Raw genomic sequence first — 72,089 nt, 5'->3', positions numbered from 1 at the left:
CTACTGCACTCCAGCTTGGGCAACAGAGCAGACTCCGTCTCAAAAAAAAAAAAAAAAAAAATCAACCAAATAAATAAGTAAATAAATAAATTAATTAAACGATCTAGAAGAAAGAGATAAATTGCTAGAAACTTATGGCCTATCTAGTCTCATCATGAAGAAATTTTGAAGAAACCTATAACTAGTAAAGAGATAGAATCTCTAGTCATAAATCTCCCAATAAAAAGAAACCCAGAACCAGATGGCTTTACTTCTGAATTCTACCAAACACTTGAGAAAGAATTAAAGCCAAACATTCTCAAACTTTTCCAAAGAAGAAAAGAGGAGACACTATTTCTGAACTTATTTTATAAGGTCAGCATTACCCTGATAACAAAGCCAGTTAAAGACACTACAAGAAAATAAAACTGCAGGCCAATACTTATAAATACACATGCAAAATACTTCAACAAAGTGCTAGCAAAGCAAACACATATTAAAAGGATTATATACTATGAACAAGTGAAATGTATCTCTGATTTGAAAGGATGAATGAACATATACAAATCAACTACTGCGATATACCACATCAAAATGATAAAAGAAAGAATTTACATGATTTTCTCAATAGATGCAGAAAAAGCATTCAAAACCTTTTCATGATAAAAACTCTCAACAAACTAGGAAACATAATACCCCAACATAGTACCCCAACATAGTACCCCAACATAGTATCCCAACATAGTACCCTAACATAGTACCCCAACATAGTACTGCCCATTTATGAAAAGCCCACAGATAACATCATACTCCGTGGTGAAAAACTGTATACATTTCCTCTAAGATTACAAACAATCCAAGGGTGTTAATTCACAACATTTTTGTTTAACACAGTAATTGAAGTCATAGCCAAGGCGATTATGAAAGAAAAATAATTAAAAGTGATCCAAATCAGAAAAAAAAGATGTAAAAAAAGCTCCTGTTTGCTTTCAAGGTAGGAGTTTTACCAGAGTAAAGAGACAATTCCTAAAAATAAAATACGCAATTCATCAAGAAGATATAGCAGTCATATATATGACTATACTTAATAAAATGTTTTAAAATATATAATGCCAAACAACTAGTAAATCCAAAGGGAGAAACATATATAAACACTCATGTTTGGAAATTTTGAAAGTTTTCCTTCTATAAATGGTAAAACAACTAGACAAAATTCATTATAAATATATACGACTTTACATTTATAAAACAGCAACTATAGATTTATAATATTTATAAATGCATATGGACCATTCACTTGGATAGATAATATCTTATGAAGTACATTTCTGACTACAATACAATTAATTAGAAATTGATAACATTGTATAGAAAATCACAACGTATTTGGAAATTGAACCAGAGACTTCAAAATTATTTCTAAGTAAAAGATGAAATCACAAAGTGAATTTGAAAATATATCAAATTTACGGTATTGAAAATTAAATATATAAAATCATATAGAATGTAACTAAATAATTACACAAAAATGAATTTATGGGTGTAAATACAAGTATGAAAACATAAGAATATTTTTAAATAGATTAGTAATATTCATCAGGGTATTTGGCTGAAAATAAAGAGCAAAACAAACTCTAAGCAAGTGAAAGAAAGGTTAGAATGCAAATAACAGCAGAAGTTAAGAAAAAAAAAATAGAACAAAAGTACCAAGAGAAAATCTCATTTGGTGTAAATTTTACTTCAATAATAAAAAAAAAAAATGTCCTGAAACAAACAAACAAAACCAACAAACAAACAATTTAAAAACACAAGCAGATCTAGGAAAAAGATTGCTGGCCATGTCTATACTAGTATTCTCCCAGTGTTGGCTACATTACAATGTTATGAAATATGTACTTCTTTCATCAGATTTGAAAATAATCTGGCCGGGCGCGGTAGCTCATGCCTGTAATCCCAGCAATTTCGGGAGGCTGAGATGGGCGGATCACGAGGTCAGGCGATTGAGACCATCCTGGCTAACACGGTGAAACCCCATCTCTAGTAAAAATACAAAAAATTAGCCGGGCGTGGTGGCGGGCGCCTGTAATCCCAGCTACTCAGGAGGCTGAGGCAGGAGAATGGCGTGAACCCGGGAGGCGGAGCTTGCAGTGAGCCGAGATTGTGCCACTGCACTCCAGCCTGGGTGACAGAGTGAGATTCCGTCTTAAAAAAAAAAAAAAAACTAATAATAATAATTTGCCAAAAAACCTGAGATAGTTATTTGCCTATGAATTTACATCTACTATTAATTAAATATTATAAGGATGACTTGTGATTTTACCTAATTATAACATGACATCACAAGCAGACTGTGAGTATGAAACAAACTCAACATTTTTAGTGACAGTCAGTTATGAAATATTTAATCCAAGACTTTACAATTTTATCTTATTATATATTGAGGAGCCTTAAGTTATTTTTACTAAATGCCTTATAACAGAAAGATCTACAACGTTCAGAACAATTGTTCTTCCTGCTTTAGTCAAACTTAAATAACATGCTGAAATAAGTTTGAAATATTAAAACACTTTTTTTGTCAGCAAAAAATATTCACAGACAAATAGAAAACACTCCTGAAAGTTTGAAGAATATTAGAAAAAAATAAGATATGAGCAATTAGAATGCAGTTGTTTAAAATTTTTAACTCGTCTTTTCTTGTAGAATTTGTTAGTGTTTGGGGTTTTGTTGTTTTTGGGGGTTTTGTTTGGTTGTGTTTTGTTTTTTTTGCTTTGAACTATAGCAAGAATGACTCCTTGAGAACCACTGTAAGAAATGTGAATCGGAAAAAAAAGTATTAACACAAAATAACTTCTTGCATAAAAATGTGACATACAGAAAAATTGTGAAAATAGAATCTCCTAATGGAAAGGTTACTTTGGGTAGAATAGGCATTCTAGTTCTGGGTAAACTTACACAGATAGTATCACTCCTAAAATTCAATTGTGAAGTATTATTTGTAAACTTGGTATTGTGGCAAATAAATCAAAGCTGAAATCTATTGTGAACAAATCTCTGCAAGATATAATCAAAGTGATTATATTATTGCATTAGGCTGTTCATGTGTTACTATAAAGGAATATCTAGGTTGGGTAATTTATAAAGGAAAGAGAGTTTGATCGGCTTACCATTCTGCATACTGTACAGGATGCATGGCATCGGCATCTGCTTCTGGTGAGGGCCTCCGGTAGCTTCTAATCATGGCACAGGGCAAAGTCAGAGCAGGCATATCACATGGCAAGAGTGGGAGCAAGAGAGACAGGGGAAGGTCTCAGACTTTCACAAAACCAGATCTCATGTGAACTAACTGAGTAAGAACTTAAACCATTTATGGGGGATCCACTCCCATGATCCAACCGCCTCCCAGCAGGCCCTGCCTCTGACACTGGGAATCACATTTTGACATGAGAATTGGAGGGGACACAACATAAAACCATGTCGATTATGAAAACAAGACTATAAAATTATTTGGAATATTTTAATATTTTGCATTAAGTGGAAAATGACTGAAAAAATTGTTTTAATTGTGTTTACTTTTTATTTTTTATTTATTTTATTTTATTATTATTATACTTTAAGTTTTAGGGTACATGTGCACAATGTGCAGGTTTGTTACATATGCATACATGTGCCATGTTGGTGTGCTACACCCATTAACTCATCATTTAGCATTAGGTATATCTCCTAATGCTATCCCTCCCCCCTCCCCCAATCCCACAACAGGCCCTGCAGTGTGATGTTCCCCTTCCTGTGTCCCTGTGTTCTCATTTTTCAATTCCCACCTAGTGAGAACATGTGGTGTTTGGTTTTTTTGTCCTTGGGATAGTTTGCTGAGAATGATGGTTTCCAGTTTCATCCATGTCCCTACAAAGGACATGAACTCATCATTTTTTATGGCTGCATAGTATTCCATGGTGTATATGTGCCACATTTTCTTAATCCAGTCTATCGTTGTTGGACATTTGGGTTGGTTCCAAGTCTTTGCTATTGTGAATAGTCTTGCAATAAACATACATGTTCAGGTGTCTTTATAGCAGCATGATTTATAATCCTTTGGGTGTATACCCAGTAATGAGATGGCTGGGTCAAATGGTATTTCTAGTTCTAGATCCCTGAGGAATCACCACACTGACTTCCACAATGGTTGAACTAGTTTACCATCCCACCAACAGTGTAAAAGTGTTCCTATTTCTCCACATCCTCTCCAGCACCTGTTATTTCCTGACTTTTTAATGATGGGCATTCTAACTGGTGTGAGATGGTATCTCACTGTGGTTTTGATTTGCATTTCTCTGATGGCCAGTGATGATGAGCATTTTTTCATGTGTTTTTTGGCTGCATAAATGTCTTCTTTTGAGAAGTGTCTGTTCACATCCTTTGCCCACTTTTTGATGGGGTTGTTTGTTTTTTTCCTGCAAATTTGTTAGAGTTCATTGTAGATTCTGGATATTAGCCCTTTGTCAGATGAGTAGGTTGCAAAAATTTTCTCCCATTTTGTAGGTTGCCTATTCACTCTGATGGTAGTTTCTTTTGCTGTGAAAATATTTTATGAATAGCCAGAGATGCACTGAGGATTATATTGCAAAGTGTGTCTCTATATACTTGAACACATCAAAACTATGAAGACACCCTTTTCTAAACTTCTGAATATCTGCTAAATGGATATTTTCATAGGTTTGCAAACCATGAGTTGAAATTATACTTAGTTTAAGATAATGTTATAGATATAATTTTAATCATTATTGAATGCAATAAATTAATTTAATATTTTTAATATCCTCATTTTTCTTAAATGTCTGCTTATATATACATCTAATGTGCATATATATTGATACAACATTACATATAGGAAAGATATTTTATAATTATCAAGGAATGAGAACTGATACTTCATTATCATGATCATTATTATTATTAGCTTTATTATTATTGTTGTTGCTATTGATTAATTGAAAAATTCTCCCTATCTTTGTGATGTTAACAAATTTAACTCTTCTTTCTTTCAGTTACACTTATCAAAGGATTCAGTAACATAATGAACAAAACACTTATGAATGCAATGAATGCATACAGTTCCATAATTTTATGAAATTATTAATTTCTCATCTTCTATTTGTGATTCTATCCAGTCTAAGGTGATGTGATAAATCTCTGACTTGCATAAATAAGTTTATTTCAAAATCCCTACTTTCTTCTCTGCAAACATAGTGGAAATTAACTAATACCTTTTACACTTGCTTGATGTATCCTTTTTTTTCATTTAGAACAAATTAATTGGTTTAAAATACATTAGGAGTTCTTAGCATGCTGGGACTTGAATACCGTTGAGATAGTTCTAAATATTGTGTTGTACATACTTGAACTTTGGAAATATGCAATCAAATTGGAAAATGTTTGGTCAAATAATAGAACTCCATTTATCATGAGAAGATTTGCTCTCTTTTGTGTTTTGCTTTTGCTTTTAGAGATAGGGTAATAATGAATAATTTAATAGCTCTTAAAATGGTATTGAATCCTTGACTTGGCTTAAATAATTCTCATTTCTTAGAGTTGTTTTTGCAGCTCTACTCTTGGCTACATTTCTATCTAAACCTAAGCTCCAGATATTAAAAAAGTTTTTTGATAAGCCCCATGGTATAAACTAAGTATAATTTCCCCTTTGTTCTTACATGTGTACTATCTCTGACTCCTGAAAGCAATCCTTAAACTAACTGGGCAGTAAAATCTTCCGTGTTCAACCTCTCTGAGGTGGCAACTACTACTGTTGCCAATTCATGGACCATATTATGACAAGACTGATGGATCAAAATGTTTAAACAAAAATAATATGGTAATAATGCCTTATTAGTTTAGTGCATTCTCTAGACTATTTCAGGCTTTTTGTAGAAAGTTTGTTCTTGTGAGCTGGTGCCAGGGCAGCCTCTTTGCTAGCTACACAGGCAACTCAGACAGCCACCAGTTTCCTTTCACTAAACCGTATGTCCATCTCTACCCAGAGAGTTTTCCCTCCTGAGAGAAATAAAATTAACTAAGGATACACATGCCCTCAGCCTGATGACAGTAAGAATCAAACTGTCTTCCTCCAGAGAGCACTGATTCTGTGGGAAAGCTTTCTGACTCTATGTATGCTGTCATCTAATTCAATTCAATCCACAGCTTTTCACCTTTTTGCTTTAATGAAGTGTTACCCTTCACCTTCCTCCATTTCCCACACCATAAAAGCTACAGCCCAGATAATTCAAGACCTCTTGACACAAGTGCCTAACTCCAAGAGCTCCTTGATTCAGGCAGAGGACTTCTGCCCTTGGGATATTCCCTTTTATATGCTCCAATTGGCTTGAGTGTAACCCTCAGACTGCATTAAAAATTAAGAATAATAGAAAAAGTTTATATTCCAATAGAGCTAAAATTAAAATATTGATTGCTGTGTAATGTATGTGTGAACACAGATCCATCCTTTTTACTTCATTACAAATAGAAAAGATTTCATTAACTCTATTCCTCAAATACTCTTCATGCTGTATTTCTTTTAAATGCAAGAATTAAGTGCTCTGTACTTCTCATCAACATACTTGTAGGACACTCCTGAGAATAAATAGGAGCGCTTTAGTTTGTTTATTAATTCTCTTTTTCTTAAGGGAGCTGAACCACATGATATCCATATTGCATAGGCAGTACTTTATTTGTGAACCTTTATGAGATTTTCACTTAATAAACCTTGACATATTTTGCAGTTGGTGATATTAATAGCCACACGGGAGCTACTTCAGTGGGTCATGTTTGATAGAACAGTGACTCCCACTACAGGTTTGGTGACACCCTTGGGTGTCTCTAATTATTACACAGGCTCTTGTAAAATTCTACACTGACTCTCAGAAGAAAATTAATTTTAATTAGCCTCAATTTTGAAAAATACATCTCATACAATATTTTTCATGGCCAAAGTGCCACCTAATCAAACATAGAATGCTACAATGCTAAAACTTTATCTCTGAGATGCAATTCGACTTTGTTAATGTGGTTTGGGCACCTAACTCTGTGCAAGGTCCTGAACCAGGCCCAGTAAGTATTCAAGGATGCGTTAGAAATAGTCACTGCTACTGACAACTTAAGCTCTTACGGGACACATAAGCGTATAAATAACTAAATAAGCCATAAGAAAACTAATTTGCAAAATACGAGTTTTGCCATGGCAGTGCTGAGGAAGGAACAATTAATTCTGATCAACGGAATCAAATAAGGCCTTAAGAGGGAAGTCAAATAGCATCAAGATTTGAAAAGTAAATGAGATGTCAGTGCGGGTAGGGACTGTGGGAAGGGTGTCTGTTACCACCACATGAGTAAATACAGTGGTCTACCCAGAGAGGTAAACAAAGCTGAGGTGAAAATTTGTGTGAATATAATTATTTTGAACTATTTTTTAAAATGTTTGTGTCCTTTACAGCTAATATGAACCATGCTTAAGATAACTTGCAGTCAAATACATTTCTTCCTTCCATCAAATAGTTTTAGCCAATATTCATCTTGATGAGCGATGTTCTGGCATGTATACATGACTTCTTTGGAGCATGCTAATTAGTTGAGAGTTCTATTATGTTAATGTCAATACATTTACTAGTATTAGTTAATTCTTTTTTTATTTCAATAGTTTTTGGGAAACACATGGGTTTTGGTTATGTGGATAAGTTCTTTAGTGATGATTTCTGAGATTTTGGTGCATCCGTCACCTAAGCAGTGCACACTGTACCCAGTGTGTCGTCTTTTATCCCTCACCCCACTCCCACCCTTCTCCCTGAGTCCCCAAAGTCTATTATATCGTCTCATGCCTTTGTGTCCTCATAGTTTAGCTCTCACTTATAAGTAAGAACATGCAATATTTGGTTTTCCATTCCTGAGTTACTTCACTTAGAATAATGCTATCCAACTCCATCCAGGTTGCTGCAAATGTCATTATTTGATTCCTCTTTATGGCTGAGTAGTATTCTATGGTGTATATATACAACATTTTCTTTATTCACTAGTTAGTTGATGGGCATTTAGGTTGGTTCTATATTTTTGCAATTGCAAATTTTGCTGTTATAAACATGGGTGTGCAAGTGTCTTTTTCATATAATGACTTCTTTTCTTTTGGGTTGATACCCAGTAGTGGGATTGCTGGATCAAATGGTACTTCTACTTTTAGTTATTTAAGGAATCTTCATACTGTTTTCCATAGTGTAGTTAATTCCTAGAATTGTGTCCTGAGTATCTGCCATATATAACGCATCATACCAGCAGCTATTTATTTTAAATGAAAATATATATTCATCTGACATCTCTATCGGTCATCTTTTCTCTTTTTCTTCTATACTCTCACACACACCTCTAAATACAGACTGCTTTGTCTGCCAAATACTATGCTTGCCTATGCATTCCCTTTTTCATACAAAGTATCTTATTTGGCTGAGAAACAGGCCAAGATACTTTGCAGAAGGAATGAATATTAGTAATTTATATAGAGAATTTATTGATTCATATCATGCATTGTTTTATATTAACTATTATAAAAAATAGACATATTTCTGCCCACAGGGGTTTGTATTCTTGCAGGACTGTTTATGTATACAATGTTGTAGATGCCTTGAAACCATGGATATGTACTCCAATCCATTCTATTGTTTGCCCAAGGTCATTAAGTCAGAGACAATATGCATGACAATGACCTTTAAACAGCCGAAGGACTGTTATATACAATCAGTTATATGTTGATTAGATGGAGATAAGTTTTAGCTCAACTGATAAATTACCAATAGTTGGAGTTTTAAATGGATAGAAAGTGGTATCTTATGAAATAATATCTGCTAGCATAATTCACAAAGAGCATAAATAGTCACCATCAGAGGTGTTGGAGCAACAATTTCTCCAGTTTTCTCATTGGGGAATTAGCCTTAATTACCTGAATACAAAATTCAACTATAATAGCTCATAGCTGTATGCTATATATAGTTATATAAGCAGTCTCGCGCTTGCTTTCATTACTTGCCTGTATCATCGAAATTGCCATCCCATTTGGCTGGTTTATACATGGTTTAGACTATTCCTCTCAGTCAGCTTGTGGTGTGGCTAACGCACAACCCAGTTTCTAACTTAATCCCAGAATGGGATCTGTCCCTGAAACTCCCTCCTTCATTGACTTCCCTGTGGCTTCATCCTTGGTCTCATCAAGCCAGTCTTCATGCTCTAAACCACCACTGGTTAGTATGCTATGTCCTGAGGGCCAAGTGCAGCCTGCTCCCTGTTTATGTAAATAATGCTGTGTTGGAGCACAGCCATTTCCATTCATTTATGTATTGTCTATGCCACAGCTGACTAGTTACCACCATATGCCCCAGAACATAAATGTTTACTGTGTAGCAATTTACAGAAAATGTTTGCTATCTCCTGCTTTAAACCACATTTCAGTGCTCCCTCCAGAAGTTCTTTTGGAATTCTCACTTCAGAATGACATCCATTGCTAATGCTTCAATATACTCAAGAGACATTTGTAGCTGCTGTTGTTGTTATATATGAAATGTAGATAAATATGACTTCTTTCCGTAACTCATCACTATATGTGTTAACAAAACACCAGTGGTTCGGTCTAGATCCTGCTGCTCACCACACAGAAAGCCAATCAAGGAAAAAGGCTTTAATAGGGTGCTGCAGTGAGGAGACGAGAGTTCAGTTTCAAATCCATCTCCCTGACTAAAACTAGGGGTTTATATAGCAGGGAGCAGTGTAACGGTGTGTAAGAAAACAGGAACTAGGATGGGCAATGAAGCAATCATGATGAGTGAGGTGTCTGGCATCTCATTGTTGGGATGTGGTGATCTGGTGAGCTTCAGTTATTTGATACTTTTTTGAGAGGCCTCAAAGTCCTTTCCTGAGGAAGGAACTCACATAAAACACATTGAAGTTTCATGCTTGAAGACTAGAAGGGACAATTTCTATGTTTATCAAAACACTATTTACGGGACTATTGGGTCACTTTTGTATGTATTCTTCCTGTATTTGCTTCCAATCCACATCACAGAACAAACAATAACATGACAAAGCAAATGAACATGAATATGTCTGGATTCCATTTTTACATGGAGATGTGCTTCTCTTAGCCCAAGAAGTAGTGCCCAGTGCATTTCTAAGAGAATTATACTCACAGTGGTCAGCCAAGTGCTGTAGTGTTATTTGAATAGTATAATAAAAGAAGTAAAATTTCCCATATTATACTCTTAAGTATAAAGTGGTATGTTTCTGTAATAAATCTAATTTTAGAACCTAAGAAAATACTCAGAAATATATATTTTAATGAGTATGTAACTTAGATCTGATGTCTTTTAAAATACAAGTGCTTCAATGTCCTAATGTAAGTAATTTATCTCATAAGTACATTGTGAGTACTTACTGAGACAAAAATATAAATTATATTTCAAAATATGGCAAAATATCTGTGTCAGGCATTGTTCTTGAAGTTTACACATTTTGTATGTAGAACATTCTGTTCTGTCATAACCACCCAACTCTGCCAGAGAGCAGACAATAATGAATTAGCATGATCGTGTTCCAATAAAACATTGTTTACCAAGACAGTCATAAGATTTGGTCTTAAGTATGTAAGAATTTACATATTCTGTCTCATTACATCCTCATGATGATCTTATGAAATAGGCTCTTTAGATGAGAAAACGGAAACACACATTTGTGAGGGTAAAAAAACTTACCTAATGTCACGCAGCTTATAAATAGTGTAGTTAGTATGCAAAATGAGTCATAAGTGGATTTCCCAAGAATCCAGGTCTGTATAAAGCCTGTAGTTCTGTAGAATCAGATTTCCTGAAATGCTACAAACTGGGTAGTAGCAATTTTCTCCTTGAAAGATCTTCCTTATAAGTCTATCTAGGGAAGAATTTCCTCCTGTTCCAGTATTTATTTTTGTACTTCTATGTGGCTGGTGGAACTGTGATATTCCATTCTGAGCACCTGCTGCTAATCTAATTTTTTTAATTCCCAAGATTATCCAATGTAATATTTTGTTTTTCTGTGATACGTCATTTTGTCTCACATACAGAAAACTCTGCGGTAGTCTTGGAATATGACATTTTCTAATCTTAAAAATTTTCTTACAAAATCTAATTAGATACTGAAAGCAAGAGTGGATTACTTCTAAGTCTCATGGGTTGTAAATTGGAGATCACACATTTTGACTAAAACAATTAAATCAGGTTAACATGCTTATATATGTCTTCACAGCATTTCATGTTAGAATTGAATGTTGTCTCAATGTTACCCTTTGTTTGTGAAAAAAATATATATATATTCACTTTGTACATACTTTTCATGGGTCTATCTTGTCTGCACGTCTCTATATATTGTATGAATTCTAGGCTTTCTTTTTATTCATCTTGTTATTTAGCCTTTAGGTATGATGCAAACCTTGCTTTAACAACTGTTGCCTATGTAGACACCCTAAAACTCCCCTTTCATGCTTCTGGATTGTGTTGTCAAACACCTGTTACTTTTGTTTTTATCTAGTACTCTCTGTTCAAATTGTATTTTGTGGTTAAATAGTCTTTTAATGGATACGTCCTGGGACCTCAAACACCGTGTATATTGGTGGTCGTAATAAAAAATATGATGTTGTGCTTCAAATTATTGATTTCAGTATAGCTGCTATGATAATATCCACTCACAAGATGAAAAATGTTTTAGGTAAACACACAAAAACATTTCTTCAGAGATCTACACAATCTTAAAGTGTTATAGTTTGAAGCAAAATGTTGGACTTTCTTTTCTTTCTATTTCCTACTATCTCCCTTAGTGATTTTGTGTCTTCTACATATAGATCAAATATAATTTATATCCCAATGCCCTTCAAATTTATATTTGTTGTCCAGCACACACTTCTTGATGTTCCTCAAAGGCACTTAAAAACCAACAGGTTCAAGCATAATTCAGTATCTTATCCCACTTCCCATTCAACTTATGTCAATCTTCACAAGTGGTATTTCTCTCTCTCTCTCTCTCTCTTTTTTTATCTAGGCAAAAGGAATTATCACCCCTCAGCCATAGATGTCAGAGTCATGTCCGCGATTGCTGACTAACTCTCAGCCTCAAACTCAATCAATCACTTAAAAAATTATTGATTTATACCTGCTGAATATCAGTTGAATAAAATACTTCTCTCGGTTCTCTGTCATTACTCATTACTCTAGTTCAACCTATCTTCATATCTGGTTTAGGTTATGGCAAAGCTATAACTATATATTCAGTCTCCCACAATTCCCCTCTTGCCTTCTTTAAAACAGTTTCCATATTCTTGTCCATTAAAAACATTAAACTTGATAATAACCCTTTCCAGTTTATATTATTGAAGTCTTTCTGTTATTCTTATAATAAAGATTAGTTTCTTAGCACAGCCTTTAAGACATGGCAAAAATATTTTTAATAACTTCCATTTCTTGATGAAAATGTTTTTATAATAGAAAATTACAATAGAAATATGCCCACAAAATTATTCTGAAAGATTTCAAATGCTTCTATTTTATCAAAGTAGCTTTGGCATCTATATTTTTTTTTAAAAGAAAGAATTTAAAAAGGTAGCATTGGATGGGCAGGAGTTATTAAGTTTATAAAAACTGCATTTTAAGTATAATGATAACTCACATATGTAGTTTAATCACATGTATCTATTGTGAAGGGTAGACTTTTCTAAGTGGAATCCCTCGATAAGAATATTAATATCTGTTTACACTTTGAGATATTACCATACTACTCTCTGGTATTGTTTTAACAATTATATCATACACTAGAAATCTATGAAAGTAGTATTTTCCCTGAATCTTTGCAAACATTGACAGTCAGTATTTTATTTTAAGGAAAATGTTAGGCATTAAATAAATTCACATTGCTGTTTAATTTACAAATGAATATACAATATTTTAATGGCCATTACAATTTCTATTCTTTGTTATATGCAGGTAAGTTTTTCTGTTTTCCTATTTTTATTTTGATGTTAATCTGTTTCTAAATTATTTGTAAGAGCACTTTATAGAATAGGATTATCAACACATTATTTTAAAATTCAGTGTTTCAGTATACTGATTTGTTGTAAGTATTTCCCTCTAGTTAAGCATGTGCTACTGGATTTGCTTATGGTATTTTTGATAAAAATTAATGATAATATTTTTATCATTTTATTTTATACTTAATTACTCTAGAGTTTCCTGTGATGGAAATAAATTAATGTATCTAATATTTGCTGAAAAATGTGATGAACTATCATAGCATATTGAGAAGTGTTTGCAATTTTTTCATACACATACACAGTGATGACTAGAAAGAACCTGTTTTAATCACATGGACTATATAATTTACATTGGAGATTTTAATGTCACTCCAAGGAGGTGACATTCAATCTCAGACCTAATGGAAAAATGAGAATTCAAAAAGGCTTAATGGAAGGGTAGGGAGAAAAACATTTAAGACAGAAGATATTGAATCTGTGACAATTATATAGGAGGAAATTTTGGCAATATAGTAAAAACTGAAATAAAATTAATGTGTCTTCAGTGGAGAAAGCAATGTGTGGGGGATGAGGGTATCATACAAAATGTCATCAAAGATTATGGACAAGATTATGGGAGCCATCATAAGCCATGAGGAGGAATTTATATCTTATTAAGTCCAAGAGAAACCGTTACAAAGTTGTAAGCAGCAAAGTACATTTTGTGATTTGTATTTGGAAAAGATCACTCAGTTGCTATATGATAACGATACAGGAGAAAGGCAGGCAGGGAGATTAGGTAGAAGCTTACAGCAGAACAAGAGAGATATTTACCATGTGTCTTGCAAGTAAATAGAGAGATAGAAATGCAGGAGAAAGGATCATTAAGTCCTCATGATGAATTTGCTTGAAGTATTAAGGAAGTGGTAAAGGTATTGACAGTTTTTAAAACCTAGACTAACAAACCAGTGAAAAAATTTTCACCGAAATTAATGAGACCAATAAAAAAATTTAGAATTCAACTTTGAATTTGGAACATGAGATATATAAGAATACATATTAAGTAGAGATTTGCATATAGGAGTCATAAGCTTAGAATAAAATGAGATATAACACAGATATGCAAAGACACTTATGAAATAATTTTTAAATTTTTTTTATTTTTATTGGTTTACAGCTGGTACATAAGAAAGCTCTGTGTGTGTGTGTGTGTGTGTGTGTGTGTAATAATGTTGAACCTGACATTGTAATGAACTTTCATACTAGTTAACATAGGTTGTTACATAAACATCATCACAAATTATTTTTATTAGTTTCTTCATCTATTACATTTATTTATTTAAGTCTCTTTTATTAGAATAAAATCTTTTCAGAAAAAAAGTTACAAAATACTGGTGATAGAGAATATCCATTTTTGCTCCCGAATTCTACAGGAATATCTTTTATTTTTGATATCTAATACAGATTGGCCTCACTGACATAATCAAAATTACCTGTTATTTTCACTTTTTTAAAGCTCTAGAAATAATACAGAATACTGCTAGTGAGATTTCTGATGCTGCTATTGTGGAATGTTAACTATAATGCCAGCATCCTTCTGAAAAGTTGAGAAATATATTTTTATACTAACCTAGTCTTTTTCTTCCCCCTTCAGCATCCCAATCCTCTTCCACCCTTTACCAGAGATTGTCAGCTTAATCTAACAGAGTGTGATGGCTCTGGGTGAGCAATTAAAGGTAAAATCAAGAAATGCTGCCTTGAGATCATTCTGCTTTCCCTCTGCCCAACGTAAACTTGCTTGATACTTCGGACTCTCTCTGGAGTTTTATGTTGACCTTGGATCACCACATGCAATTAGGTCAGTGTATTAAAAATAAGATCTGCCTTTTCAGATTTAAAAACAGGCCAGGACTTTGGTGCCTATGCTTTTATTTCTTGTTGCAGAGGATAATAATATTGAAGAATTTGATATCCTTTCCAATGAAACCCAGCTCTCTTCTACCCATATTCATTGTTCTGCAAAAGGAGAAGCCTCTGTTTCATGAGTGAAAGTGTAGGGGAGTCACTCATAGCCTCTAGCACCAGACCAAATGGTCAAAATGAGGTTTGACCTTGGACAAGTTACTTCGTCTCTGTGTGCCTCAGTTTATTTTTGCTAAATGGGATGACAGGACACATGTCATAGGGTTGTTATAAAGATGAAATGAGCCAACCCACTTAAGCATTTTTACAGCGTCTAGCATTGTTTAACCAAAACTGTTATTATTCTTGTCGTAGTTGTTATCCCTGCCTTGACACTTAAAGAGTTGTGTGACTTTGGATCCCCTGAGTTTTGATTGCTTTATTTCTATAATAAGAATGAAACCCTACTTTTCAATAATTACTTGGAAAAATAAAATCTATATTGAATGTGAACTTCTCTGGCTGAACTAAAGAACAAATAATAATGTGTGAATAAACAGGACAAAACCACTTTAATTTGGCCTCTTCAAAAGTGAGTGGAGAGACTTGGATACTCCGAGTAAAAGAGCAATCCCCATTAGGTTTATTCTACCACTAGAAAGAATAGATACTTCTCTCATTGTGTAAAAAATGTGTTTCATTTGTGTTTATAACAATCTCAACATTGGTTCAGCAGATCAAAGATTGAACAGGTTTTGTTTGAACATTTTTCTATGTGACTAAGCTGGGAGATAGAAATGTGTCCGTTTCATCTGGCATTTAAAAATGGGAACAATGGGAAGTTGAAATAAAATGACTGTTAACTTGAAAACTAAAACTGTCACTATTGTTTTAAAATTATTTCAAAGATTTCTATGAAAAATGTCCAGTTATTATTTTCTAAATTTTTTTGTTTATAATAAAAAGACAAATGCATTTTTATAATTACTTGGAGAAAATGATGAACTCTGTCAATTATTGCCTCTGTGATTCTCTATCAAGACAAAATTTAACATTTACTGCGAGCTTTTTGGTAAAGTGATATCTTTCAATTCAGAATCTTTCATACTAGTTAAATTCCAAGATTCACACACATATATATGTGTATGTATATATGTACATTTATACAAACATATTTATTTCTACCAGATCTTTTTTCTTTTAATTTTTTTGCTGACAAAAGAAATGAACACTTATAGTAATGCATTTACCTTTACCTTTTAAAACTAAAAGTTAAAAAATAACAATAATTAAGCAATCTAGTTATTTATTAAAAGTACGTTGTCTCACTCTCTGTTCCACGCATATTGGCTTTTTCTTAATCAGTCTCAGCAATCTCCTTTGTGTCTTTGAGATGGTATTTTTTTCAAATATTTTTTGTCATCAGTCCACACTATTTTTGCCGTATTTGTCTCTTCCCTGTACAACTCTTATTCATCCTTCATTAGCAAAGATTTCATGGCCCTCTTTTGGGAGAAGTTCCTCTGCAGCCTAACACGTAGGACAGTTTTCTTCTCAGACCTTGCCACATGAATAGTTAAACTGCTATTATTTGGGCTGTTTCATTGTTGTTTAAAGCAGATAATACATATTTTTAACTGACTATATTATTCATTAAGAAAGTCCTTAACTTTCTTGGCTGAAACCAAGTACTCACTTCTGCTCACATTGCTTGTGTAGGATCTATGTACACAGACCCACTCAAATGCAAGGGAGCTATGCTAGGTGGTATAACCACTCTTTGGGCAACTACATCCCACCCACTATTCTTTTATTTTTATTTTATTTTATTTTTTTAAGATGGAGTTTTACTCTTATTGCCAGGCCAGAGTGCAATGGCGCAATCTCAGCTCATGGCAACCTCCACCTCCCAGGTTAAAGCGATTCTCCTGCCTCAGCCTCCCGAGTAGCTGGGATTACAGGCATGTGCCACCATGCCTGGCTAATTTTGTGTTTTTAGTACAGACTGGGTTTCTCCGTGTTGGTCAGGCTGGTCTTGAACTCCCGACCTCAGGTGATCCACCCGCCTCGGCCTCCCAAACTGTTGGGATTACAGCTGTGAGCCACTGCGCCTGGCTCTGCTCACTATTCTGTAATGGAAATAGCAGTGAATTTTTGAAAGACAAGAATATTAGACAACATTTTACTAATGACCAAGATTAATAAAACCTACAATAATTTGTATGTGATAGATCGACTGCAAATAGTAATAATAATATAATAACGTCAACACCTAAAATTAATGTCTTTAATTTATATTAGGCCTTTGCTATTCAAAGAGATTTACATTCATCACCACATTTTGTCTCCTTTAAACTAAAGAAGATGAATTCCAGAAAGATTAATAACTAAGCCTAGAACATTCAGCTTCTAAGGAACCAGTCAGATACTTGAGCAATGAGATTCCAGATTCAATTGTTATTACTTTAATAGTGACTTCTTCTACAGTAATTCAATTAATATTTTTCTAAAATTATTACATCATACTTTTATACCTTCATCATTGCAAGGCAAGTGCTCTTCTCTTCAACAGCATGGATAACACCAGAGGGATAGGGATCTGAGCATATTTCCCCATTGAGGCAACAGCTGAGGGAATGAGTCTTGTCTTCAAAGTTTGAAGCAAATTCAGCTCAGTAATTTTTATTTAAAAAATGCATAAATTATTAGTAGTCACATTTGTGCACCGGGAAACTAAGATTCAGAAAATTTAAGAACTTATTACAAGATCACACAGTTAGATGAGCAAGTAGGAATTCAAACTCAGGATTTTCTTATTATAAATTCGACAAACTTCCCATTATACCAGAAAGTGAGAAATTTATTATCCTTGGGTACAAAAAAAAAAAGAGAGATTCTTTTAAAAATGTCTACCACTTTAATTTTCATTTAAGAGAGGCGTTTGACCATGAAAATCCTTTAGATTACCTGTTCAGCTCAGACTGAATGACCCGGAAAAGCAAAAACAGCTAAACTCAGCAAAAATTCACGTCTTCTTCATGACTCCATTCTTCATAAGTATTGGAAAAGTGGAATGCCTGTGGTTTCATGAAACATTTTAGAGGAATAAGACATCAAAGCGTTTTTCACTTTCATTTAAAGATTGCAATGGCTAATTATTCATGTTCAGGAGACAGTATGCAGAAACCTGCTGGTACAATAAACTTGGTGAATATAAAATTAAATTAGTTTAGGGTTCATGTGAAAATATTTATACTGCATAACAAGTAAGCAAGGGAGATAATGCTGCCAGAAGTTAGAAGAGTAATATTAACTCTTCTTTTAAGAACTATCAGGAAAAAGAAATTATGTAGGCATTGAGTATGTAGATTCCCTAGATAAGTAAATCTGCACAGGTTTCTAATGTTAATTTGTACTAACTACTTAATTAGCACCTGTAGGCTGGTTCTGTGAGAGAGAGGGACATTTCTAGTGAGTGTTGTTGCACATCCTCAATGATTAAAGAGATTTTTGACCCTGAATGCTCACATCTGGCAAACATACATCAAAGGTTAGAAACTCATAATCTACTTTATTTCATAGTAGAGAACTGAAATTTATCAGTATGAATTGAGAATGACAGAAATTCAGCTGGACAAAACAATTTCCATGACTAAGTAGGACCCAAGGAAGAAAAGGCCCTTCTCCAATATTTTTTTATTGTTGAATTACAATTTTATCTTAAACCATGCTAATATTTGCCTAGAAATCAAAAGAAGAGAATTCCAATTTACCCAACTTCAGTTCCTTCTTTTGAAATGAAAACAATCGTCATGGATTAGGTAGGTAGCTAGAAATTGTGGCAAAGGCAACATGGAAGGCATAAACTCTAACTGATTTAAAAGACTGAGAGAGTCCTGTACCAGCCACTGCAGCTACTGGCACCTGCCCAAAATATGCAGCAAATTATATTTTTCACTGTCTAAAGTGTAGTTTTATTTCCATCCCTACTGACCTATTTTAATGACCTCGAAATCATACATTACCGGGACTGAGAGAGATGACTGCGATGGTACCTTATTTTATGTGTTTTAAATGAGTAGGATTAGATTTTAAAGTATTCATTTCACAATAGTAGTATGGTTTATGGAAGCTCACAATAGTAGTATGGTTTATCTGGTGCAAGCAACAGAAAACAATATAATTTAATAGAAAAAATTCATTGAAATTATATGAAGAAGTCGAAAGTCAAAGGGAATTTGTAACTACTGTGATAGATTGTAAGAAGGCCAACTTTGAGATGACTCAGTTCCAAATGTGTTTATCCCCTGCTTAGAGACAAAGTCTAGGTAGAAAATGAGATGGGACTTGTATGTGTGTCACAAGGCAACTCTTAGAGTAGGAAAACAAAGAGCATCTTACTAATTTTCAAGTATGACATTAACGATTCTTATATTTCCTGAAATAATACTGTATGTGTTAATAAAAATGAAGAAATTATGATTTCTAGGTAATACTGCATGTGTCTGTTACACTCAGGATGACACAGTGATTTGTGTATTCGTTTTCTATTGCTCTGTAACACGTGGACACAAACCTAGCAGCTGGAAACAGCATCTGTTTATTATCTCAAAATTCTGAGGTCAGATATCTGTGCTCAGTTGGGTTTTCCACTTAGGGTCTCTTAAGGCCAATAGCATTTTGGATACTCTTCCCTCTCTCTTTTACCTTTTCAAATTTTATTAATATCTCAGGATCCTTTTAAGTACTGTCATGAAGTTTTCGGGGCTTCTTGAGTTCTCTCTGGTCTCCTCTAAGCAAATGCAGTACTCATAGTTTGTATTATGTAAAATTAGATATTGATGGTAGTATCATTTTTGTGTTCTAAATTTTTGGCACTTTTTTTTTTTTTAACAAAGACTGCAAGCTATTACAGAGTGTCTATTTCACATACATGTTATATCACCCAGGGTATCAATCAAAGTTTTAAATATATGGCAGATAGTGGTTATTGATACTTTTTTCCTATTTATGGGAATTCTCCAATAAGATATAATGTCAAAATAAAATTATTTCAAACCTGAATACTTTCTTTTAAACCTGAAATACCACCCTTATTTTATATTCAAGGAAACACTTCCTTTTGGAAACTCTTTTTCATTTAAGTGACTGCAAAACCATTTACTGTCCTCTCTCATTTATGTCCACCTCTGTTATTTGTCCGTACAAATATTTCCATTTGGTAACAAAGCAAAATCTGTAATTGGAAGATAAACAATTGTAGGCACATAAAATAGAATTGATTATCCAAGACAAAACAGAACTGTAGAAAATTCAGTGTCATATAGAAAAATGTCATGTGGACTCCCCATAACCAGCTTTCTGTGCCCTGGGTAGATATGTTTTGGAACCAGGTGGTTGGCTTAATAAGAGCCCTGGCACTAAACAAAAGGTTTTCAACCTTCAGGGCTCATCGTTTGAACATATTCTTCAGGTGCCAGATTGGGCTGCCCTAGAGTTGATGGGGATTTGATGAAACTATATAAATGTGCAGCTTAGAGGGATAGAGGGTCAGGATCCCGGAAGCAGGCAGAGACACTAAGAGAGGCAACTGATGAGAAATAGCCTCAGAATGTACTGCAGTCTGACAAAATGCTGTGGAACTAGAGCCAGCCTATTAAGAAGCAAGAATTGGCCCCTCAAGCTGAGACATCTGGCCATTTCACCTTGGCCACTGACGGTGAAATAAAGGCGGTTCATCCTGGATTCAGGGAAAATTGGGATGGCTTTTCAATTGTCTCTGACATTTCCATTTTAAGACGATTTCAATGTGTTCTTATATTTCATATCAATCTTAGAAATCAATCATGCTTTCTTTTTATTATAGGCATGTTTTTATTGAGGTTATATGTTATAGGGGCATTTCTTCTCAGATATAAAGGTCATCTATATAGAGAAAATAACATTAAGTGTCCTTCACATGAGATTTGGAATTGTGGCTAAAATGGTCATTTCTAAAAGTGTTTTCTAGTAAAATAATTGGAACTTCCCCCACCTAAGAACCATTTTCATTCAGATAGAAAGTGCAAAGAATAAGTCTTGGGAGAGTCTTATTCTTGTACTTATCATGAGGATTTCAAGCCTGGTTAGTTTGTGTTCCCTGAGGGACAACTTAGGCTTGTAACATCTTGTATTTTAAAGTGCTGAGAAGCATGCTTCCATGTTACTCCCTCAATGAGGACCTCAACCTTGGACGGTGAGCAAAATATAGCTTGTGTTTAGGGATTTCATATAATTGTGAATTTAATTATCATATTTATGAAGGGAAAAAAGTATGAATAATTTTGAATGTTTGGGTTTAACATATATTATTTTCAGTATATTAATTGGATTCAGCCTTGCCCCAGTCAATTAAAAAAAGCAAAAACAAACAACAACAGCTTTTTCTCCCTAATTTGGGTTGAATTATGATTTTATAATCCATATGAATTTGTTAATTTAATAATGATAAAGCACACTTTAAGCAAATATAAAAAAAGAAAAAGCCAGTGGAATATAATTTTTAGCTTCTGGTATGACAGCTGTGAAGGTGGATCAACTAGTCTGAGGAAAGCCACACTCTCATGGAAAGGAGAATTAGGAGCAGGCATTCTAAATGGTTTGAGTCCAGGTGATCAGTAAGGACAGTTTCACTGGTGTAATTTTCATCCTTTCTAGAAGATAATATGAGGCCCCAACCTCATTTTCTCTTTTTGTTTCCAGGCATAGGAGTCAGTGACTAGTCAGAGATATGAACTGTTATTTGTGTCTTGAGACACATTATTTCTGGGAGGTAAATGTTAACCTGTAAGTAGAGGCAGGAGAATATGGGAAGGGATAATTGATAATCTTTACTTCATACAATACACTAATCAATAGGTCCACTTCCTTAGGAAAGAGTGTAAGCTTTTTGTATGTGCTTGTGGAGTGAGGCATATGTTTGATCAATGATTCTAGTCTTTCCTAATCCCTATGGAATCATTTTGATCAACCATTCTAGTCTCTCTTAATCCCTATAGCTAAGAAGTCATTTTGCAGTCACATCCTTGCTTCCTCTAGCCCAATAGATGGCCTGGGTTTTCCTCAGCCAAGCAGATGATATATTAATAAATCATCGTTCACCAGCAGGTGCATCCAGATTTTGCCTCATTGCCCTCACATTTCTGTCTGGTTGCCCATGAAGGCTCTGACCTGGGTTCCAGTTAGACTGTCTCTCCTCAACCCTGCTGTGCAGAGCCAGTCCTTTTGAGGCTCCTGCCCTGTTCATGCAGAGTTCTCCAATTTCTCTGTTGGAGCTGAAATCGTTCTGTGCTCTACTTCATTTGACTAGAACACTGACTCCTTCAGGGAAAAATAGTGGTTTTATTTTTATTTGAATGCTTCCAGGAATTGTGCCAACAGTTTTGTTTCTGTGTTTATTAGCTCATCCAATCTTGAAAACAATCCTAAGATGCTGTTATTACTGCTAATTTATAAACAAATAAACAGAGGTTTATAAGAATTAATAATTTACCCCGAATCATCTATTACTACAATTTTTAGTTGAGAGAAAGCCTGATAATCATCTAAGTTCCTAAAGGGTTCCCATCTCCCAGTTTGCTTGCATTTTAGATCCTACTAGGTCTTCCAGTTGGCAAGTTTTTATGAATTCTGATAATAAGGTGTTTTGTAGGTTGGTGATTCTATCCCTTCACAATCTCAGTTCTAGCACTTGAACTTATCTATCTCTGGATGTGAGAATTTTCTCACATGTTGTTCATCTTATTTTATTATCATTATTTTGTAATTTCAGGTTATTTTAATAATGTATCTTCTTTTGACTTTGCTGGGTTCCAACTAAAAGTAGCTTACACAAATTTAAAACAATAACAACAATCATAAATATAAAAGGGAAATTATTTATTAGACAAATCCAAGATGTAGTTCGGGCAAAGGTGAAATACGTTGTTCATTCAATCATAGAGCCTTTTCTTTTTTCCATTTCTAGGCTTTAATAACCTCTATTTAGCTTTATGCTCAGGCATCCTCTATCCATACAGGGCATAATGTTATCTTGAAGACTCAGTCACATAATTTACTACTTGAATCAAGCCATTTTGAAATAAAGTCTTAATTTATAATTCGTGTAGAAAAATCTCAAGTAATTCTTGAATTGGATGAACTTGAATAATGAGGCCTTTACTGAAGCAGTCAGGTTGGTTTAATAATGGATGATCTGATGACAATGTCTGGATAAAGTAACTGGGGAAGGGTCAATCCACTGAGACCATCTGAAATTGGTTTTTATGGAGAAAACCGTAGAATATATTTGTTCTGTTACCAGAAGAAAGAAGAAATTGATTTTGGACAGGCAAACATAATCACTGTACACAACATGCTTTTATATTTAAATGGAGAACAAGAATATGAATGATATAAAAATTAGGAAAGATTTTGTTTTCAACAAGAAAAATTGGAAGCAATTTACCTTATTAAATTATTAAGTATCTTTTTGGCCTTTTTTTCCAGTAATCTTTTTTTTTTTTAGACAGAGTCTCACTGTCACCGAGGCTGTAATGCAATAGTATGATCTCGGCTAACTGCAACCTCTGCCTCCAATGTTCAAATGATTCTCCTGCCTCAGCCTCCTGAGTAGCTGGGATTACAGGCACCGCCACCACACCTGGCTACTTTTTGTATTTTCAGTAGAGACAGGGTTTTGCCATGTTGGCCAGGCTGGTTTTGAACTCCCAATCTCAGGTGATCTGCCCGCTTTGGCTTACCCAAGTGCTGGGCTTACATGTGTGAGCCTGTGCCTGGCCTCCAGTAACATTTTTTTAAATAAAAACAGTAAAATATGATATAAAAGTATATTTCTTTCTTAATTATGAGTAATTTACATGAAATTTTTACAATCATATGAAATTGCATTAACTTGTATTATAATATTTTTATGAACAATTCATGGGACCAACACAGAAAATGCAGTTTATATTTACTCACTCCCCAATGGTAGAAGCATCAGTTTCTTCCTATTGCAATTCTGTGTCCTAAAAATAAAAAATAATAACAATAATTTTTAAAAATACAGGAAAAATATTGACTGTGCTACTTCAGGAGAACCTGGAACAAACAGAAAAACATTAAAACTAAATCAGAGAAACATGAATTTAAGGTGTTTAAACTTTAAATCAAGTTAAAACACTAAAGTTTGAGCTATCCCATTGTTCTCTATGTGGATGAATCCAGTTTCATTTTGGAAAGAAAGGTAGTATATAATCTTTATATCCAGTTTGAATAATTACTTCACAATTTTCATAATATATAATTACCACCTAATAGATTCGAGAAAGCGGTGGATATTTGTCCTCTCTTTTGGTGTGTTCACAACATCTAGTGCGGTCTTACAGCACTCCATTAGAAAATTAACTCTTTTGAGAAGTGTCTGTTCATATCCTTTGCCCACTTTTTGATGGGGTTGTTTGTTTTTTTCTTGTAAATTTGTTTGAGTTCTTTGTAGATTCTGGATATTAGCCCTTTGTCAGATGAGTAGATTGCAATAATTTTCTCCCATTCTGTAGGTTGCCTGTTCACTCTGATGGTAGTTTCTTTTGCTGTGCAGAAGCTCTTTAGTTTAATTAGATCCCATTTGTCAACTTTGGCTTTTGTTGCCATTGCTTTTGGTGTTTTAGGCACGAAGTCCTTGCCCATGCCTATGTCCTGAATGGTATTGCCTAGGTTCTCTTCTAGGGTTTTTATGGTTTTAGGTCTAAATTTAACAGACACTTCTCAAAAGAAGACATTTATGCAGCCAAAAAACACATGAAAAAATGCTCATCATCACTGGCCATCAGAGAAATGCAAATCAAAACCACAACGAGATATCATCTCACACCAGTTAGAATGGCAATCATTAAAAAGTCAGGAAACAACAGGAGCTGGAGAGGATGTGGAGAAATAGGAACACTTTTACACTGTTAGTGGGACTGTAAACTAGTTCAACCATTGTGGAAGTCAGTGTGGCGATTCCTCAGGGATCTAGAACTAGAAATACCATTTGACCCAGCCATCTCATTCCTGGATATATACCCAAAGGACTATAAATCATGCTGCTATAAAGACACATGCACACGTATGTTTATTGTGGCACTACTCACAATAGCAAGGACTTGGAACCAAGCCAAATGTCCAACAACGATAGACTGGATTAAGAAAATGTGGCACATATACACCATGGAATTCTATGCAGCCATAAAAAATGATGAGTTCATGTCCTTTGTAGGGACATGGATGAAGCTGGAAACCATCATTCTCAGCAAACTATCGCAAGAACAAAAAACCAAACACCGCATGTTCTCACTCATAGTTGGGAATTGAACAATGAGAACACATGGACACAGAAAGGGGAACATCACACACTGGGGCCTGTTGTGGGGGTGGGGGGACGGATAGCATTAGGAGATATACCTAATGTAAATGACGAGTTAATGGGTGCAGCACACCAACATGGCACATGTATACATATGTAACTAACCTGCACGTTGTGCACATGTACCCTAGAACTTAAAGTATAATAAAAATATATGTATACATAAAAAAAGAAAAATAAAATGAAACTCAAAAAAAAAGAAAATTAATAAGGATCTGTTGATTATCTAGTAGATTTTAAGCAGTGCTTAGCCTTATGTAAGAACTTTTAATAAAATTTTATTGAAAATATTTTTATTTCTAAATCTACAAATTTAAGAAATAATGAAAATATTCATAACCGGGTTATTATATATAATTTTTGCATCAATTTGTCATTAGTATAAGTTTTAACAAGTTAATTTACTGCCTGTATAAGACACTTGGACAAAGATGATCTTGATTTGTGGGATTTCCTACATGACTATGAGAACGAGAGCGAAGGGGAATTGGAGGGCTGCTCTTTCATGAGCTTTGAAGTTGATTTTGCTTGTATATTCTGAGAGTAGGAGTAGCTTTGCTCTTAAAACTCATACCTAAATCCTGCAGAGAAACCACTAATAATCAGGATGCAACTCATTTCAAGATCCTTATACTTTGATTTTATTCCATATATTAACTTTTATTTTTCTATATTTAACAAAATGCCATTGCAGGGGTTTATAATTCATTTTTTCAATAAATGCTCACAATTATACAAATGTTTCCAACTCCTAACCAACAACCTAGAAATTGCTAGACTCTTTTCCATCCCATGCTTAGAAGAGAGAGATTTGTCACACATTTGGGCTTAAATGGTGCATTCCTAATATCACAGAATGAGTCGAGTCATTACTGTCCACAACAATTTCAGTGTCCATTCATCCCTTCCTGGTATTCATTATGTGATCTATTTTTTTTTCACAATTCATTCATAACAGTATAAATAACCAGCTTAATTTTAGGAAGCTACATTTTACATCTTAGTGTTTATTTTCAACGTGTTATGTGCAAGATTGATTTTAGCATACGCAGCAGTGCGTTCTTGAAGTTAATCTCACAACTTCCTGATCAGTTGTCCTTATCTAACATTTTAGGATCTTCTTACAAAATGATGCATTATTTCCTGAAAACAACAAAAAAGTATATATTATTTAATATTTAAACAGCTAGTTCTTGTTTTTTGATTATTTATCGAATGCATTTGATTCGAAGGTCAATATAACAGACATTGAATAGACGTGCTTATGAGAAGAATGAAAATCAACCCAAATAAAAAGGGGCATATAGGCCAAGGTATTCCAACCCTGTATGCAGGAAAATAAGTATTTCATTTGCTTATCAAATTTTACATTTCTCTTTCTAGGCTTAATATTTCGAAAGCCTCACGCTGTGCTTCAGTATTAAAAAGTTGAGCTAATAATGTTGTCATTAGGGAGGACAGTGAATACGAATTTGGTAAGTTATTCGTAAATGTTCAACATTATTATGCAAATTGTATATTGCAATATAGTAGTGTATAATACAAGATAACATAAAATTGCTTGAAATATTACAAACTGTCTTCTGTTGACATTGTCGAGAATTTCTAAATATCTATATTCTTTACGCTTTCAAATAAATTTAATTTTTGCAACTTTTAAAAAATTGCAAAGTAATATAAACATTTTTCATAGGATTGAAAAGTCAAGTAAGTTAGTAAAATAAATACTAGTTTTAGTTCGAACTCTATATAGATACCTCAGAGATGAGTAAAGGGATACTCAAATGAGTTTTGGAGGGAGAATGGTGTTTTATAGAGTCACCTCACAAAATCACAGCATATGGCTTCCCTGCCTTTCCCTCCCTTCTCCTTCCCCACTCCTCCTCCTCTTCTCTCCTTTCCCTTCTCTTCCCCTCCCCACCTCGTCTCTCTCTTCTCTTTTTCTAGCTCATCTTGCTTGATCCTGAAAAGTACCTCCCATTCTCAATAACAGTATCACCAACACAGTACCATCCATATGTTAAATATTCAAAAGAGGAGTCCTCTAAACCTGTTAGTCCATGTAAAATTAGTCCCTCGGTTCTAGGATTTCTAGCCCAGTTATGCAAGTTAAGTGTTTATCTAGTAAACAGAGTTGGTGTCAGATGTCCAGGTATTAATACAAAGTGTCTTTGTTTTTCTTAGTATTATTTCTCCTCTCTCGGGATCACCAGAAAAGACTGAGGCAGGACCAGCTGTCCTATGAAAGTTTTAATAGATCCCTATTATTAAGATGTGATTCACAAGAGCACTGCAAATCGAGGTATTCTTGAATAATTTGGACAAGTCAAGTTATACTTCCTGTTTCCAATTAACTCATCAATAAATGGCAGTTTAAACTCACAGGTGTCTAAACTAATTGATAGCCCTAAATTCTTCAAACCTATTATCTTTCTTTTCTGTTACTGTATTTTAAAGTTTTTATCATTTATGTGTATGTCCAAATGTATATTAGAATTAAATTTCATATGTTATTTTGGCACTAAAATGCCAAACTATATCAGTTTATACAAGCAAAATAACAGACACCACAAATTTGCTGAGAATTGTCTGTATACAAAATGCTATCCACATTTTGTTGGCAATTTGAGCCCTCCATTGTGGAATATAAGTAGTGGAAAGAGTAGTTGATAGCCCATTGTGGTTGGCAGAAAAAATATGTATTCATGTTTCCTCTCTTTAAGCCGCTATTTTAAATGAAAAAAAGTAAAATAAAAATGAAAAAACAAATCAAACAAAAGCCATTTGTTCTTATTTTATTCCCAAATAATGTCACACATTTCAGTGACATTTAAAATCTGATGAAGTTTGTTTCCATTCAAGTGTAGCATGGAAATAATTTCAAACCAACTTTGGGACAGCAGTAGCAAATTGCTTCTTTGAAGTCATTGAGCATGATGAATCACATCTTACGCCATCTGTTGACAACACGGAATTCTGCAGGCTGAAAAGCTTTTGAGTAAACCCTAAGAAGTGTATTAGGCTGGAAGCTAATTTAGTTAGGAGAAAAACAACAACAACAACGAAGCAACAACAAAAAGCCATGGGGTGTCCTCATAAAAAAGCAAACAAAAGAAAGATCAAGAAGTGCAAACCCGAAGCTTAGATTCTTCTTTATTTGCACACATCTGCTTACTGAACACATTCCAATTTAATTATATAGCCAAATTACCATCCCCTTACAGAACTATTGTCAGGGTTTTCAGATTCTTCCAAGTGTCAATTTCAGTGTAACTCCTTGTATATTTTAAAACAATGCCTAAAAATTTTCCATTCTGAGCAATTATGTTGCATCTGAGAATATGTGAAATTTTTTCTCATCTAATCAAATTTTTCACGAGTTCCCTAAAAATGCACGCTTTGTTGCATATACATCTGCCCAGGTCATTTCCCTCCGAGTCTTACATAAATATGTTAAAAAATAAGTCCTTGATTTTCTCAGAAATGTTAAAAATATGGAATATGTATTTCCTTTATTTTAAACTTAAGTAAACTAAACTTTCTGCTTATATAATAAGTGACAATTTTCATTTTAACAAAGAAACTAACCCATTCCACTGATGACAGCTGCCATCAACCTCTGGAAATATTTTTTAAAATACATTTTTTAACAATAGTCTCAATTTTATAGACGTTGTGTTCTAAACATAAATTTATCCTAAAAATCTGTGCCAGAAGGGAAGGAAATTATTTAATGACAGGATATCTCATCCTGTGTTTTTCAACCAAAGGTACTTGTTGTTTAGTGTGACATGGACCTATTTATAAAAAACTACTGAGGTATTAAATACATGCCTATAAATAGGACTCACTTTAGAAAAACTAAAAGATGTTTTCTATTAAATATGGTTTATATTATTTATCAATTGGTGAAACATAAGATAAAAAAACTGAAAAATAGACCAGAGTCTATATATATATATATATAGTCTACCAGCAAGACAAATTTAGTAAACTACCCACGAATTTATTTATTCACCAAACATTTATTAAATGTGTACTTTTTGTTAAGCAAAGTGAAAGACTACTTTTATATCCATAATTATATTAAATTTACGCAGCAATCCATTGAGAAAAATGTTTCTTTCCCGTGTTGTGATAACTCACTCAATATTGTATGTTTAAAATCTGAATTATTTAGTTGTATTATATGAGTATTATTCTGACTTTCCTTTCACAATTCAGAGTCTCTCAAGTACCAAATCAACAGACAAAAAAAATCAAGTTTCAGTAGTAAATGATTACAAAGATGTTATATTCTACTGAAATGATAAGAATTTGAATTTGCATTTGCAAGTATTGATCCAGATTTTGTGTTGATGTAGTTTATATAATTTTTGGTCCTTGTAACCTTCAACAGCTGCAGAGTAAACCCATGACTGTGCATCAGAGCTGAACAAGGCTTTGGTTATACTGAACTGACTACATGGTACTCTGAGATGCTGGGAAAAACAGTCAGTGAATCCAGGCGGAAGCCCATCCATTTGGCAAATAATTGGTTTCACCAGTGGCGACAGCTGCTCTCCTGCCTTCTGGCTGAAATGTACTGGAAAAAAATCCCTACGGATGAAGAGGAGGACAGAAATGTTGGTAATACAGGGGAAATCCAAGAAAATAGGAATCTAAAGCCAATAGAAAAGCAATTTGTAACAACCCGCTTAGGAAATTGAAACCTAGATCTTTTTAGGGAAATGCCTGTTGCCTTGCCTTTCTTCAAATGTGTTTTCTACTCTTCCCAAGACAGTCTTTAAAAGTATGTAACCATGAACTATCTTTCAATAGTGCAGTGTAAGAAGGCAAGTTTTCCTGCATTGATTCAATCATGGATAATTGTTCAGAATGTAGAAAGTTCTTTGCAAGAATAAAAGCATCTTCATTGATCAGCCTCGCAGTTTGCTTTATCAGCGTTTCTATAAAACTGTCATCTATTAAATTTCTCAGAAGCATTTCTTGCAGAACCAATTAGTAATTTGAATGAATGAGTGAATGAATGCTTTAATGCTATAATATTCATTTTGCTGTCTTGTGTCTATGACAAGGTTATTCTGCAAGCAATAACATTTACTTACCTAGAACTAAGATTTACACCAGAAATTTGTTTTGAAAGTATCTGATTATAAACATTGTTTTCAGATTTTTAAAGAGAGGGTAGAGTCTCTTCACCAGGGAGGCCACTGTGATTACCTAGAATCAGTGTTCTCTGAATAGGTAAACTAAGACAAAAAGAAACAATCAACAAAAACAGAAGAAACAGGGAATCCCAGTGAAGGAATGAACACAGGAGACATCCCTTAGGGATTTCTAAAACTATTCAGGTGATATTTAAATGGAGCTAGATGTACCTCCATTTTAGCAAGTAGGAGCTCTAGAGAAAGACAATTTATTACTAATACAATCTTAATATTTAATCTATCTCTCTAGGGGACAAAGTTGCCTGAAAAAATGTGGTTAATAGGCCCTAATTTCAATTGATACCTCAAAGATTTCCATTCTAATGTGTATGCTTAAGTTCCTTTTCTTCTTTTGGTAGCTATGATTATGCCAGAAACCATAACATTATATATAGAACTGTGAATCTTTACTGATAAAGACAGAGTGTGTTTGATATACTTTGATCTTCTTCATAATCTGTAATATAACAAGCTTAAGAACTTAATTATAAAACAAAAAAGTCATGAACTGACAGTGAAAAAAAAGGTAAAACCAATTCCAAGGGAATTTGCCCAAATTTTGAACATCTCAAAATCATAATTCAGTACCATCAACCCTAACTCTTAGGTATTGCCCCCAGTCTTTGAAAACCTGACTATACTGCATATTTCAGGAGTAATGAGAGGCAAACTAAAGGAATTACAAATTAACACAGGCACAAGTTAACAGAGCTTTCCATAAACCACGAGAAATATATAATGAAAACATTTTAGTTCATCCTATAATTCTGCTTATAGAAACAAATCTAAATAATCTAATTGAATGCAATGTACTTTAATAATATTTGTTTACATTTTATTGATACTTTAAGCAAAATGCCTTTTCAACCAAATTGTTCAACATCCTTTTTTCTCATCTCCTACTACATTAATTTTATTCTCTTAGGAGCTATAGAGATTTTGGATCCACCTTCATAATAATGTTAACAAAAATCATATTGGAATAAAACACCCTTGGACTCTGACTAAAATCTAGAGTTGTTCTCATTATATTTTTCCTAAATTATTGTTTTCCTGTCTGCATTAATGCAAACTCCCTCTTAATAATTTGAAATGGCTTTAGTAATAAGAATTGCACACACTGGTGTGGAAATAGTGTACACTGAAACTTCCTCTAAGTAAACTTCTTCAAAGTCTTTTAATTTCTGTTCCAATGCAAGACCAAGATCAGTAACGCCATTCATCTTCCCAAAGAGATTTGTGCCTGTAAGGAGTATCTTGGAAACTTCACCTTCGTATGATAAGTACGAAAGATGAATTTCATGAACTTTCTCAAGTCTTAAAAGAATAAATGTAATAACATAATAGAAAATGAATTTTTTTTATTATATAATCTGGAGAACACAACGCAAGCTAGCCCAAAAAGAAGCAGAAATAAACAGCAGTGAAATTAGAGACACACAGCAAAAACCCTGTGATATGGTTTGGTTGTGTCCCCACCCAAATCTCCTCTTGAATTGTAACTCCCATAATACGCATGTGTTGTGCGAGGGACTAGGTGGGAGGTAACTGAATCATGGGGGCAGGGTTTTCCCTTGCTGTTCTTGTGATAGTGAATAAGCCTCACAAGATCTGATGGTTTTATAAAGGGGAGTTCTCCTCAACATGCCCTCTGGCCTGTGCCATGTAAGAAGTGGCTTTGCTCCTCCTCGTTTTCTGCCATGATTGTGAGGCTTCCTCAGTCATGTGGAAATGTGAGTCAATTAAACCTCTTTCCTTTATAAATTACCCAGTCTCAGATATGTCTTTATTAGCAGCATGAGAACAGACTAATACATCCTGATGAAACTGTACCTGAAGCCCGATATACCTCTCAATATTTCAGTTTCAAGAGACAATAAAGCCCGTTTTTCTGAGTTGGGTGTTCTGTTACTTGCTGTGGCAAGCATTATAAGCCATGCATTCAAACTAACTCTTTAATATTTTCTATTTATTTATAAATTTGGTTACCTTTGAGTAACTGGTTGATTAAATGGCATTTAATTGATATCACCACAAATTCTGTGCGTATGTGCAGTGACCATTTACCAATCAGAAATTGTACTAATTACACAATAGTGCAATAAGCAGTCATTTGACATTTTTGCTTGAAAAAATTCTTTAATGTATTTATTTGATTTGATAAGACAGAAATATACAACTAAAACATTTTGGTAGGGGTTAATTTAATTTGTTGGGGGTTAATTTACCTGACCACAAATGAACAGAAGAGGTTAAAGGCATAGAAGGTGATTGCTATAGAAATGCTAATTAAAATAATGATAGTTTGGGGAGCATATTAAATTGCTCGTGCCTGTAGTTCCAGCACTTTGGGAGGCCGAAGCAGGCATATCACCTGAGGTCAGGAGTTCGAGACCAGAATGGCCAACATGGCAAAACCCTGTCTCTACTAAAAACACAAAAATTAGTTGGGTATGTTGGACACCTGTAATCCCAGCTACTCAGGAGGCTGGGGCAGGAGAATTGCTTGAACTTGGGAGGCAGATGTTGCAATGAGACAATATTACACCACTGCTCTCCAGCCTGGGAGACGGAGCGAGACTCCATCTCAATAAATACATAAATAAATAACTGAATAAACATGTATATGTGACTATAATATAGGAATTGAGTATCACCTTACACCTAGGAGATGAGACCCAAAGTGGAGAGGACTTGTAAGCCTGTCATGGAGTTGAAATTTATCCTGAAGGTGATGCTGGCCTGTTTTAGGAAGTAAATCAGAGGACCAAAATAATCAGATGCACATTTACTTTTTCAACTCATTCTAGCCACAGTCAAGAGAATGAAATTTAAGGCTATTGGTTCATCAATGGACAAAGCTGTCAGAAGAAAAGAAAAAAAAAATCATTCCCTTTAAAAGCATTATTTCAAAATCCATCCAAACTTTAACAACAATCATTTATTCACAGCATAATATACATCAGTCACAGTGAAATATTAAGATAAACAATAAGACATCCTATGTCAAAATGTGCATTTGATTGAAAATTATCATTTGTTTCAATTGTTCTTATAAGTCTCAAGGCAAGGCATGATGAAAGTGTAGTTATATTTTGGGAACCAGCTTCCATTTCTTGCAACTATTCCTGGACAAATTTGTGCTGATATATTTTAATATTACAAGCCATGTCCTAAGTTATATGACACATAAACAATAAAGTTTTGAAGTAGCTGAAAATAAATTTTTATTGTAATCATCTAAACCATTCAACAAAGGTGACTTGGCATGTCATAGATGTTTGACTTTGTTCCATTACTCATAAATAGTAAGATAGTATTGTTAGCAGATGCACTTAGGTGCGTTCTAAAATGTATCTTCTTGGTTACAGAAGAAAGAAGTTGTGTAGACAGCAAAACGAAACATTTTTTAAAAAAGGAATAATCAAATACAGACAAAATCCATATTGATCTCCTTACCTGATAGTCAGCATTACCATGTGGAAGTCTGATTGTTACCACCCCTGACCTTGACAGGTTTCCATTCCATTGAAGAGTAATCTTGGGCTTTCCTAGGTGGTGCAGTCATCCTCAACATACTTTTCAGTTGTAAAAACCAAACACCGCATGTTCTCACTCAATGAGAACTCATGGACACAGGAAGGGGAACATCACGCTCCGGGGACTGTTGTGGGGTGGGGGGAGGGGGGAGGGACAGCATTAGGAGATACACCTAATGCTAAATGACGAGTTAATGGGTGCAGGAAATCAACATGGCACATGGATACATATGTAACAAACCTGCACATTGTGCACATGTACCCTAAAACCCTAAAGTATAAAAAAAAAAAAAAAAAAAAAAACCCAGTCTCCGAATTTTCAGGAAGACTGATTTAAGTAATAATAAAACTCTGGTCTCCCATTCAAAAAAAAAAAAAAGAAAGAAGCACCAGAGATGCAAGTGATGAGTGCAAATGACTAGTTTTGGTGGATATAGCACTAGTTATTATAAGTCTTCTTTACCTTTGAAGGCAAACTGTTCAGTGAATGGGTGATACATATGTTTAGGACATTAGGCATTTCTGTCCTGTTGCTTTTGCTCTTCAAAACATTTAATCATTTCTATAGGAGGATTTACTCTGTAGGTATTGTCTGAATGAGATATTTCAAAGAAAGTCCTGCAATCATTATGACTTTTTACACATGGCATTACATAACAACTTGACTTTCATAGAAGCATGTAGTTTTCACATTAAACAAATGAAAAGTGACAATTAGCTGTATCTACCCTTGATCAGTTTTCTAAAAGGCTAATTTCAAAATTCATAAATTTGTTGGCTATGTTTTGAAATTGAGCATTTAGACCTTAAAAATGGACTTCCCTTGTTCTCCTTTTCTGTTTTCCAAGGGCTAAAATTGTTAAGCAGTAGATCTCTTTTTGTGACCTGGAGTGGCCATCATCCCATCTAGGATACCAGTCCCAGTGTAGTAGATATACATAACATTGAAATCAACTTGCTGAGGTATGCTAAGACTGAGATGGATGTAAATCTGATCATTAAAAAGATGTGCAAACACTTTAAACTTCACAAGTAAGTTGTGCAATATTAACCACAGTAGTTAACTTGGAAACTTAAAAGCTCATTATGATGGTTCTAAGTCAGTACATCTTTTGCTGATATTTAAATATACACTTTGGGATATATGAAGTATTCCAGGAGTTCAAACTCAGGTCACAAGACTATTAATTTCCCTGTGTTTTTATAGAGGTCATATGGTCAGGAAATGGCCAGGACGTTTCAGAACAGAAAATATGTGAATATATCTCCTAGATTCAAAGCCACACCATAATACTACAGTTCTAGAAGACTGTAATGGAGTATTTCTGAAGCTGAAGTGCCTAACCCCATAGGTGAACACTTGAATTTTATCTGATAGCATTTGACTTAAGCACTTTCAGGTATAAAACAAATTGGATAATAGTTAGAGCTAACTAATAAACTTCAACTTGTTTGAAGTTTGCTGAGCCTAGATTATTTTTTGAGAAGCTCAGCATTTAAAGAGAGCCAGGTTCTGAATGTAGAAATGAAAAATAAAACACAACTTATATAAGACTTTGGGAGTGTCTATTTAGATGTAGACAGTAACTGTATCAGTATTTGTCTTCCTCTATGTATCAGCTTACAGAAATCTTGATGTCCAATTCTTCTGTCCTTTCGAGACTTCTTCTCTCCTCTCATGACCTGGTTTTATCGCCTGACTCCTTTTGTCCTTACTGAAACTCATCTCCCAAGTACACTTCACTCACAAATATTTATTAGTTATCTCAGCACTGTTCTAATTCTTGAGGATATAGCCATAAATAAATAGGACTGTGACATCATGTTGTTTTACATTATATGGAGAAACAGAAAACAAATAAATAGCCAAGTAAGCACATAAATGAAATAAATTTGATTAGTGATATTCAGCTACTGACAATTATTAAAACAATAAAACAGAGCAATTGGCCAAAGAATAACTGCAATATGGGAGAGAATGAATGATTTTATAATGTAGGGGTAACATGATATATTTTTTCTTCTGTTCTTTTTCATATTATCTTTTGTGTTTGGTTGCTTTTCGTTGTGCTTGGAAGAGGGCTTCTCACATCTTATGCACTAAAGAAAGCTTTATCAATGTATATGTGTAATCAGTATACTAAATTTAAGTTAGATTTTCTATGCTATTTTCCTAACCTAAGCAGTACCATGGCATAGAATGCAGCTGTACTTACATATATATTACAGTTTATTTTTTTTTAATTTTCATGTCTGCTCAAGTTAGGAAAATAACTTTACCATATATATATACATATATATATATAGTTATTTTACCATATATATATAGTTATTTTACCATATATACATAGTTATTTTACCATATATATAGTTATTTTACCATATATATAGTTACCATATATATATAGTTATTTACTATATAGTTACATATACTATCACTATAGTTATATATACCATATATATAAATTCAGCTCTACTATATATATATATACACACACACATACATATATATGTTTATGTTCACTTGTTGAAATAAAATACTACTAAACATTTCGTTTTTTATTTTTTTTCTACATAGTTCAAATGAAGGAATAAATGGTGGAAAAAGCAATTTTACAAAAAGGAGATATTACGAACTGTACTAAGACAGAGAAAATGTTTCTCGAATAAGCTTAGCAGTTGGGAACAGTATTGCATTGATGCTTTTACCATCTAAAGCTGAACATCAATATCTGCTGGAGGGTGTAGATGTTCTATTCAAGAAGAAATTAGCACAGACATCTGAAAACTTGTGACCATAGCAGAGAAATGTAGAAACATAAAAGAACATTTAGGTTTCTACAAAAACAATTTCTGAATTTTAAACAGCCATAACATTTCGAATCTTCCCAAACCTAAGTGTTATTTTATTTGTTTGTTCATTATATTTATTACATAGTACCATACGTGTTTGGGGTTCAGAATAGTCAGCTACCTATATGAAACAATAGCAAAGCCTCCACTTTGAAATATTGTCCCAAGTACCTAAGCCTCTCCGAACCATTATTTCTCCCCTTTCCTCCAAAGAATAGTCACAATGCCCCCGCCCCGTGTCATAGGTCTGGTCTATAATAAAGTCCATTTGTTGAAAAGGTCATATTCTGGTGGTCAATGGCCTGTTTTAAATCTTGGTTCTAACAGTTTTTCTTGGGTGGCTTTCAGTAAGGTACTTACTATAAGTATTCTCATCCATATGACCTAAAGAATAACAGTCCCTAATATCAGTGTGTTGTGAAAATTAAATTAGTCAATGCATATAATGGGCTTGGAAGAGTGCTTGACCCAGAAAACTTTTCCTTATGAATATAAGATACTGTTATCATCATTGTCATTATCATTATTACTTATTTGGCTTTTATAATCCTGATTGCATTTTATTTTTTAATTTGGTCAGAGCTCAAGTGGAGAAAAGTGTGTCGTTTTCAAGCACTGATATTTAGAGAACGGCCCAGGAAAATTGGAAAATAAGACAGGAAGTAAAAATTAGAGCTTAAACCACAATTAGGAGATTTTAATAAGGCCAGGGAACATTGGTATTTTGACATTTGCAGTGTAGAGCAGTACTACAGCACAGAATGCAGCTGTACATAATTTGGTGGAAAATGTCCTACAGCCTTCTTTTCTAGCCTTGATATTGACTGAAAGGGGACTTGATGTATGCATTGTTATAGATTCTTTCAGAGCCCATTAGTGAGTGAACCGGCTACCAGAAGTGCCAAGGATGTAGGCACAGAATTACCCTGATTTCCATTCCTGGGGGAACTCATTCTTCTTTTTTTTCTGGACAAATGAAAAAAAGGAGTGGGTTAGGAGAAGAAGAGCCAAAAGATTCCAAAAAGAAAATGTTTCTTTTCAATCCTGATGCTTCCTCAGAGGAAGAGGATTTTCCTGCCTCCCAGCTGGCCAGAGTGCTTCTTGAGCACTCTTGCTTGCTCTGTGGGGTAGAGAGAGGAGGAAGAGCAGGTGCAGTCACTTCTTTGCAGGCCTTGGCTCAGGTTTTGATAAACCTGAAGCCTGTTCAATTCTACAGGTCCTCTTACCAAATTCAAGTGTACAAATACAAAAGGCTGTACAGAAATGAATATATTCACCTTGAGAAAACAGATTACAACAAACTTCACATCTTAAAAGGCTGATAGTTACCTTAAATATAAAAATATTTAAAAAGGCATAATATTTTTGTCAAATAATGGCCCCATACCTCTATAATAACCCGACTCCATTTTCTTGGCTTCACACTCTTTGATCATCCCCTTTTATAACCAACAGTGTGTGATATCATTCTAATAGATATAATAGAAAGAAAATTTTGTCATTCTTCTAGCATATTTATTTATGAAACAGATAAAATTTACTTTATGTTGATAGCTGAGAATTATGTGTTTCAACTTTACAACTTATAGTATGATGCCATATAAACTTTTAAAATCATTGTTAAATAGGAGAAAGTCTCTGTTTATGTTTCCTTCATAACAGCAGTGTAAGTTTTTTTTTGCTTGTTTGACAGTCTCGCTCCATTGCCCACCATGGAGTGCAGTAGCATGATCTCAGCTCACTGCAAGCTCCACCTCCCAGGTTCAAGAGATTCTCTTGCCTCAACCTCCTGAGTAGCTGAGATTACAGGTGCACACCACCAGGCTCGGCTAATTTTTGTATTTTTAGTAGAGATAAGTTCTACTCATTTTGGCCAGGCTGGTCTCGAACTCTTGACCTCAAGTTATCCACCCACCTCAGCCTCCCAAAGTGTTGGGATTACAGGTGTGAGCCATGGCACCTGGCCCAATAGTGTAAGATTTAACATAACTTTCTCCGAGCTAACTTCTGGCTCTACACTTCAAACTCTTTCTCCTCCAGCTACCCTCATCGGTCCAACTTTGGATGTCATGGCATGTGATATGACCTCTGATTTTTGCAATATATCAAGATGCCAGGGTATTCAGCACAGTTACATTCCTCTTTCTGAATGCCTACCACTAACCTAACTATACATGAAGGTGAACCACATACTTAAATTCCAATAAACTCAAAGTAAGTGTATCCTCAACTCAATTTCCCATTGATGAATCCAAAACCAAATCTATACCTATGGCAACCTTACCCAGCACAAGGGTAAGTGTAATTGAGGGAAGTCAGTGTGAAAAGAGACCTTTGTTTTGTGTAAAGCAGGTAAAATCATTGCTTCTGCAAATTTTACAGATATGACTCCATTGATAAGGCCTACACTGCATTTCTCGTAAATGTGGGAAGAATAACTTGGGTGCGCTTGTCTAAGTTCTGTCCCTTCTCTCAAGAAAATAACCTAACGAGAGTTGTGCTCTGCTTTTCAACATACTAGTATTTTGCACATTCATCTCTGAAACCCCCTATACTCATACACACACACACACACACACACACACACACACACACACACACACACGGGAAAGCAAACCGAGTCTGTTTTTCAGTCTGTTTTGCCCATGACTAGTTATATAAGTCTGCCTAGGTCTGGAATTGAGATCTCACATCCTAGAGGAGTTTATATTAGGTTACATAGTTCTATTTAACATTTGTTAATAAATAGATTGATATATGGACCTCCAATCTGCCTTACTTGTTTAATTTTTCAGTATGTATAAGAGAGAGAAAATGTGTTTGTTACAGCTTCTTTATCTTCAGTAATAGTTTCCCCTAGATAAGTTAACGTAATGCAGAATTTGTTGAAGATACTCAAATACTCAACTAGTTACTACTTGGACTTTTGAGTTACTCAGGTTTCTGTTAAGGTCTTCATTTATTTCTAATGCTTGCTATTTAATGTGAAAAGACTTTTTCTTGTTTGTTTCAAAAGAATATTCTGGAAAAAATCAGTTTTGAACCAACAGGATGCCTCTCACATTATTTGGACATCATTCACCATTTACCCAATCGCTTATGAGGCATTTTACATTTTAAAAAATACACTCTATATCAGATCAAACAATATTTTGGGGAGAAAAATTATGCTATACATACAGAAACAGTTTTTGCTTTTCAAATTTGTCTTGGAGCCAGCCCTCTCACAGACACCTGGCTGAGTCCTGTGGAGACAGGTTGAAACAAGTAAAAATGGAATCAACATTGACTAAAATTCCTGTAAGCTTTCCAAGCCAAACATATATGCTTTAGTAGCTGTTTACTAAAATACTAAGGAAAGATGAGAGAACTTCTTTGACTCTTTTGGATAGAATACAAGATTTTGAACTCAGTAAAATACAAACAAGATAGTGGTATTAAACAGTGACAATGGAGTTTTTAGTGGGAAGTGGATCAGCTGGAATGACAGTTAAAGTGGACAGTTTGAAGCTTTTGAAAAGAGAATTATTAGTACTCATCATTTGGGGGTGGGAGGATGTGGCTTGAGGTAGAAGCAGACACTATTAAATAGCTCATGATCAGTAGACAAGGTTTCTTATGCACAAAAGACGCTCACTGGATCTTTCAGGGAAAAAAAGGCGTAAGAATTCACAAGTGGAAATTAGAGTCAGCAAATATAGAGTAGTGAGTTTATTATATAATAGACAACTACAGAGACTGCTGATTCATCATAACTGGTTCTTCCTATTTTAGTAGCAGATACCTTCACAATATATTTTCTGCTTAAGGTCAGAGCTCCAACTCTTCTATTACATGTTCTTTCTCCAGAAGGATATTCTCTCAGTCTGATTACTATGTTGATTTTAGGCAGTTAAGGTTTATAACAAATTACCCTAGACTGGGTGGCTTAAACAACAAACATTTATTTCTCACATCTCTGGAGGCTGGGAAATCCAAGCTCAAGGTGTCAGCAGATTCAGTGTCTGGTGAGGACTCTCTTTCTGGCTTGCAGATGGCTGTCTTTTCACTATGTCCTCATATAGCAGAGAGAGGAGGGGGAGAGAGAAACAGAGAGAGAGAAAGAGAGAGAAAAAGCAAGTGAGAGAGAGCAGAGGGAAAAAATTCTCCTGTCTCCTCTTATAAGGGCACTAATTCCACTTCATGGGCGCTCCACCCACATGACCTAATTCCCTCCCAAAGGCCACACCTCCCAATACTATCAGACAGGAGGTTAAGATTTGGATATATTCATTTTGGGAGGACACAACCATTCAGTCCATAACGTATGTCTATCTGAGTCTTTGAAAAACTGTATAGAAATATCACAGGATATAGATGAATCCGTGGGGATCTGAGATCCAATCATAAGCAGGAGGTCAAGGTCTCACCTGTGCAATACTCTAACCTCTCTATGTCCCCGAAGCCAAACACTGACCCAGAACACAATGGGGGTTTAAGAAATAATTGTTGATTGGGTGAATAAATATAGGTCATAAAGTTATTTCTAAATTTACTCTTTAATTTCTTCTTATTCATAATGTATACATAGAATAGTTAATTTTAACTGTGAATGAATGTTTAAATTAGAATATAATTATGTGTAATTTTAGTTAACTGAAGAAACCCTGTTGAATGACTCACATACTCAAGGATGAGATACTCAAAAATAGGTTCTAACTTTAGAGAAATTGTGAACTAGACAGACTTTTTTGGTATGCCTCTCCAGTTTTCAGATCGCAAACACTATTTATTTTTCTGGCTTCAGGAGAATATTTTCCATTTGGCATACCTTTTACTTGTCTTTTGTGACCTTCCTCCAAATTCTGATAAAGTATTTCAAAATATCTTAGTAGTAATTGTGAGCTTATAATAGCTTAAGATATCAGCTTCCTACATAGCATATTGGAAACTTATTTTAAAAAAGAAAAAATGCCAAGTGATAAAACAATTTGAGTCGAAATGTAAATGTACTATGACTGCAGTAGATCACATAGCCCAACATCCCTTCAACAAGTGAGTATGTCTTCCATGTGCTCATTACTACATTGTGAAAATAACCCATTTGAATGGGTAACATTTTACAGATCTAACAGTGTCTTAGAGTTACTCAGTGGGATTCCATACATATATTTCATTGTAACTGAACACTGAAAGCTTTAACAATGACACATAATCACAATCATTCTCTTTCCTATCCTGGGCTAAGTGTGAATCTTCACACTTGTATAATACTAGGAAATTCTCTTGGTGGGGAGGGGTGTGCAGATAGCTTAATAAAAACATGTAGCTATCTTTTCACTTATTTCCAATGTTTTACATAGAGCAAAGGTTTCAAGTGTCTGTGATCAGAATGTAACCAAACAAACATCAACTTTTGGCTTTGCTTTTTATTCTCAGTTTTAATGTGTCATCTGGCTAATTTGGAAAACTTTTATTAATTTATTTTTCTTTAGGATGTCTACAAATCTTATATTCCTAAAAATGAAAAATGCTGGCAACTCAATAATTAACAGATAATGTTTATTGCTTTCTCCGAAGTGTGCCCTACCAAGTATGGGACATAAATAAAAGATTGGTAAAATGATATCTTCATGATCTCATTAGATCCAGGTTTCAATACATACATTTAGTTGCACTCTAGGGGAAAAAAAAGATTATATAGGAATATAACGTATCATATGATAACTCAAAAGTCAAAATATCTTCCCATAAATGGTCAATAATGATGACAGTAATTATAAGCAAGTGTTTCATAAAATGTTGTTTTCCTTCCCATCAAGAATTTCAATCTATTTTATTGGGCAATATATCGATAATAAAATTGAGTTATATGTTATGTCTACATTGGCAAGAATTTGAGATGACAGTTGTGCTCAAAGGGTAACAAACCCTTGGGAGAACAGAAAGAAACATGACCGCATTTTCAGTATATTTGCATATCCTCTAGTGCTTTTTATATGTGGAATGACTTTTCCTTTGTTATTTTTCTTCTGAGAAAGACATATAATAGTTCTGAAAAAATCCTTTCCTAGGAATACCTGTAGGAATAAATGCTTCCCAAGAGAGTACACTCACAGAGTCTAGTTACTCTTTTTTATTTATATTGTTGTTATGTTATTGTTTATAATCTTTGAATATCAAATCATAGTTATACTGAATTTGAAAATATTTTCTTCATATGCATATTATCCAAATTAGTATCATAGGCTTATTTTATAGGGATTAGGAAGATCACAAAATACTGCTTTAATTTGATTGTTAATGTTTATAATCCTATTATCAAAATTTTAACATTGTTAATTAGGAGGCCTAAAATACAATATTTTTTCAAAAATATTTTCTTGACTAAAAATCAAATAAATAGCAAAATAATGGAAATCATGCATTTTATTTCAAACAAATCTTAAAAGTTATTTGATCCCTGAAGTAAGCTGAAAAACAGAAAACTGTAAAGTGGTAAATTTTGTGTGCTGTGTAGATACATTCCACAGAAATAGTCTTAAAAACAGCAACAAAACACACACCTTTATCCACTACCTAATTTGGGCCAAATCTTGTGCCTGTTCATACATTTAAACCATTTAAAAGATGATGTTTCATATATATTTTTTTAAATGACAGAATAAAAACTTAGTAGATAGCTGAGCTGGATATCTCTTTGACCATCTGTGTTATGTATTGTGTGTGTGACTTTTCCCATACCCAGCTTATAGTTTCATAATTGGCCTGTAATCTAAATACCAAATGATCAACTATGAATTCCAGCTTGACTAGGACAAGAATTACAAGCATATATACAGTACCTCGGGTTATTACTGTCAGAACACTGCAAAAATATGTTTGCCACTCTTGTATATAATTACACCCTGGATTCATTGTAGCTGGTAATAATGCAGTCTTTTATTCAAGTCAGGATTTCCCTGGATCCAGTGTAAATGTTTCTCTGCTATATTAAGTCATTCACAACATAGATGATACCACTGAAGGTTGTTTAGGAACAATTGCAACCGAACTGGCAAATTCAATAGCATGGGAGAGCTGAATGCTGGGCTGAGAAAGGAAAATACGTTCAGTAGCTTTACCTGTTGGAGATAAAACTCACCCAGAGGTTTTCCTATTTTTCTTCCATATACCATGGTTTGTTTGCAGTGGATGTCTAATATGTTTATATTCTTTATCTCCGTGATCATTGGTTTTAACGATGATTGTGGAACAACAATAAACAAAAGCTTACACCATCCAGATTTTGACAGAATTGCTTTGGCTGGGGTTGTTCAGGATAGAATGGGATACTAAAGAGATGGTATTTTTATCTGTAATTTTAATAATTTACTGTGGCCAATTTCAAGGTGACAGAGAATGTTAAGTTACAGACTCTCCTGATGATAGACTACGCTATGACTTAATTTATATTTGGATCTATTTCTAGGTTGTGTTTATTTTTTGTTACTTTGGGTTGACTCGCGTCTTCTCAGAATTGGCTCATCCTTACTTTTCCTTCTCAGTTCAGATTATATTTCCTCAAGGAGGTGTCCCTGAAGCCCTTTTTAAGACATCCTTCTGCAAATCAGGTGCCCTAAGGTATGCTAAATTGTTTATTCTTCTTATGGCATTTATCATAACTTTTTACTTAAATAATTACTTGTTTAGTTTTAAGACATGGAATCAACCCAAATTCCCATCAGTGACAGACTGGATAAAGAAAATGTGGTACATATACACCATGGAATACTATGCAGCCATAAGAAGGAATGAGTCCCTTTGCAGGGACGTGGATGGAGCTGGAAGCCATTATCCTCAGCAAACTAAACTAACACAGGAACAGAAAACCAAACACTGCATGTTCTCACTAATAACTGGGAACTAAATAATGTGAACACAGAGACAAAGGGAGGGGAACAACACACACTGGGGCCTGTCCGGTGGGTACAGAGGAGAGTATCAGGAAAAATAGCTAATGCGTGCTGGGCTTAATACTTAGATGATGGGTTGATGGGAGGAGCAAACCACCATGGCACACGTTTACCTATGTAACTAACCTGCACATCCTACACATGTATGCTGGAACTTAAAATAAAATAATTACTTGTTTAGTTTTCCCATGATATAATGCAAGCTCCTTATATAAGGGTAAGGATACTTTTGGTCTTGATCACAACTACATTCCCAATACCTAGCATAAGGCTAGTCATACAGGGTTGCTCAAAAAAAGTATTGTCAAATGAATAAATGCTTAAATAAATGGTAAACATTTGAAGAAAATTGCTTAGTCCTAAACAGCAGGTTTGAATTTATTCTTACTTTGGTGATAGACACTGTATTAATTCTTATTAAGTTACCTCTTAGTAAATCATGTATCACTGGTACCACAGATTTCAACATATTTGGCAATTTCTACAAAACTGAATATTGCTGCATTTGAGATGATCTCATTGTCTCGAACCAGGCAGAGTTGTATTTTTTTAAAAAAAGGGGTCCTGATTTAATTTTTATTCTTGTTGTAGTTCAAGGAGAGTCCCCTGATTTGTTTTTCTTATCAAAAGAAAAACAGAGTTCAAGGGGGAGTTCAGCTAATTTAGCTTCATGATCAATTTCTTTATGGCATTTTATTGCATTCTGAAGGTCTGAAATATCATGGATTTTGGTAACCTTCATTGGCAGAAACCAAGGAGATAATCCATTTATTTATATGGATCACTTTGATTACTCTTGAAACTAATTATTAGATAAATTATGATGATATTAAAGGTTTAAATGAAATATTTTCCCCTTAAACATCAGATAGCCCTTTCTATTTGTATAAGTTATGTATCACTAATCCCATAGCGATAGTTTTAAATATTCCTAACAACGTATCTTACCACCAAATGATAAAATGATACAATTGTGAATAATTAGAGTTGAAAAACACTCTGGGCAACTGTTCTGCTTTGAAGATGAGGAGATGGCGGCCTTGTGATATTTCATAAATTGCTCAAAGTCAAAAGTTAGCTGGTAGAAAAATTCAGGGCTAATAGATAAGCATCTTGTTCTTCCCATTAAAATATTATTCTGGTTACAAATTATTACTTTAAGTAAGGCATCTACTCTGGGGTATTATTTAATCTATTAAGAAAGAGCAGAATACAAACAAGGCAAAATCTTATAACATGTCTGAAAACGCGCACTCCTTTTTTGTGTTTAATATCTTTGCACATGACATTTGGATTACCTGCTCATTCAAGTGCATCCAAAGTTCTTTTATTAATCCTGTAAAATCTTGTTCTAATGTAACCATAATATTGGGAGGTTCCTTGAACACCTATCCTCCATCCAATTAGATACCATTTAGTATGTATTTTGTGTACACTTTCTAATTACTATAATTACAGCAAGTATTACTTACATTTATTACACACAATAGTCTAAACATCTTTAAATATGTTAATTTAAGTAAGTCTGTGAGCTGCTACAGAGCAGAGCAGTATCAAGTACAAGAGTATATCTCCAGATCCTCAGTGCTTAGCAAAATAGTCACAGAAAAATAAGGGTATGACATATAGGAGAGAACAGGAAGGAGCTCTATTCATGTCTCTCTTGTCTCTTAAAAATATTCAGTGGACTTTCTTCTTCGCCTGTACTTAAATAAAAACTTAGGCAGGTTCAATATGATGATTGGTCAATCTTTTGTAATTAGACCTTCTACAATAATTTAATGTCACAGAAGACAGTTTTAGTTTAGCAACTTTAATGCCCAATATAACAGATATTTTAAAGCCATTTTCAATTTGAGGTGTTAACCATCCTTCAGATTGTACCTATCTCTAGAAATGCTTTGACAGAAATGAGGTGTGGTCAGCACATTCTCTTCTTTCTCTGGGCCTCTACTTTTCTACCTATATCTCACTAGCCAAAATTTCCAGGGCTTGGAACAAGTTCAAGGAAGAACAGGAAGGTCTTCTCTTTAAAAGAACTGCTGTGAAAAGTTATCATCAATTAACTTAGCGGATATTTGAAGTGGAAGCTTTCTCTTTGGGGCATGTTAATGGGTGGTTTGCAGTTCATTCCATTGCTAGGAATCTCTTTCCTGTCCTTTCCAAGAGGCAAATCCAACTCTTTTCTAGTTGGGGTTTGTTGCTGAGACCAGTTCAGTCGGGGAGACCCAAACCCAGTGGCACTAGAAGAATTAAAGACACACACACAGAAATATAGAGGTGTGAAATGGGAAATCAGGGGTCTCACAGCCTTCAGAGCTGAGAGCTCCGAACAGAGATTTACCCATGTATTTATTAACAGCAAGCCAGTCATTGGCATTGTTTCTATAGATATTAAATTAACTAAAAGTATCCCTTATGGGAAACAAAGGGATGGGCCAAATTAAAGGGATAGTTAACTGCAGCAGGAGCATGTACTTAAGGCACAGATCGTTCATGCTATTGATTGCAGCTTAAGAATGCCTTTTAGCGGTTTTCCGCCCTGGGCCGGCCAGGTGTTCCTTGCCCTCATTCTGGTAAACCCACAACTTTCCAGCGTGGGATTTATGGCCATCAAGAACATGTCACAGTGCTGCAGAGATTTTATGGCCAGTTTTGGGGCCAGTTTATGGCCAGATTTTGGGGGGCTTGTACCCAACATTTGGTATAACACATCCCACTACATTTAGGCAATTTTGGCCCTCTACCATCATCCATCCGTCTGATAATTACCTCAGCTCTCCATGCAGTGTTTTTGGACACAGCCTAAGACGTACAGACTGGCTCTTCCTTCCACATGGCCTGACTTGGCTCCTGTGAAACACATATGTGTTTCTTATCTCAACAAATTCTGGAAAGAAAGCTACTTTCCAATTTTTTTTTTTTTGTCATAGACCACTTCCCATAGCCTTCTATACCTTGAGTACAGGCTAACTAGCAGTGAATCGTACATCACTGTAGGTGACTCAAGTGAACCTCTCCAGTGATTTTATTACATTTGCTTTCTCTTGGCATGAGGTGGTAGCTCCTTCTCTCCTCCTTCTCCAGTAGATGGAATGGGGATCACCATACTGCTTTCTCCAACAATGTCTCTTCCTTTTGTTGTATTAAATTCACCTCCTGGAAGCATTTCTTTGTATATGTGGGATTGAGGAGAGGCACTCTGTCAGTCTTGAGGGTCCAAGAGTCTCCAAAATAATCATTTGTGAATTTTCTCAAAATCTCAGTTCCAGACCATTTTATGTCATCTATATAATGCAAGTTACAAATCTATGTACCTTTAAGTTATAGTATTTGTTTTCTAACATATTCTGTTTTTTTATGAGATTTAATGTCTTTCATATTTTTCCTTTATTCTTGGGAAATTAACCTAGATTCTATTCAACTGCTTATAACATTAACACATTCCAGACACAAATGTGAAATATAATACATATTTATTCAATGAATAATTTATCATTTATTAATAAAGTGATATTTAGGAATCTGGTAGCTCTGCTCAGCTAAAGAAAGAAGGTGGATATATGTACTTATTTTGGAGGAAAATAAGTAATTTAGAAGAAATCCAAATTTATTAAGAAACTCTGGGGCATATAATGTTGGAGATACATGCACTAAAATAGTGCAATCTTTTGCAAATTATCCATTTGTACATAAAATATAAGTACTACTTTTTATTTGTGAAATTGAAACTAAATTCTCAAATGATGTATTCCCAAATTGTTTGTCAAATAACAAGCTTATAAAACCTTTTTTTGTTGTTGTTTTTTTTCTTTCTTTCTTTTTTGTTTTTTTGAGACCAAGTCTCACTTTGTTGCCCAGACTGGAGTGCAGCGGTGCGATCTCAGCTCACTGCAACCTCCGTGTCCTGGGTTCAGGCGATTCTTCTGCCTCAGCTTCCCGAGTACCTGGGACTACAGGCACCTGCCACCACGCCCAGCTAATTTTTGTACTTTTCGTAGAGATGGGGTTTCACCATATTGACGAGGCTGGTCTCAAACTCCTGAGCTCGTGATCCGACTGCCTCGGCCTCCCAAAGTGCTGGGATTAAAGGAAGGAGCCACCATGGCCGGCATAAAACTGTTTTAAAGCCCACCATTTAAATGACTATTAGGATATCTCAGAGGTAGTTGATATTGAATATAGCAAGGAAACACTTAATGGAAATGTAACTATCAGGTTATCAATTTTTTGCTATTATTCAAACCATATTTTGTGTTTATTCAAGCTGCCTGCTTTTATAGCATACAAAGAGGTCAAACATCAATATTGCTCACAGGTTCTGGAACATTGAATTATTTGCCAATGCAATATTCTTTATTATCAAAGAAGAAAAAGGAGAAGGAGAAGGAGGAAAGGACATTTTACCCTTGCAATGCTTTCACATATTATTCTTTTTGTAGTACCAACCTGAGTAAAATAAAAATATATTGGTCATTACTCGTCCTCAAGAATAACTTAAACTCTGATAGAAGAGAAATGCATACATGAGGGGATAGAGGTGATGCGTGAATTTGGGAGGCAAATCTCCTGTTTTATACCAGAAAAAAATCTCTCCAACTTCCTTTCTCATTTGGGCTAATATGAATAAAATCACTTTTAGACATCCTAGAAAATTTTGAAATGATGCCATGATTATGAAGAGCCAGTGCGTTGAGGAACACATCAGAACTAAGTCCGACATGAAGGAGTCAACCTAAAAGCACACCAAAAACAATAAGAATAAAGTGGAGAGTAAGTGACAGAAATGTTTCTTAATTTTATTTAGGATTGGCTAGTGACTTTAATAGTAGAGACAGACTCAGGGAAAGGCAGCAAAGGTACATTTGGGTGTCCATGGTCTTGAAGTTTGAAAGACGGAGACACCAACAGCATTAAGGAGAGACAAAAATGTCACTCTTCTTCACAAGCAACTTGTTCTAAAGATTGTACCATGGAATGGCCCTAAAATGTACTTACCAAAAATGAAAATGAATCTATGGTCAAGTAAGTTTGTGAAACATTATTACACAATGCAGAATGGCTCACATCACATAACTTACCTATCACCAGCCTCATCAGGTGATACAGTAAAGAAACTTAAAAAAAAAAAATCTTTCCTTAACTTTGTACAAACTCTTTAAAACACTCAACACCAGCCCAGGAAAGCAGCCAGGAGAGGGGCTGTACACCGCAAAGCCACAGGGGTGGAGCTGCCCAAAGCCCACTTCTTGTATCAGCTTAATCTGAATCAGAGTCATGGAGTCAAAGGAGATCATTTTGGAGCTTTATGATTTGACTCCCTCCCTGGATTTCAGACTTGCAATAGGGACTGTCACCCCTTCATTTTGGCCAACTTATCCCATTTGGGATAAGTGTATTTACCCAATGCCTGTACCCCCATTGTATCTAGGAAGTGACTAACTTGCTTTTGATTTTACAGGCTCATAGGCAGAAGGGACATTCCTCATCTCAAACGAGACTTTGGACTTGGACTTTTGTGTTAATGCTGTAATAAGCTAAGACTTTGAGGGACTGTTGGAAAGGCTGATTGTATTTCAAAAAGCGAGTACATGAGATTTAGGAGTGGCCGGGGCAGAATGATAGGGTTGACTGTGTCCCCACCCAAGTATAATCCTGAATTGTTGTCCCAATAATCCCCAGGTCCCAGGAGGGACTCGGTGGGAAGTGATTGGACCATGAGAGTGATTTACCCCATGCTGTTCTCAGGATAGTGAGTGATGTCTCATGAGATCTGATGGTTTTATAAGCTTCTGGCATTTCCACTGCTGGCACTCATTGTCTCTCCTGCTGCCCTGTGAAGGGGTGCCTTCTACTATGATTGTAAGTTTCCTGAGGCCTCCCCAGCCATGTGGAACTATGAGTCAATTAAACCTCTTTTCTTTATAAATTACTCAATCTTGAATATATCTTCATAGCAGTCTTAGAATGGAGTAATACAATGCATCAAGCTAAACTATATTCACTTGCAAGAAGTTCATCTAGTTTAATATTTATGTTATATTTTTATATTTAATGATCAATTTAAATATTTTCCACATTTTATAAACTGATTTTAAAATATTTATTCATGATTTTATTTATCCTGATTTTCTTATATTTAGTTTTTCATCCTGTCTCTTATTTCTTAAATTGAATGCTGAAGGCTTTCTTTATGTTTTGTTTTAAAATAATTCATTCAATTAACACTAAAAATTTACATTTCATTTTGAGACATCACATAAACTTAACTTATAAACCATTTATTATCAATTACTTGTTATTCAGAAGGTGAAAATTTTCATAAATTCCAGAGTCCAGTGAGAAAGGAAAGTTGCAAGCAGTCATGGCTATAAATAGTGAAGGAGGGGGAGTAACAAAGCTCAGTCTTATTTTCTTCCACAAATTTACATGTATAAATTACTCATTGTTGTGATTTTATAAATATTATATGTTCCATATTGCATGTCCTTTTTAATTATGAAAAGAATTTTAATTACTAAGTTGTTTGTTTTATTGTGTAAAGTTTTCTTATTCATTTTACACATGTTGCATAGAATGTTTTTATATTCTAATTTTGCATTATTGTTTAATTTTTTTTTAATTTGGAATTTATTGAAGTTTCCCTTTTGGTCTTTAATATTTATGTCTCAAAGGCAGTGAAAGATGGGCTATGTTTTCTGTTAATTCATCACTAAACCCACTTAATGTGAACTCATGTTGTGGGGAAACCAGTCTGCTATCTAATGCCTGGTAACAACATTGACTCTTTCATGTGGGTTGGTGCTCAAGATAGGTAGCAGTGGCTATCAAGCTGGATATTAAACTGGTCAGCTTTAGTGAAGACATATTTAAGTTGCTAAACTCATATATACAATCCATCACTGCCTTCATGGCTATTTTTATATAAGCCCACTGAAAAAGTGCTGAGCTGACTGGGAAAGAACACTGAATGGAAAGGTCACCTTTTCCAATTAATCCTTAAAATAAGTCTCTTCTAATAGAAAAATATATATATATTCTGACACTCTGAACACACCCCAAGGAGTCCATCTATAGGTAACTTCTCCAAACCTTTTTTTTCCCCTCATCAAGTTTATAAATATTTGCACTTGATTTTGTAGGCAGACAGATCAAACCACATTTAGTTTATGATGAGCAGTTCAGGTCACGTGGTAAACAAATAAGCAGTCAACATGCATTTAGTCCCTACCACGGCCCCGTAGCATGGAAAGAGCTATTTGTTAAAAGAACAATTTGACTTTTACTTTTACTTTCACTTTCCCTTAAAATCCCAAGGGCTGTGACTGAGGTTCTCCTCTGAATGTCTGCCGGTGGTTCTGTCTGTCTTGGTCTGCCACAGTTGATATGAATGAACTTTATTTGTTGGCTCACAGAAGCCAAGCATCAAAGTTGCTTGTATAACAATCAGACTAAGATGAAGAGCCTCTTCTTTCTCTGTCAAGATTGGTTTCTCTTAGAACAAGCCTCTGAGATGAAAGAATGTTAATGAGAATTCTCACAGGATGATCACCTGGCACTAAAGGAAGCAGCATTGCATAAAAGGAGAAATTGCCAAAGGACCTCAGCAAACATCGTGGAGAGCTCTGGAATTGAAATAATTCTTCATATTGTCATAAATCAAAGCAAAGAAACTGGGCCATCGTTACTCTGCATCACTAGTCATTGGTTGTGGGTTGTATAAGGAAAGAGGTGTGATATTGAGAATTACAGCACTTTTCAGATGAACAAATTCATTTAGCCAAAAGCTCTCAGCCAACAATATTAACAGAAAATAGAGGAATGAATGTGTCAGTCCTGAAAGTGGAGAAGGTTCTGACTGGCACAACATATCGTCCACCATAGTCTAAACTATTCTTCTCAGTTCAGGAACAGGCTCCTTTGTGATTCTGGTGAGCATTTTTCCTGGTGAATCTTTAAAGGGAAAGGTTAATGGGATGTTGTATCTTTCTCTTCAGATGAAACTAATATTCATTATCCCCATCTTCTGATGCACATTCTAGATTCTACCCACCCTTGGCTAGTATCCCTGGGAATAAAGTTTACTTAAACTTAGACCCTCATCTTTAAGGCATCTGATCCACCAGTCAAGTCACCATGCCCTTATCAAGCTGGAGCTAGTGGTCCTGTCCATTTAAAATAAAGTAAATGAGATATTACAAAGAAATATCAAATTATATCACCAACGTACAAAATATTCTTCCCTGTTCATTGCATAACAACAGACCTTCCCCCTTCTAATTATCAAGATCAAATAGCATTGCGAGATATTGGCTTATTTGTCTAATCATCTCTTAGCACAAGAATATTGAAGTGAGTAGGTGGTAGGTGTAGTTATTGAGAATTGTTCTACGTCCCCTAGTGAAAGTATTTTCCCTCTGGGGCCACAATCTTTAAATCTGCAGAGCCCAAAGTTGTAACAATAAAAAGCAAAATTTCTTAACTGTGTTCCAAGACACATGTATTTATTACTCATTATGGACACAGAATTCTATAATAGTCATTGGTTTAGAATGAACATTGTAACAACTATTGCAGACTGAACTCCAAGTGAGGACTTCAATTGTGTATTAGAACATGTTTCATTACTAGGTTGGCAGCTGCTGGTTGGTGAGCATGTGACAACCCTAGTGGATCTCCTTGTCACCTGCCTAATGTTACATCTCTTTTGCTATAAAAACAAAACAAAACAAAACAACCTTGATAAGGTGCAATATTATGTGTGATAATGTATTGCTTGATCAAATATGTTTACCAATCTTTAGATAATAGTGCTTCCTGAGGCATATTTTGCAACTAACCAACGCCTATTTGTACTCCAAAATGAATCAATTTCAGTAAAATTATACAGTAAAGATGAAATTACTACTAATTATGCTTCACAAAATGTGGAAACAGCCCATGTAGGTGAGCTGTCATCATGTAGGTTTTAGGACACCTAAGGGAGGATGCTGTATACATAATCCAAAAAGACCTACCAGACATTGTACTTCTGTCTTACTGGGAGAAGGTGTAAGAGATTGCAATTGTATTTGCAATTTGCAAAAGTCTTGCAATTGGAGTATCTCAGTATTTTTCCAAAAATGTATTTTGTGACAATGTCCTGAATTTTCATAGGGTTTATCTTTCATTGCGTGGTGACCCTTTGTCTCATGAAGTTTCCTCATACACCTGCCAACTTGCTCAACAAATCTGATTAATACAGTGTCATCAATATGGTGGATCAAAGTGATATTCCACAAAATACATTGTCTAGGTCCCTGTGACTATAACAAGGGGCAGCAGAATGAACAAACTTTTGAAAAGAGACCAAAAATGTATTCCATGTCTTTTTCCATTGAAGGTAACATTTTTTGATTCTCCATTCTGACAGAGATGGAAAAGAATGCATTTGCCATACCAGTGGCTACATGTAATGAACCAAGGCTGTGTTCATCATTCTAGCTAGTGTCTTTAAAACAGATATGCTCACTCTCTTTTCAGCAGAAAAACAAATAAAATATATTGCAGATTAGTGCTAGTCCCACAACAAAAAGATAAAGAGCCAGTGGTTCTCATTATGTATCATTTTAATTTACCAGTGTGATCCTACAAAAGCCAAATGGATCCTGAAAGATGACTGTGTATTACCTCCAACTCATCTAAGTATTAGATCCTAATTCATGGACTTCCACTTACCCTTCTCTATTACAATAGCTCTTACCCCATAGGTAAAGAAACTAATTAATTTGGGGATTCCATCGATGACCTAGTATCCCATTTCAACTGTAATTTCAGGAACTGGAAGAATAAATAGCGGTGGTTCCATGGGTCCAGTGGACTCACTGTGAGCTACATTGCAGCCAGGATTTCATTTGTTTCCTATTATGTCTATATATGTCCGCACTCAAATATGGAGTCACGATGAGGTTTGGAACACTGGAGATTAATGTAAACTTGAACAATATGCCCAACAATTCTCAAAATAATTAGGCTTTACACTTTCTTGACTGTATAGTTCTCAAATAAATAGCAATTATTCCTTTGGAAGAAATGAGAACTATTTTTTTATAAACACTTGTCAAAATATTGTAAGAGTGTTTCTTCCTGAAGATCTGACCTCTCCATTTATATACAGATTGCAACATAAAGCTGATTCAGATATGGAAACTTGGCAAGAGATTGTGACACTATTTTTATAGTCATTTAAAAACAGCTTTATTGATATATAAATTACATACCATAAAATTCACTCTTTTAAAATGTGCAATTCAGTGATTTTTTTTGGTACTTTTACAGCATTGTGCAACTACTATTTAATTTTAGAGCATTTTTATAACCGCCATAAATAAAACCTGTGCCCATTAGCAGCCATTCCCTGTTTCTCCTCTCTCCAGCCCCTGGCAGCTACTATTTTGCTTTCTGTCTCTATCAGTGTGCCTATCCTGGACATGACACATACATAGAATCATGAAATATGTGACCTTTTCTTTCTAGCTTCTTCCATTTACTATAGTTTCTTCAAAGTTCACCCATACTTTAGTACATGTTATTTTTATGGTTAAATAATATTCCACTGTATGGATATATCATATTTTGCTCATTCATTAATTAGATAGACATTTGAGCTGTCTACTTTGTTACTAGCAATAAATAACGTGTCTCTAAACATATATAGTATATAGCAAGTTTTCATGTAAACATATTTTCAATTTTTTCAAGTGTATTCATGAGTGGAATTGCTGGATTGCTTGATAACTCTATATTTAACATATTTAGGAATAGCCTGTTTTTCAAAATGACTATGCCATTTTAGCACTTTACGAGCAGTGTATGAATGTTCCAATTTCTCCACATCCTCACCAACATGTACTATTGTCTCTGTCTTTATTTTAGCCATTCTTGTTTGTGTGTAGTTGGCTCTCATTGGGGTTGGATTTTAATTTCATTAATGATGAATCACGTAAGCATTTTTTCACATGTTCTTGTCTCTCTGTATATCATTTTAAAAATGTGTCTTCATATATTTTGTCCATTTTAAAATTAGATTATTTGTCTTTCTATTATTAAATTGTAAGAATAAATTATATATTCTGGATATAAGTCCCTTATAAGTAATATAAATTGAATTTTTTTTCCATTTGTGGATTGTCTGTTCATACTTTTGTTGGTAAATTTTAAAGCACAAAACTGGTTAAAATTTTCATGAAGTCCAATTAATCAGTTTTTCTCTTTTGTCACTTGTGTTATGGTATGATATCTAGGAAACAATTGCCTAAAGCAATATCACAAAGAGTTATTTCTATATTTTCCTCTAAGAGGTTTATTCCTTTTTTCCTTATATTTAAATTTTTGATCCATTTCTGGTTAACTGTTGCATATAGCGTGGGTTGCAGGTTCAACATCATTCTTTTGCATGTAGGTATCCAGTTGACAATGTTTATTAAAAATATCAATTTTTCCAATTGAATTTATTTAGCCTGTTTATCAAAAACAAATTAACCAAAAACACAACTGTTAATTTGTGGACTCTAAATTCTATTCTATTGATGTGTGTGTATAAACATGCTCTCTTGGTTTCTTGGTACTCTTTAGTAAGTCTTAATTTGGAAAGTGGGAGTCCTCCAACTTTGATCTACACTTTCAAAATTGTTTTTAGCAATTCTGGGTCCCTTGCATTTTAATATGAGCTCTAGACCAACCTCAAAAATGTATGTAGAAGTGGCATTTGGGGATTTTTATGGGGATTTTGTTGACTCTGTAGATCTTTTGGGGGAGTATTTTCATCTTAATAATGTTAAGCTTTTTAATCCATGAACTATTATATCTTTTGATTTACTTAGCTCTTTAATTTCTTTTGAAAATATTTTGTGGCTTTCAGTAGACAAGTCTTGAACTTCTCTTAATAAATTTATGACTAAATATTTTATTCTTTTGGATGTTGCTGTAAATGGCATTGCTTGATTAATTTCATTTTGAGATTATTGATTATTAGTGTATAAAAATACAATTTTTAATCTTGAAGGTCTGTCTATATTGATCTTGTTGAATATATTTATTAGTTTTAATAACATTCTTATATATGTGAATTTCTCAGAATTATCTGTATATCTGCATACAAAAGCATGTCATCTTCAAATAGAGAAGATTTTAATTATTTCTTTCCATTTGTGATGCCTTTTATTTATTTTTATCCCTTAGTGCTGTGGCTAGAATGTCTAATACAATGTTGAACAGAAATGTTGATCTTAGACATCCTTGACTTGTTCTTAATCTTAAGGAGAAAGTACCCATTCTTCCACCAATAAGCATGCTGTTAGCTGTCAAGTTTTAGTAGATGCTCTTTATCAGGTTGAGGAAGTTCTCTTCTATTCCTACTTGATTGAATACTTTCTTTGATCATGAAAAGGTAGCAGATTTGTTAAATGCTTTCTTCGTTTGTATTTAGATGATTGTGGGTTTTTTCTTTTGTTAATATGGTATATTAAATTTATTTTTATATGTTAAACTAGCTTGCATTCTAAGGACAAAACTTACTTTAGGTACAGACCTTTTTTATGTTACTGGATTTTGTTTGATAGTATTTGTTGATTTTCTGTATCTATATTCATATAGAATATTAGTCATCAGTTTGATTTTCTTGTCATATCATTGTCTAGTTTAAGTAACAAAGTAATGCTGGCTGCATTAAATGAGTTGGAAAGGGTTTCCTTCTCTTCTAATTTTGAAAGAATTTGTGAGAGTTTGTGTTAATCCTTCTTTCAGTGTTTAGTAAAATCACCAACAAAACCTCTTTAGACCTGACCTTTTTTTTTTTGGCTTTCATTATGAATTAAAACAATCTATTTGTTATAGGTATATGCAAATTTTCTATTTCTTCTTGAGTCAGTTCTGGCAATTTATGTCTTTCTAGGGATTTGTACCTTTCATTCGGGTTAGTTTGTTTATATATACTTGTTCATGGTATTTTTATCTAATTTTCTTATCACTGTAAGTTTAGTAGTGATAGAAATTCTTTCATAACTTATTTTAGTTGTCTCAATCTTACATTTTATTTCTTAGTCTAGTTAAAGCTCTGTCAATTTTGTAGATCTTTGAAAAAAAAACACAAGATTTTGTTTATTTTCTGTACTGTTTTTCTACACATTTTATTAACTTTCACTCTAATTTTTACCATTTGCTTCCTCCCACTTGTTTTCAGTTTTGTTTGTTCTTTTTCATTGTCATAAATTGAAAGACTAGGTAATTGGTTTGATGTCTTTGTTATTTTTATTTTAAAATATTTAATTGACAAAGTTTGAAAATAATCAAGACATACAATGTAATAGTGTGATATACATATACACTGTGTAATTATTACTACAATCAAATAAATTAACATACCCATCTTCCCTTGTTTTTAATTATGTGACTTAATTTAGTTATTTGTATGGACACTAGAGGAAGGTAGGGGATTTTACAAAGGCAATTATGTCTTAGAAGTCAGATGAGGGCTGTGAGATAGCACTAACATTTAAAAAGAAGCAGAGGTCTACTTCTTTAGCCCGAGGGTTCCAGAAGAATATTTAGATTCAAATTATTTTACTATAGCCAACAGTAACATCATTAATCAGTGTTATAGTTGTGTAAAATTGTAGTGATTTTTCCCACTGCCCATGTACTTCACTTCTAGTCTCCTCATGGTCAACCAGCAACGTTAGCATCCTTGTGGGACAATCTATTTTGATTAACTCTGAATCCTTCTTGTCCCCAGTGTCACTATTACTTGTCTCTGCAAACTAAGGGTCTCTACTATTCTCTGACACTCTAGAATCACATTATCTTCAATAAAATCATAAATACATTACTAAATTTTTCTTCTGCTATGTTAGTTATCTATTGCTGTATAACAACTTAGTATTTTGTTGATTAAACTTAGCTTAAAATATAGTGGCTTAAAAGAACAAACATGTATTATCTCTTACAGTTTTTGTGAGTTACGAATTCAGAAGCAGCTTGGCTGAGTAGTTCTAACTTTGAGACTCTCATGATATTATGCTCAGATTCTCAGCTGAGGCTGTAGTCATCTAAAGACTTGACTGGGACTGGAGGATGGACTTCCAAGGTGGCTCACTCACATCCTTGTCAGGTTAATGCTTGTTAATGGTAGGAAGCCATAGCCCAACATCAGGTCAGTATCTCCATCAGCTGCCTGAATGTCTTTATTGCATGGCAGCTGGCCTCTACCAGAAGTAGTGTTCCAGAATCACAATGGAAAAGTCACAATGTCTTTTATAACTCATCATCAGAAGTCACACATCATCATTTCTGAAATATCTGATTGGTTAGAAAGATCAGCTTTATTTAGTTTGTGAGAAGCTTATAAGGTGTAGTGAATCGCAGGAGTTAAGAATTATTTTTGAGGCTGGCTACCATACCTACTACAGAGACTACAGGGACTTACAAATTTTGAGGATGCTCATGATCACTAGCCAACATTTTAAATCAATTCATTGATGAATTAATTATCTTCTGTTCTTGCTCAAGAGACATACTCTTTTGGTGAGTAAGTAAACTCATATGATTAATAAAACACTACAGCATTCTCATTCCACTGTTTTACTATTTGTTGTATATAAGAGGTTAGAAAACTATGACACAGTCTACAGCCTATTTTTGTTTGAACTCCAAGTAAAAATGGATTTTATATTTTAAAAGTTGTTTTTTTAAAGGAAAAATATGAAGAATGTGCATCAAATATGTAATATGGCCTATAAAACCTAAAATATTTACCATTTACCTTTTCAGAAAAAGGTTCTGACTCCTGTCCTAGATTATACCAATAGACTGTTGTTTTTGTTGTTGTTGTTTTCTTTTTCTTTTTTTTAGATGGAGTCTCGCTCTGTCACCCAGGCTGAAGTGAAATGGTGCAATCTTGGCTCACTGCAACCTCCGCCTCCCGGGTAAAAGCAATTCTCCCGCCTCAGCCTCCCGAGAAGCTGGGATTACATGCAGCCACCATCATGCCCGGCTAATTTTTGTATTTTTGTAGAGACAGGATTTCATCATGTTGGACAGGCTAGACTTGAACTCCTGACCCCAGGTGATCCACCTGCCTCAGCCTCCCAAAGTGCTGGGATTATAGGCATGAGCCACCACACCAAGGCAGGTTTTTCAACTTTATCTATTATAGCTTAACATGGACCTAAAATCAAGTAAGTCAACCGGGTAAAGATACAGAATTTATTTTAGTCATTCTATGTATACTATAGAATTCAAAATTTTGATAAATTTTTCATAGTGATAAAATCATACCAATCTATTTTCCTTGTATAAAAACTTCAAAATCTGTATCACATATATTTCAGTGTATAACATCTTCCAATCTATGTCACACATATTCCCCACACTTGAACCAATATTAATTTATAAATGCATTTTATGTTTACATCTTCTCCTCCAGGCTTTAACTATCTGGCTATGCTGAATTGGAGTTTAGTAAGAAGCCTAGGGTCAAAGTAAAGTAATAGGAGTTAGACACAATCAAGTTTGGTATTTTCTTCCAAAAACAAAAACAAAGAGCAAAAGTAACCTACCTTAGATGAAATCATTAGAGTCTTGAACCTGGCTCATTGGATTTTACTGTACAGGACATTCAGTAGAATAAACAGGTTTATGCTTCTTGAAAAAAACTAACCCTCCTCAATACCCTCTTCCAATTTTGAATCTTATAGCCACCCATTTCTTGTCCTAATTTTATATATGAGAGCTAGGAACATTGTGAATTTGTATGTAATAATTCAAATATCTGAAGGATTTATCTTTTTACAATACCTCTGCTACATGAATGTTTTGGCTTCAATACACAGAATATTATATTTTAGTAGTCATAGTTGCTGTCTGGTTCTTTGACAATGCCTCGAGTTGTATTTCTACTTGCCTTTTTTATTTTTAAATTCTCAGGCAGAGCTAGAAAAAAACATTCCCACCTGAAAAAAATATATTCTTTCTGCCTTTTATTATGGGAAATAGTGGCATTCATTGAACTGTAAAAGTCTTGTTCTAAATATAAATTTTATTCCAGGTGACCACCAGTGATGATTCAATAACTGCATTAATAGAGTTATCAATATCTGCAAAAATGATCAGTGCTCGATTCTGTAATACTGCACAGATTATTATCACATTAAAAAAATACTTGAAAGCCAAATTCTTATGTTTCCGTTTTCTTTTTGATTGTCTGAAAATCCTCATCAAAAATACTGCATTTGTCAGCATTATTTGGTAAGATTATAGAAGTCACTCTAGTGAGAGTGGATATTACATGACCCATAAAATCACTGAATGTCCAGGAGGAAAGGCTCTAGGCTGAGCTTTCAGAATTAGCATCCTGAACCACACACAGAACTGTCATGATAAAGTAGACCTTGACCTTGAAACCATGCTGTTTCTACCACAACTTAAATCAACAAAATGAATGTCCCGTAAATAATCCATTTCTTGGCCGGGCATGGTGGCTCATGCCTGTAATCCCTGCACTTTGGGAGGCTGAGGCGGGTGGATCCCTTGAGGTCAGGAGGTTGAGACCAGCCTGGCCAACATGGCAAAACCCCGCCTCTACTAAAAATACAAAAATTAGTGGGGCGTGATGGTGCTCACCTGTAATCTCAGCTACTCAGGAGGCTGAGGCAGGAGAATTGCATGAACCCGAGAGGCAGAGGTTGCAGTGAGCTTAGATCGTGTCACTGCACTAAAGCCTCGGTGACAGAGTGAGATTTCGCCTCAAAAAAAAAAAAAAAAAAAAGAGTCAATTTGTTTATGTAGCTTACGTAGCTTACTTCTGAATCAGTCTCATGTATATGTTTTTTAACCATCTGCAGTTGAGCCTGGGATAAATTTTTTCCTATTCAACTTCTTTTTTATTATACTTTAAGTTTTAGGGTACATGTGCACAACGTGCAGGTTTGTTACATATGTATCCATGTGACATGTTGGTGTGCTGCACCCATTAACTCTTTAAAAAGCAGGTTTCACAATGTAATGAATTTTCAAAATGTAGAAAGCTAGTTCAAAGTTTTGTAGCAAACCAAATACCATATGACCACTTTTTGGCCTCTTGCTCTCTTCATTCTCTTTCTCATTTTTTTTCTGTCTTACTATCTTGTTCTCACTCTTTATGATCTATCTTATTTTCCTAATAATATCATATGTTTTATGTATTTTGATGCTATGACATTTGCCTAGTATTTATATTATCTATATGAAATGAATTCCCTATTTAATAATTTATTTGATTGTGCTTCAGTATCAACATTGCAATCACTGTTTTCTTTCATTTATGCTTGTCTAACATAATTTTAACCTTCATTTTACATTTATGCTTGATGGGTCAATTTTCTAAAAATATCTCATCAACCTGAAGTCACTTAATATTTATTTTTTAATCCAATCTGCGAGCCATTTTAAGAAGTTATTTTCCTAAATGAAACTTTCATTTATATACTAGCTCATCAATCTAAATTCCTTCGAAATTTAATCTAATAGTTGCTATATCCATCATAGATTTTAATACAGAGATCTTATTTTTCGTCTCTTGTTGAATCCTTTTAAATCTTTACAAAATCAGGTTGTCCTTCTTCATGGCATGTTGCTTTGTTTTCTTAGGAAGAGCAAGCATGTTTTTGAAAGTTCGTGAAAACACAGAGTTATTTTTCTACAAATGTGTTTCCCTTCTTGCAGCAAGTCTTTCGTAGAAAAGCCATGTCAAAATTCAAAAGAATTGGATACTCCTTCTTTTGCACAACAGAATTACTTCAAATGCTTCCATTTTTGACTTTATTATTTTTTCTAGTTAAGACAGAGGGATTTTAATACAATGAACTGGTCGGGTATATGGAAAAAGTGAAAAAATAGCCAGTGCATAGAAAGGCAAGCCAGAAATTAAGGAAGCACAGGAAGCACTGGCATCCTGGGCTATCAGGGGTGAGAGAGGAGTCACCTGTCCCAGAGCACAGCAGAAAATGACAGGGAAGAGATCTGGCCCTGATGAAGTTGCCCCTCACCAACAAGAGGGAAGGCGAGAAATGCTCTCATTCTCACTCTCCTTTCCTGCAGCTCCCTGTCTTTTTTCAATTTCTCTTGTTGCCCAAAACAAATGAAAGAGACATAGAAGTCTAGTAAATGCAGGCTGAAAAGTTTGTCTTTCCTTTTAGAAGAAACAGAGTAAAGGAAAAGAAAAGAGAGACAGCAAACAGGGTCACCAAATAGGCAATATCTATCTATTTTGCTAGTCAGCAACATTCTCACTCATCTACCAATTTTAATTTACCATGCAAACGTTTATGGTCCCACCTAATCTGAAATAACTTCCTGTCTTTAACAGTTAAATCACTTACACCTCTTTTACAAGGAGGAGGGACTCAGTCTGAATAATCATAAATTTTACTTATGGTAAATAGCAAAATACTTTTTGAGTTCTAAACATCTTACAAAATCAACCATAAAAACTAGACAAAATATTAAAAGTATTTGCTTGAAGACATTGGAGAATTACTAGGGCAGTACAGACTACAGGCTCCTAGACCCCAGATAAAAGAGAAGTACAAAGAACTGAACATGATAATTGTCACTGAATTTCATAATTCTCAAAACAGTGGAGAGGCTGAGTAGTGAGAAGAACTTCCAGCAGTCAAGAAGAGCTTCCAGCAGTCTTATGAGGCTAGAGGGGCCAAAGCTCCATGAACCATTAAATACCACAGGAAATTTCTCAATTTACCAGTTGGTTCTTCCAAAGAGTTATACCCTTGGAATAGCAGGAAAAACAAAAGAAAATAATTCAGTCCTAATAAAGACTGAAGCACTACACCAAAATAGTGCAATCTCTGTTTGAATTAGGTAAACTGGCGCCAATTTAATTGCCTTCCAAAATCAGCATTTTGAAAAGTCTCTGGAGAAAAATAATAAAATCCATAGCTTCAAAATATTCTAAAATATTTAATCTACAATGTCCAGAATCCAATCAAAATTACCAATATGCCAGGAAAGAAGATTTAATGAGGACAGAGAAGTGAGAGAGACAGGAAGAGGAAGAAGCATACACATAGGAGATACAGATAAAAGTTAGCAGACTATGTTATTCAGGATTCTCCAGAGAAATAATACCAAAAGGATATAGATGATAGATGATAGATAGATAGATAGATGATAGATAGATAGATAGATAGATAGATAGATAGATAGATAGATAGATGATAGATAGATAGATAATAGATAGATAGATATAGATAGATAGATAGATACATACATACATACATAGACATATAGGTACATAGATAGATACATAGATACATCAAAGATAGATGGATAGATACTTACTACAAGGTATTGGCTCACTTAGCTATAAAGACTGAAGAGTCCCACAGTCTGCCATCTGCAAGCTAGAGGCCCAAGAAATCTGCTCCTATAGCTCTAGTTGTAATGGAAAGGCTGAGAACTGAGGAAGCCAGTGGTATACAGTCCCAGTCCCAGTCAAAAGAACCAGGGAGCCCAGTGTCTGAGGGCAGGAGAAGATTAATGTCCAGACTCAAGCAAAGAAAGCAAATTCTCTCTTCCTGTATCTTTTGTTCTATATGGGCCACAGATTGGAGGACGCCCACCAACATTGTTGAGGGTCATCATTCCTACCTGGTGTATTGGCTCAAATGTTAATCTATTCTGGAAACATTCTCATGGTTACACCCAGAAATAATGTTTTGCAACCAATCTGAGAACACCTTAGCTCAGTAAGCTAAATGTCACAGAGAAAGAGCTTTTAAATTAAATATATAGATATATTTAAAAGATTAGACTAAAAACTGAAGAAATGTATAATGAAAACTATAATAAGATAATTAAATGAGAATTTCAGAATTGAAGAAAGATATAATGAAGTTTAGGTGAAAGTAGGTAAGTTCGAAAATATTTTAGATACCACACAAGAAAAGATTATTGAGCTTGAAGATCAGAAAAAGTAGCACATTTGATACATAGATAGAAATGTGGACAAACAGCCTGAAAGATCTGTGGGGCTGAGTTAACAGTTTGAATACACCTGCAATTGGAGTCCCAGATTGAAACACAAAGGTGCAGTAAGAGATAAAAAGCCAAATAACAGGTAAATATCTGGCAAAATCTAAATTAATACTGTTGTTTAATTTCTTCCAAACCTTAAAATATGTATTTAGTATTATAGAATTAATACGTATGATTACATTCACAAAACAAGTAGGAGGAATAGGTGGATTCAAAATATTTTAAGATTTTATATTATCTAAAGAGGAATAAAAGTATGACTTATTAGATTTTTAGTAAGTAAAAAGTTTATGTTGCAAACCCTAATGTAACACTGAAAAAAAAAAATAAAACAGTGTTTACTGACAAGCTACTAGAGGATAAGAAACAATAATCTGGGGTGTTAAAGTCTCCCATTATTATTGTGTGGGAGTCTAAGTCTCTTTGTATGTCTCTAAGGACATAGGCATGGGCAAGGACTTCATGTCTAAAACACCAAAAGCAATGGCAACAAAAGCCAAAATTGACAAATGGGATCTAATTAAACTAAAGAGCTTCTGCACAGCAAAAGAAACTACGATCAGAGTGAATAGGCAACCTAGAGAATGGGAGAAAATTTTTGCAACCTACTCATCTGACAAAGGGCTAATATCCGGAATCCACAATGAACTCCAAAAAATTTACAAGAAAAAAACAAACAACCCCATCAAAAAGTGGGCAAAGGATATGAAAAGACACTTCTCAAAAGAAGACATTTATGCAGCCAAAAGACACATGAAAAAATGCTCATCATCACTGGCCATCAGAGAAATGCAAATCAAAACCACGATGAGATACCATCTCACACCAGTTAGAATGGCCATCATTAAAAAGTCAGGAAACAACAGGTGCTGGAGAGGATGTGGAGAAATAGGAACACTTTTACACTGTTGGTGGGACTGTAAACTAGTTCAACCATTGTGGAAGACAGTGTGGCGATTCCTCAAGGATCTAGAACTAGAAATACCATTTGACCCAGCAATCCCATTACTGGGTATATACCCAAAGGATTATAAATCATGCTGCTATAAAGACACATGCACACGTATGTTTATTGCGGCACTATTCACAATAGCAAAGACTTGGAACCAATCCAAATGTCCAACAATGGTAGACTGAATTAAGCAAATGTGGCACATATACACCATGGAATACTATGCAGCCATAAAAAATTATGGGTTCATGTTGTTTGTAGGGACATGGATGAAGCTGGAAACCATCATTCTCAGCAAATTATCGCAAGGACAAAAAACCAAACACCGCATGTTCTCACTCATAGGTGGGAATTGAACAATGAGAACACATGGACACAGAAAGGGGAACATCACACACCGGTGCCTGTTGTGGGGTGGGGGTAGGGGGGAGGGATAGCATTAGGAAATATACCTAACATTAAATGACGAGTTAATGGGTGCAGCACACCAACATGGCACATGTATACATATGTAACTAACCTACACATAGTGCACATGTACCCTAAAACTTAAAGTATAATAATATAAAAAAAAAGAAACCAAGAAACATATTAGCTCCTGCAATGGAAATGCATAAAACATAAACTTAATAAGCACCAAGCTACAATATATTTTTGTGCCTGAATTATCCAATTGAGATATTTACATATATTAAAGTTACTGTCAGTTCTCCATTAAAAAAAAGAAATAGAATAATCTAAAAAAAAATTCCAAAGGTTAAAAATGGATACAAGAAAGAATGAGGCAGAAGTGAACAAAAAGAAAACAGAGTAAGAGGATATATTTAAACCCAAATAGATCAGTAATTATATTAACCATAATTAGACTAAATCCTACTGTTAAAAAGAAAAGGTTGCCAGATTGAAAAAGAAAAAGGCTATCTAAAAGTAGATATAAATCCTTAAATATAAAGATATAGAAAAGTTGTCAGTAAAATAATGTAAAATGATACACTATGCAAACAATAATTTTTTTTTATTATTATACTTTAGGTTTTAGGGTACATGTGCACAATATGCAGGTTTGTTACATATGTATCCACGTGCCATGTTGTTTTGCTGCACCCATTAACTCATCATTTAGCATTAGGTATATCTCCTAATGCTGTCCCTCCCCCCTCCCCCCACCCCACAACAGTCCCCGGAGTGTGATGCTCCCCTTCCTGTGTCCATGAGTTCTCATTGTTCAATTCCCCAAGAAAATGTGGCACATATACACCATGGAATACTATGCAGCCATAAAAAATGATGAGTTCATGTCCTTTGTAGGGACATGGATGAAACTGGAAAACATCATTCTCAGTAAACTATCGCAAGGACAAAAAGCAATAATATTTTTTAAAGTTTTATGATAAATAAGTAGTTAATTATGCAAAACTATGCAAAATTACTTAATTTTGGAGTAAGCAGATTTCAAAGAAATAATTATTACTAGAAATAAAGACATATTACAATGATAAAAAATAAGATTTGAAAGATTTGCAACAAGATTTACAGACTTACACTAAAAGACCTGTACAGAAAAATCGCACTCAATAATTGCAAAATACACATTTTCCTCAAATACACGTTTAATATTTACAAGTTTAGATAATATGCTGGATCATAAAAACATATCAAGAAAATGAAAAGTATTAAAATTATGCATAAAATATTCCCTGACCCCCACTGGCATTAGGTTATAAATCAATAAGAAAAATATAACTGGAAAACTCTCATATGTTTGTAAATTAATTAATATACTTCCAAATAATCCATGAATTAAAACACAAATATATATATGCAAATCAGAAAATAAATTTTGAACTGATTGAAAAGTAAAACATAATTGTGTAACTTCCATTGTGTCTTTTCAGAAGTTTGATACAAGATCCACATTAACTCATGTACATTTTGAGCTTCATCAAATCTGGTGTGTCCAAGGCTTAATATACAATATGGCTTTTGATAACATCCTAGACTTGATGCAGAACCTTTTCTTCTCTTTAGATTCCACTCAAAACTAGCAGAAGCCTCAAAGTTTATTTGGTAAAATAATATGGTGACGAGGCACAAGTTTTATGGTATAGGTTGCCTCTGCAATCTAAGAAGCCCATAAGTGTTATATGTTTTGTCAGCATTGGTTCAAAATAAGACAACTTTTCTCATTTTAGTGGTGATACACTGTTATTCCCCCAGACCATCTTCTCCCCAACATATTTATTAAAATGGAAGGTCCCTGAATTTTGCAATATTATTCTTCCTTTGTCAAATATACATCTAACCAGCACGTCTGGGGTGCTTTCCCTGACCTGCTCACCAGGGAAAATCTGAATACTGTTAGGCTGAGCAAATTATGATCGGTGGGATGCCTACAGGACCAAAGTCCTAGAGACCTAACTTTAATACTAAGAGAAGAGTTGACCTAGCCCTGAGAGAAGATAGTGAAATTGTATTTACTAACTCTCCCACGTGAAGGCAAACTGCTTAGATCATCCTTGGTGACTGGCATGGGGAAAAATATGTTTCCAGGCCAATAGGGGTATTTCAAGGCAAGACATGTGTTTAATTCAAGGCAAAACATGTGTTTAACACCATATCTGTTGCAGCAGCTGCAGTTGGAGTCACTAATTACATTTACAATGATCCATATCATTTTCAACATGTACATGATTTTTTATGACAACCAAACAGGTGAATTGAAAGTGTGTGTAATAGAAATGAAATCTATTTTCAAATCTTGATGGCAGATTTAACAACCATGATTCTCTAAGAAGTGTGACATTTTTTAAATAAAATGATAAAGACATTTATTTCCATGGGGTTTCACTTGGTCTTTCCTATTTTTCTGGACTTCGCACCATAGGTGAGAGAGCTATTCTGGGCAGAGAGTCTGCTGGTTGCTGACTAGGAATACTCCAACAGGTTTTATCTTGAATGACTTTGCAGCAAATCTGCATTTATTACTTGAGCTCTTTAATTCTTTACTCAGATGCTTGAGTAAAAGCAGAATTGCAGGTTTCTAGAAATCACATAAAATCAAAGTCAGCATAACATTTTTAAATTTTTGAGTGTTACTTTTCTCCCATTGCCTGCTTGTCGGAAGACAAGTTTCTTTGGGAGGAAAACTGAAGAAAGATTTCAATATACTCTAATTGCAGTGTCCTTCCTCAAGGGACTCAGGCTGAATTTTAATCAAGGGACTTCAGATCTGTGATGGAGTGACCCATGGTCTAATTTGCCTAGGATTGGAAGGTTTCACAAGATATGGGATTAACAGTGCTAAAGCCAAGACTTAAGACAGTTAGAAACCCAGTCTATGAATTGACTTCGGTGTTTGAGAACTGGGAGAAAAATTGTTACTCCTCTTGTGGTGACACAAGTGGAGTTTCTGTTCACCAAACACCAAACACCAAACAAATCTTTTCATATTATATTGATTAATACATAAGTAGGCTGATTTATGAATACATCAGTAGGCTGCACATCTATGACTTTGAGTTCTTTTAACTAACACCACAAAACCTTGGGTGCCAAAGCATTCTGATGACCACTCCAATATGATTACCTATTATGGTAATTGAAGTTAGACTATCTCACACACTTAAACCCCAGTTTCCCACTCTTCAGAATCCCATTATTAAAAAGGACCTCAATTTTACGATAATTCAATTTCATTATTATCCTGAGCACAGAGATGACAGCTGCCACAGAGCTTTTAAAATACTGGTATTCTCACCGTACATTTTTCAATTCCTTTGTAAAGGTACTGTCTTCTGGGCACTCTGGAGATACACTGATGAGGGAAAATGAGAGAATTGCACTTACCAGATCTACTGCAGGATTACTTTCCCTCTAGAATCCAAATGTCTTCCACTACATTATACAGAGGAAGGGCTGGCATTTTTTACCTCATGAATACAAGCTTTGAATTTAGGCTTCAACAGCCAAATTAGCAAACAGATCAAATTTCAACTTCTCTAGCACTTAAATCCAGAATGAAGTTTAGTTAAACATTATAGTAAATTCGACTTCATCCAAAATTAAATTTTGTTCTTTTTGGATGACTCTGTGAATCTAGTACCATTATTGTTTTCCAGATATGTACAGATAAAAATAAATTCTATTTTGTGATTCCTTTGGCATATATACTGTATCCTCCTAGAATTAATTCTCTATTGGGAGCATATTGGGAAATAAGTACTGTTAGCACCTTGAAGGCAGATGGAGATTGTGGAGCAGGTTTGAAAAGACTAGGAATGCACAAACTGAATCAGGTGGCATAATTAAATAATATCTGTTTGAAGGAAGTCTACCTTTCTAACAATGAAGTTGGAGTTTGTGCCAATATTATGAAAAATGGGTGAACTCTGGTGGTCAGCTCTGCTCAAGTGCACACAAATGTCAAATCTCAGAGTTGTGGTACTTCTTCACTCATACCCTAAACAAAGGCATTAATGTAATGCTTAACTGATACTGCTGTACAGTCAACTTGTAATTTATGCTTCTGAAGATTTAAATTTTTGTTCTGATCCTTAGCCACATCTGCCCTGAAGCTATGGAACATAATAAACTCTTTTAAAGTTATATACCCTAAGCCTGCTTTTAACTGAAAGTTTATAGACATAAGTGAACCTCTTTTTTGTCAGCCCTTCTTTACCTTCAGAAGTGGGCAGCATGCCCCTATTTTTCCTGTAATTATCCTTATTTCCATAAGAGTTGAATATAACAACAGCTTGATTTTCCAAACCTTTGACTTTGACCAGCCCTTCATTTCAAGTATCTATAGAAAATTATTTAGGTTAAATTGATGTCATTGCATGACACAGATTACAGTTCTTCCATTTTCCAACTGCAGGGTCTTCATGATTGTGTTCATATGCAAACAGGTGATAAGCTCACTCCTGGAACCACATCATGAGAGGTATTTTTCTTCAACCACTGCTGAGATAAAGTTCTACACATAAGAGTAAGGGTCGGCCGGGCGCGGTGGCTCACATCTGTAATCCCAGCACTTTGGGAGGCCGAGACGGGTGGATCACAAGATCAGGAGATCGAGACCATCTTGGCTAACACGGTGAAACCCCGTCTCTACTAAAAATACAAAAAATTAGACGGGCATGGTGGCAGGCGCCTGTAGTCCCAGTTACTTGGGAGGCTGAGGCAGGAGAATGGCGTGAGCCTGAGAGGCGGAGCTTGCAGTGAGCCAAGATACTGCCACTGCACTCCAGCCTGGGTGACAGAGCAAGACAATGTCTCAAAAAAAAAAAAAAAAGAGTAAGTGTCATACCAGCATACATACACCACTGTGAATACTTGAGATCAAAGTAAATTAATACAGGAAACAGGTAACAAATGATAAAAGATGCTAAGAAGATGATTGGAGATTAGTGAGAAATACACAGATTAGTAACAGCAGGTTATCACCACTATACATAGCCTGGAAAAAAAATAATAACACAAAGCAAAGAGGCAATGGCATTGGAGCCAAAGAGCCTGGTCAAAGGGTCAACAGGAAGAAGCTGAAAGCAGGAAGCCTGTTTGTGGGTGTTTGAGGCAAGAAAAATAGATGTCCATTGTTGGACACACCACCCAAGACAAGAGAGAAAGAAAAGTAGCTTAGCTTCTTCCTACCTTCCTTCATCTTATCTCTCTTTGATACCTGTTGTTATCCAAATGCTTACAAAAGACAGTTGACAAAAAAAGCAGAACAGCCCTTCTGTCGTACAGAACCCTGTATGGGAAAGATGAGGAACAACTGTGAGGACAAAATGTTTAGGGTTGGCTCAGTAGGACAGGTAGCAGTGGAAGGAAGGCAGGAATGCGAAAAAATAAAGGAGGAATGTGCCCAGAGTGATAGTGGTGTTGGGGGATGGGTGCTGATGAAGGTAATGGGGGTAGTTTGATAGAAGCATAAAGCCATGGTGAATATCATATTTCTCAGATTTGTAATTCACCCCCTCCTCCACCCAATAAATAGCATCCCCGGAGAAAGAAAGTACACCACCACAGAGTTCTCTCTCTTTTTAGACCACTCCTGGAAAAGACACATCTCTGGGCTGACAAAAGATCATGATCTATCTCTGTGCAATGTGGAAGACAAGACACCTCTAAGAAAAAACATGGTGCATTTAATTGCTTTTGATAAATCTCTA

The 72,089-nt window shown here is 34.7% G+C and overlaps 1 long non-coding RNA gene across 1 annotated transcript; it reads right to left on the bottom strand.

Moving 5' to 3' along the window:
• Positions 1-17,925: 17,925 nt before the first annotated feature.
• On the bottom strand, positions 17,926-59,120 carry LOC134731966 (uncharacterized). The gene is made up of 3 exons (XR_010114723.1): positions 58,880-59,120; positions 23,932-23,982; positions 17,926-18,012 (listed from the first exon to the last, which is right to left on the bottom strand). It is a non-coding gene; the product is annotated as an uncharacterized lncRNA (long non-coding RNA).
• Between the last annotated feature and the right edge of the window lie 12,969 nt (positions 59,121-72,089).

Source organism: Symphalangus syndactylus, chromosome 1 (genome assembly GCF_028878055.3).
Source record: "Symphalangus syndactylus isolate Jambi chromosome 1, NHGRI_mSymSyn1-v2.1_pri, whole genome shotgun sequence".
Lineage (NCBI taxonomy): Eukaryota > Metazoa > Chordata > Mammalia > Primates > Hylobatidae > Symphalangus > Symphalangus syndactylus.
Note: the sequence above shows the minus strand (reverse complement) of the source record. Positions and strands in the feature narration are given on the sequence as shown.